The sequence below is a fragment of the Aegilops tauschii genome, chromosome 3 (genome assembly GCF_002575655.3).
Source record: "Aegilops tauschii subsp. strangulata cultivar AL8/78 chromosome 3, Aet v6.0, whole genome shotgun sequence".
Taxonomy (NCBI): domain Eukaryota; kingdom Viridiplantae; phylum Streptophyta; class Magnoliopsida; order Poales; family Poaceae; genus Aegilops; species Aegilops tauschii.
The window spans coordinates 226,135,306-226,207,394 of record NC_053037.3 but is presented as its reverse complement, the minus strand read 5'-3'; the positions used below and the strand labels follow the sequence as shown (position 1 = coordinate 226,207,394).

The 72,089-nt window shown below is 47.2% G+C and overlaps 1 long non-coding RNA gene across 1 annotated transcript in view; it reads left to right on the top strand.

Moving 5' to 3' along the window:
* LOC109738936 (uncharacterized) overlaps nt 1-963 on the top strand; it is a 2,492-nt gene extending 1,529 nt beyond the window's left edge. The window contains exons 5-6 of the long non-coding RNA XR_012204794.1: nt 402-604; nt 719-963. This is a non-coding gene — a long non-coding RNA (uncharacterized lncRNA). The remainder of the gene's footprint in view (nt 1-401; nt 605-718) is intronic.
* The last annotated feature ends 71,126 nt before the right edge of the window (nt 964-72,089 follow it).

Below are 72,089 nucleotides of genomic sequence, written 5' to 3'. Positions count from 1 at the left end.
AAGTTCAAGATGGCTATAGAAAAACTTTGTAGGTTCAGATGGGTATAGAAAACTTTGTAAATTTATTTTCTCAATGTACTTATGATATCCAGTTTCTTTTTTCAGTTCAGTACAATTTCTAAAGTTCATTCAGTTCAATTCTCATTTTTTTCCAGTTTCCTGAGTTCATGGAATTTGACAGTCTTTTGTGTGTATATGCAAGTTCCAGTTTTCCCGTAGATGAAAATTACCCTTGAATGCAATGTGCTAATTGCTCATGTATGATTTTACCCTTATGATTGTGTACAACAATGAAAGGTTTAGATGGCTGAGATTGGTCAAGTTCCTTTCTATTTCAATTGGTGTCCAAACTGCATAACATGTACTTTGCAATGACGGCCGCACATGCCACACGCTACCAGATTCGCCGCCCACAGGGAAGAAGACCTCTACCTATGGCAATGACGGCCGCACATGCCACACGCTACCAGATTCGCCGCCCACAGCTGCAACCCTTCGACCGGCAAGGCTGCCATTTCCCCCACACCCGACGCCGCCTGGGCACCCCGGACAACGAGACCATCGCCTCCCCATGCTCAATCTAGAGTTCTTGTGTGTTTGCATGGTAGGTGCTCGTACAAATGCCCCTAAGGATGCTTTTTTGTATCTAAAAATCAGTCCAGCTGGTAGACATGGAGGTGATTTTTGTATCTAAAATCATATGTGCTTTTCTCTCCAGTTGATTGCTTGTGTTAAAGGAAGCCAGGAGAAGCTACAGGAGAAAATTGTCTATGACCGTGGAGCTATGTATGTGTATGTAATGTCTGCACTACGTGTATGAACAGGAAAGAAAATGTTGTATGTTGATTGATGAAAGTTCAATGTAAAATAATAGTTAACTTGGATAGATTTTTTAGCTCTGGTGTAGCAGTTCAACAGGTATTATATCAGCAATGCATAATGAAGCGCGGAAAAAGTTCAATATGTCTGTTGAGAAATTTGATACCAGTTCAAATAAAAAGATAGCACCGGTCCTTACTCGAGAGACAGTAAGTTTGAGAAAGAAAATGTTATAGCAGTATAATTGAAAGAAAAAAGCAACTTAAAAAAGGAAACACAAGAGATTCATGATTAAAAAAGGTAATAAGTTCAACATGACGTCCCAAATAAGTTTTAAATATGCTCAATGTTTAATTACAAAAATAAGAAACCACCTTTAAGTTCATGCATTACAACCAGAAAAGTACACAACACAAAAATTCAAAGAATAAAAAAAACAAGTTCAATGATTTTTTTTAGCATTTTGTGACTGTAAAATCATGTACGACAACGTCAGTTCAAACCCGCATAGAGATCAGTACGACTACTCTGTTTTTCAGACGAGAAAACAACATGAAAGGTCTCATCGTATTCCAAATTACTCTTCAATGGTTGCGAATTTGAGAAAATGTTCAACATGGCTAAGTTTCGCATTTTTGATATCTTTCCAACGGTATATTATTTGCCCCATTTCGACAAACTTAAAAAAATTGCGTTCAAAATCAATTTTCACCGTATTCAAATTTGAATTTAAAACATGGGGAATTAGAAAAACATTTCTATATGAAAAAGTTGTGCATTTTCCATAGCTTTCCAACGCTGTATCATTTGAGTCGATCCGACAAACCGTTTGCAAAAAAGTGCGAAAATACGTTTCGCCCAGAATTTCACCGTTTTTCAAATTACTTTTAAATCATACAGAATTTGAAAAAACATTAGATATATGGAACATGCGGATTTTCACAAGCTTTCCTACGCCATCTTATTTGCTCAATTCCGACAAACTGTTTGAAAATTGAGTCCAAAATACGATTCACGTTTTCGGTTTTGAAAAAAACGGTTTATTCAAAACTGCTCTTAAAACATAATTTTTTTTGCAAAAATGAATTATAAAATTGTAATGTAGATGTCAAGAGCTTTCCAACGATATATTACACGCCCCGTTTCGATAAAAAAATTGCAAAAAAAATAGAACTAAAGAAGATGATTTTTAACAGAAACAGAAAGCATCAGTTCAAGCGCTCGAATTTCATCAGTTCAGCCGCTTGAATTCATCAGTTCATGTAGGGTAACAGAATAGCCCAGATGAGTTTATGTCCTCTACAGCATTCACTTATTGCTATTTCTTCAAGTTTCTTTTTCTGCTAAGTGAATGTGGTCGGACCCTTCCCCCTCTATGCTAAACTCAACCTAGTCTATTCACAAATTCTTCATGTGCGTTTTATTTGAAACTCGTTCAAAATCTTCATTGTGTCCTTGTTCAGCTGAAGAATTTGCGAACGAAACTTTAAAATTATCTTATATAAATTTTCGGCTTTTTGCTGCTCAAACTGTTCCACATTCCACGATATATTATCCTATTCACCCACGATCGCGCACGATCTCCACCTCTCAGTACGTGGGTGACACATGTCACACGAATGAGAAGGGTCAGGGGCACGTTCGTCCAATTTCCTCGGGCGAGCAGTTTTTCACTTTGGCTATAAATACCCCCCTCCCTTCCTCACTTCATTTTTACTCCGCTCGACCTCGCTCCCTCGCTCGAGCTCTCAAAACTAGCGCCGCCGCTACTTCCATCGTCGCCGGTGAGGAAGAGCATCACTGCCTCGACCTTGTCGCCGTCGTACTTGCGCCGGCTGCGGATTTCTTCACTCAGCCGCCGCCGTAGCTGTCTTCCTCTGCCAAGTTAGGGCGTGGAAGATCTGAACTGACGAACTTCTAAATCTACACCTCACAGTTCATCGTGTTCTTCGTCAAGGGTAAATAAAAGTCCCTTTTACTGCCCTTTTTGATTCTGATGTTCTCTTCAAAATCTTCAAAAGGTGTTTATTCTTCAAATCATCACACACTAAACACCTCACACAACATCTGCTCTTGATCTGTTTCCCTAAGCAACATTTTTCTTCAAGATTCCTCAATTGTGTGGATTTACAATCTATACAACTCTGGAATCTAAGTCAAAGAACGCTTAGTGAAATTCCTCAAGACTCATCTGGTCATATTCCTCAAACTTGTTCTATTTGCAAAAACTTTTGAGAACGCATATGACCTCTCTAAATTCTTCGCAACTATATTCTGTTCACAGGTACACATGTCCGCTGCTGAATCTCTAGGTTCTCATCAACTTAACTCATTTGCAGTGTTCCTCGAAGAAAAGTTGCACACCTCTTTAGAGAATTCTATTGTTCAAATTCCTTAGCTGAAGAAAATGGCTGATGACAAGAAACCTCAAAAGGGAGGAAAGAAATTGGAAGTCAACACAGCGTTTGAAATCCTTGAGGCTATCTATGATGAATATTGCACTATTGATGAGGCCAAACATGGCACGGAGACCAAGAATGAGCGCAAAGTGCGCATCCAAAGAATAGAGAGGAGATGGGCCAGAGAATGGAGGGAATATCGCTATGTTACACCCATGTACATGAAAAAATTCCCTGTACACCCTCCATGCCCAAGACCTCCATTGGCACCTGGCGAAGTGGCTGATCCCTCTAGCATCAGAAGAGGTGAAGAATTTCCAAAGGAATGGGCTAAGCGTCAAGCCAAGCTGGCCAAAGTGGCAGAAGAAGCAGTGAAGAAGTTCAATGAAGATTCTGCTGCTGCTGTTGAGGCCTCTGTTAGCAAGCCTAAGAAGGCCATGCCAAAGAAGCCCGCACACAAGCCCATGGCTTCTGCATCAAAGTCCTCACAGCCAAGCTCATCTTCAATGCCCTCACTGCCTAGCTCCTTAGCAAAGCCCTCACGGCAAATTCCTCAAGCTGCACCAGCTCCTCCAAAGTCCTCAGCTCCTCCTTCCAAATCCTCAGCACCTGCGCATCACGCCTCGTGCCAAAGGACAACAAGCATCTCAATTGCCTCAGGAGCCTCTGTAAGTTCTTCTGCTCCTCCGCATGCTTTAACTAGCCCCACTCTGTTGAAGACTAAGGTCACTGTTGGACGAGGTTCTCGATCAAGTCCTCACAAGAAGCAGGTCGCCTTCCAAGTACCGTCTGATGACGACGAAGCTGATGATGAAGAACTCGCTGAAATCATCAGAGACAGAGAGCAAAGGGCCGCTAGAGCCAAAGGCAACAATGTGCCATTGATGCTGGATCCAAAGCTGATCCTCGACTTCATCGACTTGTGGCACAAGGACCCCAAGACACCTCTACCTGAGATGAATCTCACTCCAGGTCAAAGTCATGTGTTGACTGCCTTCATTGATGAGGAGAAATGGAAATTTGAACTGGGGAGGAAGGTGAAGAAAGCGCAATACAAGAAAGAGCGCTTTCTGAAGCAAAACGTTTTGAAACTTTCACTTGAAGAACTTGTAGCTCTGCAATCAGAGATCAAGAGTCTGAGTGATGAATTTGATCGCTACTATGCTGACTGGCTTGGAGCCAAAGTCAGGTTTTTGAAGTTAACTGAGAAATTCACTACCAATGTTGCAGCCCCAACGCAAAAAGAAATTCCTCAGGCTGAGACATCTGGTCAGCCAACTGAAGAACATGCCAGCACCATTGAAGAAGACCAAGGCTGCTGATGAAACTGCTAGCACCAGGGCTGATGACTGCATTCCAGCCTCTGATGACTCTGCCAGGGCAACCACTAGTGTTGCGCCTGAAGAAACTGTCAGGACAGCTGAAGCTTCAACCGCTGTGCCTGAAGAAACTGATCATGCCAGGGCAACTGCATCAGTTGTGCCTGAAGAAAATGAGCCAATTTCCTCTGCTCCTCCTGCACCTACACCAAGTCCAATTCTTCCTTCTGCATCAGATGCGAAGAAGACCAAGGCTGCGGAGCGTGCATCTGTGGAGAAAAGGAAAGCATCAACTTCATCAGAATCTTCAGCTCTGAAGAAGATAAAGAAATTGACAAGCTCTTTTGAGAATCCTATTGATGTTGTTCCAGTCTCAAGCATGCCATCAAAGGAACTCGTTCCCTTTGGTGAAGACTATGCGATCCCAAGCGGATCTGATGAAGATATTCCTTCTGCTGCTACTTCAGAGCAGTTGATGAAGAAATTGAAGTGGATACAATCCCTTCAACCCCAGTTGTCTCATCGCCCATGCCTCAGTTCATAGCTGAAGAGCCGGCGTTGTAGAAATGAGTGAAGAAGATGAGGATGTGGACATTGGGAGCACAACACCTATGATGAATGATGACTTTTGGGAAAGTCAGCACCCCAATTCTCCTTTGTTCACTCCGTTGCAACAAATTCCTCAGTCCCCTGTGCATACTGAAGTTCAAATGGGCTCTGAAGAACCTCACCCCACTCCGTCTATTCATGACGAGATTCCAGCAACTAGTGCTGATGAAATTGCTGCTGAAGAATTGAAGACCCAGGCTGCCACTGAAGAAGAAACAGAAATTCCTCAGCCTGTGGATCCTGAGATTTCGATTCCTGAGGTTATGATGCAATTGACTGACACTCCTCAGCCCAAGCCAAAGGATCCCTTCTCAAAGAAGCAAAACTTCAAGGCTGATGACTTCTTCCACGAGCACGTATTCTTCACGGACTACAACCCATATGACTCTGCTCGTCTTAGAAGGAAGCGTTTCTGGACTGCCAGCCAAGCCAACTTCTATTCTTCACTGCTTTTCAACAAAGACAAAGTCTTCGACCATGAGCATATTCCTCACGTGGACATGGAATCACTGCCTTGCTTCACGCCAGTCCTCAGTGTTCTTCATGATGTTGGACTGCTCAACTTCAGCACTGATATTGTTGATTGGAACGAAGAGCTAATTCTTTAGTTCTATGCAACGCTGCACATCACAGGCGATGCTGCCGATGTGAGCTCTTGGGTGTTGGACTGGATGACAGAAAATACTCACTTCAAAGCACCGGCCTCTGAACTGCTTCATGCCCTGCCTGTCAGTCCTCCCCTTGAAGGAAATATGCCCTAGAGGCAATAATAAAGTATTATTTATTTCCTTATATCATGATAAATGTTTATTATTCATGCTAGAGTTGTATTAACCGGAAACATAATACATGTGTGAATACATAGACAAACAGAGTGTCACTAGTATGCCTCTACTTGACTAGCTCGTTAATCAAAGATGGTTATGTTTCCTAGCCATAGACATGAGTTGTCATTTGATTAACGGGATCACCTCATTAGGAGAATGACGTGATTGACTTGACCCATTCCGTTAGCTTAGCACTCGATCGTTTAGTATGTTGCTATTGCTTTCTTCATGACTTATACATGTTGCTATGACTATGAGATTATGCAACTCCCGTTTACCGAAGGAACACTTTGTGTGCTACCAAACGTCACAACGTAACTGGGTGATTATAAAGGTGCTCTACAAGTGTCTCCAAAGGTACTTGTTGGGTTGGCGTATTTCGAGATTAGGATTTGTCACTCCGATTGTCGGAGAGGTATCTCTAGGCCCACTCGGTAATGCACATCACCATAAGCCTTGCAAGCATTGTGACTAATGAGTTAGTTGCGGGATGATGTATTACGGAACGAGTAAAGAGACTTGCCGGTAACGAGATTGAACTAGGTATCGAGATACCGACGATCGAATCTCGGGCAAGTAACATACCGATGACAAAGGGAACAACGTATGTTGTTATGCGGTCTGACCGATAAAGATCTTCGTAGAATATGTGGGAACCAATATGAGCATCCAGGTTCCGCTATTGGTTATTGACCGGAGAGGTGTCTCGGTCATGTCTACATAGTTCTCGAACCCGTAGGGTCCGCACGCTTAAAGTTACGATGACAGTTATAATACGAGTTTATATGTTTTGATGTACCGAAGGTTGTTCGGAGTCCCGGATATGATCACGGACATGACGAGGAGTCTCGAAATGGTCGAGACATAAAGATTGATATATTGGAAGCCTATGTTTGGACATCGGAAGTGTTCCGGGTGAAATCGGGATTTTTCCGGAGTACCGGGAGGTTACCGGAACCCCCTGGTAACTTAATGGGCCTTAGTGGGCCTAGATGGAAGAGAGGAGAGGAGGCTAGGGCAGGGCCGCGCCCCCCTTCCCCCCAGTCTGAATAGGACAAGGAGAGGGGGGCGGCGCCCCCCTTCCTTCCTCCCCTCCACCTCTTCCCCTCTTCCACTCCTAGTCCAACAAGGAAAGGGGGGAGTCCTACTCCCGGTAGGAGTAGGACTCCTCCTGGCGCGCCACACCTCCTAGGCGGGCGGCCTCCCCCTTGCTCCTTTATATACGTGGGCAGGGGGCACCTCTAGACACACAATTGATATACGATATTTTAGCCGTGTGCGGTGCCCCCCTCCACCATATTACACCTCGATAATATCGTTGCGGAGCTTAGGCGAAGCCCTGCGTCGGTAGAACATCATCATCGTCACCACGCCGTCGTGCTGACGAAACTCTCCCTCAACACTCGGTTGGATCGGAGTTCGAGGGACGTCATCGAGCTGAACGTGTGCTGAACTCGGAGGTGCCGTGCGTTCGGTACTTGATCGGTCGGATCGTGAAGACGTACGACTACATCAACCGCGTTGTGTTAACGCTTCCGCTTTCGGTCTACGAGGGTACGGACAACACTCTCCCCTCTCGTTGCTATGCATCACCATGATCTTGCGTGTGTGTAGGAATTTTTTTGAAATTACTACATTCCCCAACAGTGGTATCAGAGCCTGGTTTTATGCGTTGATGCTATGCACGAGTAGAACACAAGTGAGTTGTGGGCGATATAAGTCATACTGCTTACCAGCATGTCATACTTTGGTTCGGCGGTATTGTGAGATGAAGCGGCCCGGACCGACATTACGCGTACGCTTACGCGAGACTGGTTTCACCGTTGCGAGCACTCGTTGCTTAAAGGTGACTGGCGGGTGTCTGTCTCTCTCACTTTAGTTGAACCGAGTGTGGCTATGCCCGGTCCTTGCGAAGGTTAAAACAGCACCAACTTGACAAACTATCGTTGTGGTTTTGATGCGTAGGTAAGAACGGTTCTTGCTAAGCCCGTAGCAGCCACGTAAAACTTGCAACAACAAAGTAGAGGACGTCTAACTTGTTTTTGCAGGGCATGTTGTGATGTGATATGGTCAAGACATGATGCTATATTTTATTGTATGAGATGATCATGTTTTGTAACCGAGTTATCGGCAACTGGCAGGAGCCATATGGTTGTCGCTTTATTGTATGCAATGCAATCGCCATGTAATTGTTTTACTTCATCACTAAGCGGTAGCGATAGTCGTAAAAGCAATAAGTTGGCGAGACGACAACGATACTACGATGGAGATCAAGGTGTCGCGCCGGTGACGATGGTGATCATGACGGTGCTTCGGAGATGGAGATCACAAGCACAAGATGATGATGGCCATATCATATCACTTATATTGATTGCATGTGATGTTAATCTTTTATGCATCTTATCTTGCTTTGATTGACGGTAGCATTATAAGTGATCTCTCACTAAAATTTCAAGATAAAAGTGTTCTCCCTGAGTATGCACCGTTGCGAAAGTTCTTCGTGCTGAGACACCACGTGATGATCGGGTGTGATAGGCTCTACGTTCAAATACAACGGGTGCAAAACAGTTGCACACGCGGAATACTCAGGTTAAACTTGACGAGCCTAGCATATGCAGATATGGCCTCGGAACACGGAGACCGAAAGGTCGAGCGTGAATCATATAGTAGATATGATCAACATTGTGATGTTCACCATTGAAACTACTCCATCTCACGTGATGATCGGACATGGTTTAGTTGATTTGGATCACGTAATCACTTAGATGATTAGAGGGATGTCTATCTAAGTGGGAGTTCTTAAGTAATATGATTAATTGAACTTGAATTTATCATGAACTTAGTACCTGATAGTATCTTGCTTGTCTATGTTAATTGTAGATAAATGGCCTGTGCTGTTGTTCCGTTGAATTTTAATGCGTTCCTTGAGAAAGCAAAGTTGAAAGATGATGGTAGCAATTACACGGATTGGGTCCGTAACTTGAGGATTATCCTCATTGCTGCAACGAAGAATTACGTCCTGGAAGCACCGCTAGGTGCCAGGCCTCCTGCAAGAGCAACACCAGAAGTTATGAACGTCTGGCAGAGCAAAGCTGATGACTACTTGATAGTTCAGTGTGCCATGCTTTACGGCTTAGAACCGGGTCTTCAACGACGTTTTGAACATCATGGAGCATATGAGATGTTCCAGGAGTTGAAGTTAATATTTCAAGAAAATGCCCGGATTGAGAGATATGAAGTCTCCAATAAGTTCTACAGCTGCAAGATGGAAGAGAATAGTTCTGTCAGTGAGCATATACTCAAAATGTCTGGGTATAATAATCACTTGATTCAACTGGGAGTTAATCTTCCGGATGATAGCGTCACTGATAGAATTCTCCAATCACTGCCACCAAGCTACAAGAGCTTCGTGATGAACTATAATATGCAAGGGATGAATAAGACAATTCTCAAGCTCTTCGCAATGCTAAAGGCAGCGGAGGTAGAAATCAAAAAGGAGCATCAAGTGTTGATGGTCAGTAAGACCACTAGTTTCAAGAAAAAGGGCAAAGGGAAGAAGAAGGGGAACTTCAAGAAGAACAGCAAGCAAGTTGCTGTTCAGGAGAAGAAACCCAAGTCTGGACCTAAGCCTGAAACTGAGTGCTTCTACTACAAGCAGACTGGTCACTGGAAGGGGAACTGCCCCAAGTATTTAGCGGATAAGAAGGATGGCAAGGTTAACAAAGGTATATGTGATATACATGTTATTGATGTGTACCTTACTAATGCTCGCAGTAGCACCTGGGTATTTGATACTGGTTCTGTTGCTAATATTTGCAACTCGAAACAGGGGCTACGGATTAAGCGAAGATTGGCTAAGGACGAGGTGACGATGCGCGTGGGAAATGGTTCCAAAGTCGATGTGATCGCCGTCGGCACGCTACCTCTACATCTACCTTCGGGATTAGTATTAGACCTAAATAATTGTTATTTGGTGCCAGCATTGAGCATGAACATTATATCTGGATCTTGTTTGATGCGAGACGGTTATTCATTTAAATAAGAGAATAATGGTTGTTCTATTTATATGAGTAATATCTTTTATGGTCATGCACCCTTGAAGAGTGGTCTATTCTTAATGAATCTCGATAGTAGTGACACACATATTCATAATGTCGAAGCCAAAAGATGCAGAGTTGATAATGACAGTGCAACTTATTTGTGGCACTGCCATTTAGGTCATATCGGTGTAAAGCGCATGAAGAAACTCCATACTGATGGACTTTTGGAATCACTCGATTATGAATCACTTGGTACTTGCGAACCGTGCCTCATGGGCAAGATGACTAAAACACCGTTCTCCAGAACTATGGAGAGAGCAACAGTTTTATAATCATACATACAGATGTATGTGGTCCGATGAATATTGAGGCTCGTGGCGGATATCGTTATTTTCTCACCTTCACAGATGATTTGAGCAGATATGGGTATATCTACTTAATGAAACATAAGTCTGAAACATTTGAAAAGTTCAAAGAATTTCAGAATGAAGTTGAAAATCATCGTAACAAGAAAATAAAATTTCTACGATCTGATCGTGGAGGAGAATATTTGAGTTACGAGTTTGGCCTACATTTGAAACAATGCGGAATAGTTTCGCAACTCACGCCACCCGGAACACCACAGCGTAATGGTGTGTCCGAATGTCGTAATCGTACTTTACTAGATATGGTGCGATCAATGATGTCTCTTACTGATTTACCGCTATCGTTTTGGGGTTATGCTTTAGAGACGGCTGCATTCACTGTAAATAGGACACCATCGAAATCCGTTGAGACGACACCTTATGAACTATGGTTTGGCAAGAAACCAAAGTTGTCGTATCTTAAAGTTTGGGGTTGCGATGCTTATGTGAAGAAACTTCAACCTGATAAGCTCGAACCTAAATCGGAGAAATGTGTCTTCATAGGATACCCAAAGGAGACTGTTGGGTACACCTTCTATCACAGATCCGAAGGCAAGACATTCGTTGCTAAGAATGGATCCTTTCTAGAGAAGGAGTTTCTCTCAAAAGAAGTGAGTGGGAGGAAAGTAGAACTTGATGAGGTAACTGTACCTGCTCCCTTATTGGAAAGTAGATCATCACAGAAACCAGTTTCTGCGACTCCTACACCAATTAGTGGGGAAGTTAATGATAATGATCATGAAACTTCAGATCAAGTTATTACTGAACCTCGTAGGTCAACCAGATTAAGATCCGCACCAGAGTGGTACGGTAATCCTATTCTGGAGGTTATGTTACTAGACCATGACGAACCTACGAACTATGAAGAAGCAATGGTGAGCCCAGATTCCGCAAAATGGCTTGAGGCCATGAAATCCGAGATGGGATCCATGTATGAGAACAAAGTATGGACTTTGGTTGACTTGCCCAATGGTCGGCAAGCCATTGAAAATAAATGGATCTTCAAGAAGAAGACTGACGCTGATGGTAATGTTACTGTCTATAAAGCTCGACTTGTTGCGAAAGGTTTTTGACAAGTTCAAGGGATTGACTACGATGAGACCTTCTCACCCGTAGCGATGCTTAAGTCTGTCCGAATCATGTTAGCAATTGCCGCATTTTATGATTATGAAATTTGGCAAATGGATGTAAAAACTGCATTCCTGAATGGATTTCTGGAAGAAGAGTTGTATATGATGCAACCGGAAGGTTTTATCGATCCAAAGGGAGCTAACAAAGTGTGCAAGCTCCAGCGATCCATTTATGGATTGGTGCAAGCCTCTCGGAGTTGGAATAAACGCTTTGATAGTGTGATCAAAGCATTTGGTTTTATACAGACTTTTGGAGAAGCCTGTATTTACAAGAAAGTGAGTGGGAGCTCAGTAGCATTTCTGATATTATATGTGGATGACATATTGCTGATTGGAAATGATATAGAATTTCTGGATAGCATAAAGGGATACTTGAATAAGAGTTTTTCAATGAAAGACCTCGGTGAAGCTGCATATATATTAGGCATTAAGATCTATAGAGATAGATCAAGATGCTTAATTGGACTTTCACAAAGCACATACCTTGACAAAGTTTTGAAGAAGTTCAAAATGGATCAAGCAAAGAAAGGGTTCTTGCCTGTACTACAAGGTGTGAGATTGAGTAAGACTCAATGCCCGACCACTGCAGAAGATAGAGAGAAGATGAAAGATGTTCCCTATGCTTCAGCCATAGGCTCTATCATGTATGCTATGTTGTGTACCAGACCTGATGTGTGCCTTGCTATAAGTTTAGCAGGGAGGTACCAAAGTAATCCAGGAGTGGATCACTGGACAGCGGTCAAGAACATCCTGAAATACCTGAAAAGGACTAAGGATATGTTTCTCGTTTATGGAGGTGACAAAGAGCTCATCGTAAATGGTTACGTTGATGCAAGCTTTGACACTGATCCGGACGATTCTAAATCGCAAACCAGATACGTATTTACATTGAACGGTGGAGCTGTCAGTTGGTGCAGTTCTAAGCAAAGTGTCGTGGCGGGGTCTACGTGTGAAGCGGAGTACATAGCTGCTTCGGAAGTAGCAAATGAAGGAGTCTGGATGAAGGAGTTCATATCCGATCTAGGTGTCATACCTAGTGCATCGGGACCAATGAAAATCTTTTGTGATAATACTTGTGCAATTGCCTTAGCAAAGGAATCCAGATTTCACAAGAGAACCAAGCACATCAAAAGACGCTTCAATTCCATCCGGGATTTATTCCAGGTGGGAGACATAGAAATTTGCAAGATACATACGGATCTGAATGTTGCAGACCCGTTGACTAAGCCTCTTCCACGAGCAAAACATGATCAGCACCAAGACTCCATGGGTGTAAGGATCATTACTGTGTAATCTAGATTATTGACTCTAGTGCAAGTGGGAGACTGAAGGAAATATGCCCTAGAGGCAATAATAAAGTATTATTTATTTCCTTATATCATGATAAATGTTTATTATTCATGCTAGAATTGTATTAACCGGAAACATAATACATGTGTGAATACATAGACAAACAGAGTGTCACTAGTATGCCTCTACTTGACTAGCTCGTTAATCAAAGATGGTTATGTTTCCTAGCCATAGACATGAGTTGTCCTTTGATTAACGGGATCACCTCATTAGGAGAATGACGTGATTGACTTGACCCATTCCGTTAGCTTAGCACTCGATCGTCTAGTATGTTGCTATTGCTTTCTTCATGACTTATACATGTTCCTATGACTATGAGATTATGCAACTCCCGTTTACCGGAGGAACTCTTTGTGTGCTACCAAACGTCACAACGTAACTGGGTGATTATAAAGGTGCTCTACAGGTGTCTCCAAAGGTACTTGTTGGGTTGGCGTATTTCGAGATTAGGATTTGTCACTCCGATTGTCGGAGAGGTATCTCTGGGCCCACTCGGTAATGCACATCACTATAAGCCTTGCAAGCATTGTGACTAATGAGTTAGTTGCGGGATGATGTATTACAGAACGAGTAAAGAGACTTGCCGGTAACGAGATTGAACTAGGTATCGAGATACCGACGATCGAATCTCGGGCAAGTAACATACCGATGACAAAGGGAACAACGTATGTTGTTATGCGGTCTGACCGATAAAGATCTTCGTAGAATATGTGGGAACCAATATGAGCATCCAGGTTCCGCTATTGGTTATTGACCGGAGAGGTGTCTCGGTCATGTCTACATAGTTCTCGAACCCGTAGGGTCCGCACGCTTAAAGTTACGATGATAGTTATAATACGAGTTTATATGTTTTGATGTACCGAAGGTTGTTCGGAGTCCCGGATATGATCACGGACATGACGAGGAGTCTCGAAATGGTCGAGACATAAAGATTGATATATTGGAAGCCTATGTTTGGACATCGGAAGTGTTCCGGGTGAAATCGGGATTTTTCCGGAGTACCGGGAGGTTACCGGAACCCCCCGGTAACTTAATGGGCCTTAGTGGGCCTAGGTGGAAGAGAGGAGAGGAGGCTAGGGCAGGGCCGCGCCCCCCTTCCCCCCAGTCCGAATAGGACAAGGAGAGGGGGGGCGGCGCCCCCCTTCCTTCCTCCCCTCCACGTCTTCCCCTCTTCCACTCCTAGTCCAACAAGGAAAGGGGGGGAGTCCTACTCCCGGTAGGAGTAGGACTCCTCCTGGCGCGCCACACCTCCTAGGCCGGCGGCCTCCCCCTTGCTCCTTTATATACGGGGGCAAGGGGGAACCTCTAGACACACAATTAATATACGATAATTTAGCCGTGTGCGGTGCCCCCCTCCACCATATTACACCTCGATAATATCGTTGCGGAGCTTAGGCGAAGCCCTGCGTCGGTAGCACATCATCATCGTCACCACGCCGTCGTGCTGACGAAACTCTCCCTCAACACTTGGCTGGATCGGAGTTCGAGGGACGTCATCGAGCTGAACGTGTGCTGAACTCGGAGGTGCCGTGCGTTCGGTACTTGATCGGTCGGATCGTGAAGATGTACGACTACATCAACTGCGTTGTGTTAACGCTTCCGCTTTCGGTCTACGAGGGTACGTGGACAACACTCTCCCCTCTCGTTGCTATGCATCACCATGATCTTGCATGTGCGTAGGAATTTTTTTTGAAATTACTACGTTCCCCAACACTCGTTGTATATACCATGAACCTAAGCTTACAGATCACTACATGCAAGTGTTGATGAAGCCGCTGAAGCCCGGTCAAGCCTCAAGGACCAAATTCCTCGTGAAGGAATTGCAGTATGTGCCTCGAACTGTCTATCGCATTCTGACGAAGACTTTGATTCCAATCAAAGGCCATGACTCGAATGATGAAGAAGTCGTTGGCATCATGAAGAATCTACTTTTCAACATCATTCATGGCGTTCCTGTCAATTACCATGATTTCTTCATGAGGACTCTGGCCAATGTTGCATTATCTCCATTTGAGTTGAAGACTTACGCTCCTTGGATTATGAGATTCCTCAGAACAAGGTCTTCACTCAACTACAAGGCTGACTTTCAGAATCATCTCAGCTACTTGCCCCCCATTGAAGTCCTCAAACGGAAACTTCCTCAGCTGATGAAAAGGGGAAGGCCACTGCTGTTATTGATGAAGGCATTCATCCATTGGATGGTCAATTTCGCAAAGCTGCATCCTACTCCACCAATGATGACTCTGCCACTCATGACTCTGTCGCAAATGCTTCAAAGCAAAATCCTCAAGGCACAGCTCCAAGGGTGATGACTGATCGTGAGCTTCTCCTCAGTCTTCACCAGAAGGTTGATCGCAACCACAAATGGGTTAAGCGTCAGTTTGGTTCTATTCTTCACAACATGACTGCTACACACAATGTAGTGAAGAAAAACCATTACTACCTCCATGAAGTCCTTGGTCGCACCTGGGCTGTTCTGTCACATCTTTATGGTGAAGAAGATCTGAAGCAAATGGGTTTCAAGTAGGACTTTGACTGTTCTCAACCACCAGCGAAGAAATTCAAGAAAGTCAAAGTTCCCTCCTTGGTGGCCAGCTCATATTCTTCATCACGCGACACGGATGAGCATGAAGATTTGGATGACACTGCGGTAGGCCCTACTACATCAACCGACCCCAACAATGATGGCGCTCCTCCATCGACTTCCTGATATTCTTCAGGGGTGTTAGTCCTCACTTTTCGTCCCTTTTGGTCATTCGATGACAAAGGGGGAGAAATTTGAGTTAGTCTTCAAGCGGGTCTGCATATATGGGCCTTTTTTTCTCTAAGTTACAACTCTTGTCCTTTTTAAGACTTTGCTGGACCGAGTTGTAAACTTAAACCCTATGGTGGTCTGATAATTTTGTTGTGTTCTTCTGCATGCTTATTCCTCATATATGTTAATGCACGCATGCTGAACTACATCAGTCACCATATTTCATCATGCATTTCAAATTCTTCATATCATATGTTAAATGCGTGTATGAATTACAAGATATAGGGGGCGATCTCCATGATTCTACTCTTCAAGTGTGCATTGCTTCAAAAGCAAATTCCTCACTATGCACAACTTCAGGGGGAGTCCTTCTATATCTTGCAATCAAATTCCTCAATATCAGTATTTACACTTCATATGTTTTATCCCCGTTGAAAACTTAACCTATATTGTCATCAATCACCAAAAAGGGGGAGATTGTAAGTGCATCTAGTGCCCCTTAGTGATTTTGGTGTATTGAAGACTTATAGGTTAAGGAACTAATGTGTTTGTGAGTGTACACAGGACTATAAGTCTATGAGGAGTTTGATATTTACAGAGAAAGTCGACCCCTAAAAATGAATGTCTTCGACTGAAGACTTTGGATTTCTGAAGTCTTTCTGAAGACTTTGAAAGCGAACAAATTGGTGTGACCCTGAAGACTTGGATTTCATGCGAGAAACATGAAGCGTGAAGACTTTTGTTTTCGTAGTTTCATTTTCTCTTTCTTGGGTCATAGGAAACACCGTACTGTTAAAGGGTGTCGAGGAAATACTAAGGAAAAATTTTCATGTGATGCTGAACTCAAAATCCTACACCTACCAATCCCTTCGAGTGAAGCCATTGGAAATCTCATACAGCTCAGTCAATTTCTTCAGTGACAGAGACGAAGTTCTTCTGGTCTCTGAGGAATTTGTTTTGACTGAGGAGTTAGGAATTCGCCAGTGCGGATTGCCTACAAGTGAGGAACATGATAGCCCTGAGGAATTTGATAGTCAAACTTCCAACCGTTGCTGTGCTACACGCCAGCTGTCCCAAAATATCTTCGCACCTAACGGTCATATCATTGAAGGGCATTTATGTCTTATCATGTCGGACTGCTCCCTAGGCTATAAATATCCGCCCTCTACAACCACTAGCTAGTTGGCTACTCCGAGAGAAACTGAAACTTGTCATTTGAGAGCATCCCATCCTCCGAGGACTTTGAGCGAAAATCATCAAGTGAGGAAAACCCAAACCCAAACACCTACAAACCCAAAGTGATTGAGCATCACTGAAGAGATTGATCCTGCATGGATCCGATGCTTGTTACCTTTGAAGACTGTGCATCTTCCAGACGGTTAGGCGTCATGGTCTAGAGCATCCAAGAGGAAATTGTGGATCGCCGAGTAACCGAGTTTGTGAAGGTTTGGAAGTCACCTGAAGACTTACCACGAGTGATTGGGCGAGGTCTGTGTGACCTTAGCTCAAGGAGAATACGGTGAGGACTGTGTGTCCGGGACTGTGTGTCCATAGGTTTAAATACCTAGCCGCTCCAACCAAACGTACAACTGTCATAGCAGTTGGAACTGGTCTACCAAATAATTGTCTTCACCAAGCCTATTGGTTTTATTTCCTCAACTCTTTCATTTCCTCATAACTGTGCTGTGTGCTTGTTCATATCTGTTTGAAGACTTTGACCGAAGACACTCTCAATTTCCTCAGTTCAATTTCTTCATTCTCTTTGTCTTCATCCTGTTTTATCCTGTGCTTACGCTTCTTGTACTCTGTGTCTGTTTTCATTTCATCATGATGTCCATATTTATGTTATGTCATGTATGCATCTGAGTACTTATTCCGCTGCAAGTAGCTCTTCGCTTAGGAATTTCCTCACCCTAAAATTCCTCAGTGAAGATTTCATAAAAATCGCCTATTCACCCCCCTCTAGTCGACTTAACGCACTTCCAGAAACAATCAAAAAGACAGCAGCAGATCAGAAGAGATCTTGTGGGTATGCTCCACATATTCAGGCGCTCATCAACTCCAAGATGGGCACATGCACCTATTTGTTGGACAAGGAGCATTTACCTTTGAGACCAGAATTTGAGGATAACACAGTTGTGATGAATGAAGAGGATCCCACATCAGTGCAAGCACAAGATAAGAGAGAAAAGGCAAGAGCAGAAAAAGCTGCAAAGATGCCAAATGTTGAGGAGGCATCTCAAGTATTCTTAAAGTCAAAACAAGATCAACTTGCATATCTAATTCAAGCAACTTTGAGGATTGAGAAGGGCTTGGCCACCCTGACTCAGAATCCGGAGAGCTTGGAGAGGATCATTGAAACCAAGTTCTATGATCTTGATCTTAAAGTGACAGAGATGCAGACAGCTGTTGAGCAGCTCCAGGAGGATGCAGAGGAGGAGAAAGGGAAGGCTGCCACAGATGATTTTCAGAGAGTGCCTAGAGGTCAGAGGTCTGCTGCAGTGCCCATGGCTGACACTAGAGCAACTACTTCAGCACCAGCAGCAACAGCTTCAGTGCCACCTCCAGTTGCCACTCCACCAGCTCCAACAACATCTACAGATGCCTTCGTCCTTGGAGTCCTCTCAACACCACCTCCCGAAGATCAAGCCTAAAGAGACGCATAGCACTATGCATTTTCAAAATTTTTGGTAACTTGTTGCCAAAGGGGGAGAAATGTATAGATCGTAGGCTTCGAGAGAGAGTGTTTTGCTTCTTTGTCTCTCGTGCTATTTACTTGATACTTTTGTGTGTGCTTGTTTAATACTCTTTATGTCTGTGTGTGAGATACTTGTATGATCATGTGTTCGATCATATCATAATTTAATGTTTGCTTGGATGATATTATCTGTTATATCCCATATATGATCATTCACTTTGCTTGGTGATGAGTGCATGCTTTTACCTTCTATCATTTTGACGCTCCACCAAGATGTATGTGACATGGAAGAGTAACCCATGATCCTAATCGATTGTGCATTTGCATTCAAAAGCAAATTTCAAATAATGCACGAATTTAGGGGGAGCTCTTGCTTATCACATACTTCTCAAAGCGACGATGTATTTTAAATCTTATTATCATTTGTCGAAGCTTTCATCTATATGTTGTCATCAACTACCAAAAAGGGGGAGATTGAAAGTGCAACTATCCCTGGGTGGTTTTGGTAATTACTAACAACATATAGCTCATTGAATTAATGCTACTTCAAGATGATTATTTCAGGAAGTTCAATGATTGGCATGGCATGGATTAGAAATGTGGACCCCTCAAAATGCTAAGGACACATATTAGCTCAAGCTCAAGATTCTACATTTTCATTTTAGTGATCCAAGATCACATTGAGTCCATAGGAAAAGCCAATAATATTAAAAGGGGATGAGGTGTTTCTTAATGGCTTGCTTGCTCAAAATGCTTAGTGATATGCTCCAAAAGCCCTCAACCACTTTCTCATATCCACATATGTCCCAAACCAAAAGTCAAACTCGGCCCCACCGATTTGACCTATTCGGCGCCACCGAGTTCATTTGACATAGCCACTGCTATAAACCCTAGTCACTTTTGTCTCACCGATATAGGGATCTCGGTCTCACCGAGATGGGATTGCAAACTCTCTCTTTCCCTTCGTAACATTTTGGTCTAACCGAGATGAGGGATCAGTCCCACCGAGTTCGCAATGCAAACTCTCTGTTTCCCTTTCGTAACGTTTTGGTCTCACCGAGATGAGCGAATTGGTCCCACCGAGTTTGCCTGACCAACTCTCTGGTTAGCTTATTACCAAAATTGGTCCCACCGAGTTTGTGAAATCGGTCTCACCGAGATTATGTTATGCCCTAACCCTAATGAAATCGGTCCCACCGAGTTGACATGTCGGTCCCATCGAAAAGCCTAACGTTCACATTTTGACCTAAATCAGTCCGACCGAGTTTTCTGATTCGGTCCCACCGAGTTTGGTGAATTGTGTGTAACAGTTAGATTTTGTGGAGTCTATATATATCCCTCCACCCACTCTTCATTCGTGGAGAGAGCCATCAGAACATGCCTACACTTCCAGCATACATTTTCTGAGAGAGAACCACCTACTCAAGTGTTGAGATCAAGATATTCCATTCCAACTACATAAATCTTGATCTCTAGCCTTCTCCAAGTTGCTTTCCACTCAAATCTTCTTTCCACCAAATCATAATCCGTGAGAGAGAGTTGAGTGTTGGGGAGACTATCATTTGAAGCACAAGAGCAAGGAGTTCATCATCAACACACCATCTATTACCTTTTGGAGAGTGGTGTCTCCTAGATTGGTTAGGTGTCACTTGGGAGCCTCCATCAAGATTGTGGAGTTGAACCAAGGAGTTTGTACGATCAAGGAGATCGCCTACTTCGTGAAGATCTACCCTAGTGAGGCAAGTCCTACGTGGGCGATGGCCATGGTGGGATAGACAAGGTTGTTTCTTCGTGGACCCTTCGTGGGTGGAGCCCTCCGTGGACTCGCGCAACCGTTACCCTTCGTGGGTTCAAGTCTCCATCAACGTGGATGTACGATAGCACCACCTATCGGAACCACGCCAAAAATCTCCATGTCTACATTGCGTTTGCTCCCTCCAAACTCCTCCCTTTAGCTTCACATGCAAATGTTTTACATTCCGCTGCTATACTCTTAGAGTTGCATGTGTAGGTTGATTGCTTGACTTGTTCTAAGTTGCTAAAATCTGCCAAGACTTAAAATTGGGAAAAGGCTAGATTTTTATTTGGTCAAGTAGTCTAATCACCCCCCTCTAGACATACTTTCGATCCTACAGCTAGTTCACATAGTCGAATCAAGAGTTCGTTCAAACAGGTAAGAAAGTAGGAAAGCTGTAGCATGAATCTAGGACTTGGTTCTAAGAGGAAACGTGGGAAAGTTTAGTCGATACTAGCTACCCAGCCGGTCCCTTGGTTGAAAAGGCGAAGAAAGCGGGGTGGATGGTGAAGGGTGGGGTAAGTGGACCTGTGTCTTGGTCGAAAAAGGAAAGAAAGTGGGGGGGGGGGTGTTGGGGGACACCGCAAATGAGAACGAGCAGGTCTAGATTTCCTATGCTCACATAGGAAAATGTCGCCGAGGAGATAAAAAATGGGACACATGCAGACATGCTGCCTGAATGGTTGCCGCACTCGGCAACCACATCTGCCTCACCACTTTATGCCCCTGTTGTCCCTACTCCCATATAGCTATCGTTAATGTAAAATCACGTGAAGCATGAAACAATGCCACCTAATGTCGCTATTAAGTAATGCTCCTGTCAATCTAGTGCCATCGATAAATTGAAGCAATGACACTACCATTTTATGAAGTGCTTCTGTCTTGCTTTATTTCCCATGAATTGTGTTTTTGCAGTTACACTTAAATCTCACACCGCTAACATTGCTTCATCTGAGTGGAACTGCACACATTTGATTGGACATTTACTCACCATGTGCTACTCTCATGGCAGTAATACTAATGCTATTGTTCTGCAGGTTAATCTAGTGGCAGTGTTGATGTGATGTGATACTACTTCTTACTTAATGGCACTTTTTCATACTGTTAATGTAGTACCAATTATAACACAATAGAAGTTGTTGTTAATCATATGCCACTGCAAATAACTGTCACTTCTTAAATAACCGTATTTCATATTTGCGCAAACAGGGATGTCTGTTTCTTTATCGTTTCAATTTGTGCAATCAAAAGTACACACCTCAGTGTTAGTAGAACTGCACAAAATGAGATGGCTATTCCTAGGTACTGTCGTCTAACCTCCTGTCTTCCAGGTATTACTACATTGGTAGTAACTAGGTAGAATGACCAACGCAATCTAAAAGACGCTAATTCGTACATTTACTTCTTGATTGCAGTGCAGGGACGAGCGAAAACAACTGCATCCTAGTCGGGAATGCACTTCCTCCCAGATCAATGATGGACAGAGGACTAGCTGGCACGGCTGCGCGGAGGCTTTTGGGACAGGTGCGCAGACAAGAGGCATTATGGTTTGCTTATTTCTACAAATAGTGGTGCTTAAATTTAGTGGAACTGCACAAGAAGTTTAGATGGTCTGTACACTACATAGTTCAGTTCAGCATTCCAACTGAGAACACAATTATAATTGGTTATTCTGGAATGAGAGAACCTAACCCTGGATGGTGGCAACAAGAAACACCAGAGTGAACACCAAGAAATTAAAGCCTGCCTAGGGAGGCCCTTTGCTCAGAGAAGCCTTGCTTGATTTTTCCTGATTTGTGAACCTTCTCACAACTTTGTCTTTTCTGTGAACTAGTAAATGTTTGTTATGTTCTATGAATCATTGAGATGTATAAAATTGCTGAACTTATGCTTTTCAAGTATTTTGTGAAGCCGAGTTTAATGTGAATTTTCCAAATGAACGCTAGACTAGCGTGTGAACGTTTGGAATATACATTGTGGCCTCAGTTAACTACATGAACCACTTTAACAAGATATGTAGTTCTTATATGTCAGACAGCAGAGTATTGATTGTTAGCTGGTCGATCGATACCCGACTTTTCTAGTGTTGAAGCGAGCTGAGCCAGTGCCGTGTTTTGCACAACTGGTTACAAGTGCGGTAGCACCAACATTGTTTACAAGTACTTAACTAGCCTTATGTGCCCCATGTATACGTCAGCACACAGTTCTCGAAAAAGTACTCTATTTCATCAAACACACACTTCTCGTAAGATAAACCGTGACAACTTATGTCTTAACATGCCATATTACATTAAAAAACTAGCGAGGACGCATCTGTTTCGGCAACAATTACGATGGTTCTCACATGATTCACGGGCACACAAAAGTAGCAGTAGTTCTCATAGATGGATTGAAACAGAGTACTAGCCCCAGAGGGCTCAATAATAGGCAAGGTTCGGATAATTAGACACAATCCAAACTACTTTTAAACACTAGTTGGGCCAACTACTTCATGCCTCGATCTAATTTGGGATGGACACAAGACGGACCTTTCCATGAACATCATCGAGGACGTCCGGCAGCAGCACAATCCTGTCAACCTTCTTGAAGATAACCTTGTGGCCTTGCCACTCATAAACTTGTTTGTCGAGGCATGCCACGTGATCTTCCTGTGTAGGCTTGACAAGAACAGTATGACTCACAAATGAAGGGGTAACTTTGAACTTCTTGTGCTTGAGTACACCCTGTACAATGCGCCTGAAAATAGTGTGGCTGGAATACATCTCGACTTTGGTATAAGTGCAACTGACTTCCAGGATCCAACAGCCTAAGAACTTAGTTTTTGCAGTGTGTATCTTCAGGTCACCCGCCTCATAGCGAGTGACATGTACAACCACACAATCCTTGTCTACATTAGGGCTCTAATTGAAACATAAACGAATTCTGAATTACTTTCCAATATAAAAAACACAAGTTATTTAAACCACTATGTAGAGTCAAAAGTATGCATGACAGGGAAGGTAGCATGGCATCGAAGCTAATAAAAATTTGCATTATTTATCACCACATACTTAGATGAAAAACCACAATCGAGAACGGCAAAGAAGATAATCACCTTGGGCAGCTCAGCGGGGGGGGGGGGGGGGGCACATCCTCGAAGGGGAAAACTACTCCTGCAGGGCCACGGGGGCTGTAACCTCAAACGGGGCGTTGACCATCTCAGTAGTGGCCGTGAGCATATCTAGGGTCGGCTCGGTGGCGGCTTCCATCTTCTTGGAGATCTTTGTCTCCTGGGGATCAGCCTCCTATTTTTCTCCAACATCGACAAATCTTTGCCTGGTTCTCCTTGGTCCATCATCAAACTGACGAATAAGAGACAACTGAAAGGAAAACACAATCGCAATGACAATGAAACAAAAAAGAGAGTGAGGATCGGTTACTGCTATGCAAAAGTTCTTTTTTCTAAAAGAAAGTATACCAACATCACGGATCCACTTACCTTCCCTTCGTTGGGAGAGAAGAACAATGGCAGATGCGAGTGTTGGCTTTCTTGAAAACGGTGAGGGAGAAGGGGATTCAGCGAAGAGTGAAATGATGGTTGCTTCGTCCGTCAAACTTAGACTGCGGGGAGGTGGGGTTTTGTGATATGACGGCCCGTTAGTGCCACGCTATGACCGGGGTGACTCTCTGCCTGCATACCACCTTCTAATTTGGTGGATGGCATTTGGGCACACGCGCTGCATGGCCCGCATGTTGGTGAACCAAAGTAAAACGGTATTCAGTAGTGGGAGACGTTTCGATGACCTCAGAGGAGCCAGAAGCGGTAGTGTATTGATACGTCCATTTTGCATCATGCTTTTATATCGATATTTATTGCATTATGGGCTGTTATTACACATTATGTCACAATACACTGGTGCGTGTCGGTCCTAAACAAACGGTTTTTAACCCCTTTCCACGACGGCATTTGGAACCGTCGCCAAGTGAGTGTGTGCGATAGGGTGTCCTTCCCACACGACCCAGAAATCGTCGGGGATAGGCCCTCCTGGGACCCAGGCTGGGGCCGTGTGCGATTGGGTGAGGCATCGAAACCCAATCGTTTCCGTAGGTATGTACATCCCACACGGTAATCCAAGAAAATCATTTCCGTAGGTATGTACATCCCACACGGTAATCCCAGAAAATCATTTCCGTAGGTATGTACATCCCACATGGTGAATCCCTGAAAAACATTTCTGTTCGTATGTATATCACACACAGTCAATCCAAGGAATACGTTTCCTTTCTTATGTACATCCCACACAGTCAATCCAGGGAAAACGTTTTCGTTCGGACGTACATCCCACACAGTTTTATGTGTAGGCTCATGTGTGAAAGGTATAACTATCACACACGGTCTTCCTTGGTTAACTGTTTGCTTTTATCAACTATAACACACACGATTTGATGAAGAAAACTGTGTGGCATTGGGCTATCCATCACAACGCTTTTACTACTAGAACCGTTTGCAAAGGTCCATCACACATTTAGCAGGTTTATTAGTTTACAATTAATAATCCCAGTATTATGCAAATTCACATTTCATATCGAACAGCTGTTTGCCAATTTCATATCAGGCACATAAATATATTATAACATCACAGTACGGTAGCTACATGAAAACAGCACAGTACAACATATAGCTAGTTTAACTTCATAAGAACAATATATTCATTTCCCTAATCGAGATCATGCAGGCTCGTCTTATCCACCTCTGCTTTCAGTTCAGTAAGAACCCGTTTTGCACGAGCCAACTGGGAAAGTGGATCCTCCTTGGCCAACACCATCTTAGCAAAGTCTGATTTAAAAAATATGAGCTCATTCTCCACCTTCAACTTTTTATCCCACATCTTGAAATATGCTTCAGCGTTGACAAGACTTTCTCTAAGCCTACGTGTGTTCTCTTCCTCATACATGCTCCAAAGCTTCGTTAGGCACATCTTCAAAGACTGTGGCCACTCTTGATCAACCCACTCCAAGTAAGAACACTTTCGTTCATCCTATAATATTTAAAACTAGATCAGTAACAATTGTAGGGGAATGGGTTTATAACAACATAGAAAATCACCAATGCTTATTTTGAAAAACTAAAGAAACATGTTAATTATGACATATCTTCTCAAAAAGATCAATGTGCAAATGAAATATTGGTACTGAGACAACAACCAAATTCTAGAACATCAGAAGCTATAATTAACTACAATGACGCTACAAGTTCTTACTCATGTACAATAAATAACAAATTGAAGATATTATGAGGAAGGTAAATATAACTGCAACAGCATATCGACAGTGTTTGGATGACAGCAAATTGATACTAACAGGTGTGGACATGCACAAATTTAGTAACATAGAACTAATAGCACTAAGGCCATCCACTATGTATGCCAAAACTGGGGTAAAGGCAACTGTTGCTACATCTCGCACCGGTGCCCTGCACTGGCGAGCCGATGCAGCGGAAAAAAATCAGGGACCCGAACTCCGAAGCACGTAGTTGCTCCGATGCCCAGTTCCTTCATGCCATAAAGATTTAGTGTTTTACTGCTTGGCTGCTCGGATGTATGGACCAAAATTGGCTACACAAACTGCTGAAGCGGTGCCAAATAATTTTCTAATGGCACCGTTGATGAGATGGCAACAATTTAAGATACTAGGTACAAACTGTAACACTGTCTTAGGATGCGTTTGGTTGAAGGTGTGGTATGAATGGGTTGGGACCGTGACAGTGTCTGAATCACATGTAACAAATGATTTGTAACAACAAAAGAGGGTCTAACCTTCTCTGCACATGCCAGAAACTTCCTCCCACTGTCCACAGAATCAAACGCAACTAGCTTCACGCATGGAGATTGATGGTGACAACGAGCAGATAGATCTTCAGCCACCCCGCTCCATTCGTTGCCACGGATGGTCTTAGGGAGCTACAAGAGGAAGAAACAACTCAAATCGACCTTCGGGTAAAAATCCTTCATTCCAAGCCATAGCCCGAGAGAGAGAAGAGAGGCATACCCGGGTGGTGAAGGAGTAGTCGCCGGAGGAGGAACCGCTGGAGATGTCTTTGAAGAAGACCATGGCGACCCCGGCGTTAGGATGCGAGACGACGAGAGCGAGGAAGCGGCTATAGCTTAGCAAGGAAGGAAGGAAGGAGGAAACAGGGGAATGTGACTTGTGGTCAGGGAGAAAAGGGGGTGGGGAAGAGGGGAAGGGGGCGGGGTAGATATTTTGGCGGTAGGCCAAAATTTTGGAAATGTGGAGAGAAACTTTGCGCGCGGTGCCGCCGGACCATTCACTTTGAACGATTGTGTGCATCGCAAACGATTCTTCAGCTTTACACGCATGGGATGAGTTTGATAATTCAAATTTTGGTCTCAAGGCATGGGCACATTCACTTTTAATGCATGTTGTGCCGCCGGACCATTCACTTTGAATGATTGTGTGCATCGCAAACGATTCTTCTGCTTTACGTGCATGGGATGAGTTTGATAATTCAAATTTTGGTGGAAATTTACCCGGGTACGTCACTACATAATTTAACATCACTTGCTAATTTGGGCACACAAAAGAGCGTACAACAGACAAACCACACTTACTGAATCTAGCAATTTTAGTAATTACACACAGCCAGTTGACCTAAACATTGCACTAACAAAAGACCAACATTAAAAACAAAGCCTAAGTACGCATAATTAAAAATCCGCCCCGCCCCGGCCTATGCATCAGCGGTGTGAGATGAGACTTCGATGACTTGTCCTGGCGACATGCCGCCGTTGGTGGACTCCGCGTCCCCCCTGCTGAAGTCGACCGCGTCCTCGTCCTCAGCGCCACCCTCAAGGTTGTAGTACTCGTAGTAGTGGCTACGCCAGAGCTCGCGTTGGTACTCCACCGCCGATTCCTCGATAGACAGACTCTTCTCTACCTCGATGTAATGCCCGGATAATTAGGCTACAGTAAACCTCTGTTAAAGATGCCACGTCACCACGGTTACTGTTGATAAACTCGCGTTAGTACAAAACGATTCAAATTCAAATTTAAAATATAGCCAAACAGTAAATGTTTTCAAACATAAAAACTAAAACGTTCTTATTGTGGCAAATAATTCATAGGATATATTGGTGGAGAGACCAAACTTTGATAAAATGTTTTAGGGCTCTAAAATAATTAAAACAGCAGCAAAAACAATTAATTTAATGCCTTTTATAAAGTTATAATAATATAACTAATTTAATAATGTGCCAAAATAATTGTGGCAGTGGACTAATTAGTAATACTAATTTAGGTGCTCATTTGGCATTTTATAAAACTAAAATAAAAGGAAGTTTAGATGGAAACAGTAAAGAAATAAAATAAGAAAACAGAAAAGTCTTTAAAAAAAGGGAAGAAGAAGAGGAAAGGCCTCCCCGGCCACCTGGGCCAAAACAGCCCAACCGGCCGGCCCAACCGGCCCAGCGGCGCCCTCTACTTCCCCCTGGGCGCCGGAAACCCTAGCCCCACTCGCCAGCTCCCCCCCGCACGACGCCCACTCCCCTCGCTCCTCTCCTCCCCACTCGCCTGTTCTAGATCGACGGGAGGGACCCGATCCCGCGCCGCCTCGCGACCTCGACACCGGCGCCCATCGCCGGCGCCACCACGCCGCCGCTGCCTCATCTTCCTCCTGCGCCTCCCCCTCTTCCGCGATCTGGATCGCCATCGCCTGCCGTCGTCATTGCCTCCTCGCCCCTCCTCTCCGTCAATCCAAAACGCCCCCCAGCGCGCGTCGCCGCCCTGGGCGCGTCCTGCCCCGCGCCGCCGCACCCCCCGGGCTCCCCTACCCGCACTCCGCGGCCGCCTTGCGCTCGCGCGCCCGCTGCCGCCGGCCCTTGCTCGCCCGCTGCCGGCGCTCGCCCCCGCGGTGCCCCATCGTCCTGCGCCCGGGCTCGCCCAATCGGCGCCCGTACGCTCACGGGGCTCCGCCCCAGCAACCGCGCCCGTTAGCCCGCTATGCCCCTATGGGCCAATGACAAGGGGGCCCTACCCCCCAGAACGATAAAAAAAGAATATAAATAAATAAATAATAATTAAAATAATTACTTACTTAATTAAGTTAATTAATCCTATTTAATTAATCTAATTAACTAGTTAGATTAATTAAACAGTAATTAGATTAGTTAAACCCTAATTAGACTAAACAGTCAATGACGAACGGGACCCACACGTCAGTTGACCAGTCAACTCCCCTGTTGACAGCTGACGTCATGCTGACGTCATGCTCATCTCAGCATGCACTATTCTGGATAATGTTGTATTAAATTAATTAAATAAATGCTAAAATTAATTTAATTCTTTTAAAATTCATATAAAATAAACCGTAGCTTGGATGAAAATACTTTATACATGAAAGTTGCTTAGAATGACGAGACGAATCCGGTCACGCGGCCCGTTCATCCGCCACGCATCCCTAGCATAGAAAACACGCAACTTTACCCCTCCGGTTCATCTGTCCGAAAACGCGAAACACCGGGAATACATTCCCGGATGTTTCCCCCCTTTCCCAGTACCACCTCCTACCGTGTTAGGGCAAACCTAGCACCGCGCATTGACATGTCTTCCATCGTCATGCTTATGTTTGCATTATATTTATTGTTTCTTCTCCCTCTTCTCCGGTAGACTACGAGACCGACGCCGCTGTTGGTGCCCCGACCGACTACGCTGTTGACGACCCCTCCTTCTTGCCAGAGCAATCAGGCAAGCCCCCCCTTGATCACCAGATATCGCCTACTCTACTCTCTACTACTTGCATTAGAGTAGTGTAGCATGTTACTGCTTTCGGTTAATCCTATTCTGTTGCATAGACTATCATTGTTGCTACAGTTGTTACCCTTACCTGCTATCTACTGCTTAGTATAGGATGCTAGTGTTCCATCAGTGGCCCTACACTCTTGTCCGTCTGCCATGCTATACTACTGGGCCGTGATCACTTCGGGAGGTGATCACGGGTATATACTATATACTTTATATACGTGACGCATGTGGTGACTAAAGTCGGGTCGGCTCGTTGAGAACCCGCAAGTGATTCTGATGAGGGGGCTGAAAGGACAGGTGGCTCCATCCCGGTAGAGGTGGGCCTGGGTTCCTGACGACCCCCGACTGTTACTTTATGGCGGAGCGACAGGGCAGGTTGAGACCACCTAGGAGAGAGGTGGGCCTGGCACTGGTCGGCGTTCCCGGATACTTAACACGCTTAACGAGATCTTGGTATTTGATCTGAGTCTGGCCATTTGGTCTATACGCACTAACCAACTACGCGGGAACAGTTATGGGCACTCGACGTCGTGGTATCAGCCAAAGCCTTTGTGACGTCAGCGACTGAGTGGCGCACGCCGGATTGGACTGGAACGCCTACTAGGCTAGGTCTGCTTTCGGCCGCGTTCGCAACATGCAGGTGTGCAATGGGCGATGGGCCCAGACCCCTGCGCCATAGGATTTAGACCGGCGTGCTAACCTCTCTGTTGTGCCTAGGTGGGGCTGCGACTTGTTGATCTTCCGAGGCCGGGCATGACCCAGAAAAGTGTGTCCGGCCAAATGGGATCGAGCGTGTTGGGTTATGTGGTGCACCCCTGCAGGGAAGTTTATCTATTCGAATAGCCGTGTCCCTCGGTAAAAGGACGACCCGGAGTTGTACCTTGACCTTATGACAACTAGAACCGGATACTTAATAAAACACACCCTTCCAAGTGCCAGATATAACCCGGTGATCGCTCTCTAACAGGGTGACGAGGAGGGGATCGTCGGGTAGGATTATGCTATGCGATGCTACTTGGTGAACTTACAATCTACTCTCTTCTACATGCTGCAAGATGGAGGTGGCCAGAAGCGTAGTCTTCGACAGGATTAGCTGTCCCCCTCTTATTCTGGCATTCTGCAGTTCAGTCCACTGATATGGCCCTTTACACATATACCCATGCATATGTAGTGTAGCTCCTTGCTTGCGAGTACTTTGGATGAGTACTCACGGTTGCTTTTCTCCCTCTTTTCCCCTTTCTATACCGGATTGTCGCAACCAGATGCTGGAGTCCAGGAGCTAGAGATCCCGAGAATGATTCTACGCGGAGTTCGGCTTCGAGGAGTAGTTAGGAGGTCCCAGGCAGGAGGCCTTGCCTTTTCGATCGTTGCTATTTTGTGCTAGCCTTCTTAAGGCAAACTTGTTTAACTTATGTCTGTGCTCAGATATTGTTGCTTCCGTTGACTCGTCTATGATCGAGCACTTGTATTCGAGCCCTCGAGGCCCCTGGCTTGTATTTTGATGCTTGTATGACTTATTTATGTTGTAGAGTTGTGTTGTGATATCTTCCCGTGAGTCCCTGATCTTAATCGTACACATTTGCGTGCATGATTAGTGTACGGTCAAATCGGGGGCGTCACAAGTTGGTATCAGAGCCGACTGCCTGTAGGAATCCCCCTTTCCAACTCCTTGGTCGAAGTTGAGTCTAGCCAGTGAAAACTGTTTTACTAACATGGCTGTGTGGCTTACAGGCCCACGTTGCTATTGGGTGGTAGTAGGATCTTTTATTCCTCAACCTATACTCTGGGACTCTGACATCTCTTCTATTCGGGTTAAATGAGTTTTGCTAAATCTAACATTAGGATCTCGTTATCACTTTCATCCGGTGAGCCCCTTATTACAGATGATCGTCTGCTGCACCAGAAGGATCCGAAGATACTCTCCGATGTTCACTTGAGACTTTATGGTGTCGCTTTTGCAATTCCTTTCCATCGATAAACCCCTGTGGATAACCACGTATACTCGCCATTCATACAATGCTTCCCAGTTGATCTTGTTATTACAAGATACCCCGAAATTCTCTTTGCTGCTCCGAGAATCCTTTGAGCTTACTGCCTTGTTGTTCTTTGCCACATGAATACCACTATGGATAATTTCTAGCACTGACCGAATATTTGCTCATCCCCAGTTGATTCATGTATTTCACAAAAGTCTTCAAAATACTATTTGAACTTCCGAAATCCTGAGTAGCCTATTGCTCTTGAAATTCTTACTTGCTTGCATTATGGTTAATCCCATAAGTCTATAATCTTATTGGTATCTCTTGTCATTATCATTTTGAGTCTGTTGATTCAATTTGTTGTGAATGCTCGCAATCCTCAATCAGATCCTAGTATTCATCCTTCCGGCTCAGACGTCATTTTAAACGTGAGCTGGATCTCGACCAATCAAATTTGCCATCGATTGTACCCGTAAGTTTACTCAACTTATCCATCCTCAATCAGAGCGTTTGCTTCTGATCCCTTGAATTTGAAATTATAATTCCTTTGCATTGAGCTTTGAGTTAGTCAGTTGTTTCTATAATCTGATCTCCTTGCATTCTCTCTTCCTCTGGTTGAGTACTGATGCTCACATCAGATCCCTTGTGGACCACCAGACCCTTTTGTCGGATTTTATCCGACAATGTCCTTCATATTAAATAAGCTTGTGAGCTTTTCCTCGGATACATAATGCCTTTGGTAAATTGTATCCTCTGCTTTGTGCACCATGCTCTACTTTTGAGCTTGTATTATTTACTCCGAAGTTTGTGGTATATGTTCCTAAGATGCCCTGATGGCTTGAACCTATGCCTTCCTTAATATGTGTGAACTCGAAAGTTTTCACGAGTCATACTCTTCTTGTCGTGGAATTGTCACGACAGATGTCCTCGAGCTAGGACTTAGTCGTGGAGCCATCGCAGCTAGGAAGCTTGAAGGGGTTAAACGGGACAAGGAATGCGAGGGTTATACTGGTTCGGCCCCTTACGGTGAAGGTAAAAGCCTACGTCCAGTTGAGGTGGTATTAATTAGGGTTTCGATGACCAGCGAGCTTAATTGCTATGCCTGGCTCTCGACGGGATCTTTCTTGCCCCTAAACCGCCGCCGGGTCGTCCCTTTATATAGAGAGGTTAATGCCCAGCAGCTCTTAGAGTCCCGGCCGGCTCATAAGAGTGTCCAGCTCAGACTCTTAACTATTCTTGCCTTACACTACAAGTTCTACCATAATGACGGTTGTAACTACGGGCCTTAAGCCATCTCTGGGTTTTAAGCCCATCTTTGGCCCACCGTCTTCAAGCTTGGCGCCGGGCTTCAGGTGATGACCATTATGAGTAACCCGGCCCCTCCTAGCGGGTGACTCTAAGGTTTATATTCTCAACATTAGGCCCGAGATTGATTTGAGCCGGCTCATGTCAATCATCAATCCTTTCGACAGAAAATCTCCGGCTTACAATTGTGTGAAGGCCATAACCCGGCGTGACGTCATCCTCTGGATTCCGGGTAATCCGCCGTGACGTCATCTTCCATTAAGTCCATTTTTTACTCCACCATATCCGCAACGGATCCTATCTTTACTGCCATCCCAAAAATCGAGGCGTTTTTATGGTGAGATAACCGCGCCATGGCCTCCTCGTTTCTCGCGCCCACTTAGGAGCCTCACCTTATAAATAGCCCGGCCCGTTGAGCCTCCAGCCACTCGTCTTCCTCCTCTCTCCACTGTTCTCCCGCTCGAGCTTCATTGCCGCCGCCGCCGCGGGTCTCCTCATCCTCACTAACTCCGGCCGCTGCATCAACCTGTTGTGTCCAGAGAAAACGGCGGCGACCTCCGCGACTCACCAGCACCCGTAAGCCATCTCCACTCCATAGAGTAGATCCACATTAAGCTCCTGCTGTTCTTCTCGTGTTCTTCACCGTTCTTCGCGAATTCTTGGTAGATTTGATTTTTACCACCTTTCTTGATCTTAGACTGTATAGAACTGCTGCGGTAGTTGTTCCACGCCCGTTTCCAATGTACATAGATCTCCTTTTACTGCATGGAGGCTCCGTTCGAACCCACGAACTTCTTCTTGTCTGTTTTAGGTCTAGAAACTTTCCTCTTTAGTCGACCATTTTGATCCAAATTAGTTACTGCGATGTGTGAAACCTGTTTTCACCACACTTAGTAAAAAATTGTACCTGCTGAGTCATGGCGGCTTACATTTACGGCTTAAAGAAGCCACGCGCCGTAAAACCTTCCGACTCAAAAGAAGCCATGCGCCGTAAAATTTTCTGGCTCATTTACGACAAAACTGTAGACAATTGAATTACTCTCAATACCTCCAGCGGCTTAGATAACCCGATGCACTTAGCTATATGTCATTAGGCCCCTCCATAAGCCGCCACTTTAAACATTGAACTGTAAATTTCCTCCGACTTATAATTAAACCGGACATTTCCTTTTATCATAGGCTTCCGACTTTCATCATGCCTCCCAAAGCTCCCAAAGCACCCATCACGTGCAACTGGACGAGGTCCAACGTCACCGACGAGACTTTAGCGGATTTTGTGAAGTCGGGTTACCTTCCCAAGAAAGACGTCATGTCCTACCGTGCCCCCGACCCATCAGAGGAGAGACCACAGCCAAGGGACGGGGAGGTGGTAATTTTTGCTGATCACATGAGCCAGGGCTTCGCACCGCCCGGCTCAAAGTTCTTTAGAGATGTACTGAATTTCTTTGACCTGCGGCCACAAGACATAGGACCCAATTCGGTGTTGAATATATGCAACTTCCAAGTATTCTGCGAGGTCTACCTTGGAGAAGAGCCCAGCCTGCTGCTCTTCAGAGAACTCTTTTATCTGAACCGCCAGAATGAGTGCGCCAACGGGCCGAGCTTAGAACTTGGTGGAATCTCCATTCAGCGACGGAGAGACTGCCTTTTTCCTTACGCCGAGCCGCCAAGTCACCCAAAGGACTGGAACCGGACGTGGTTCTACTGCCAAGACACTTCGCCGGCTGACGAGAGCCCGCTGCCCGGCTTTCGTCCTTCGCGTCTGGAACCAACTCACCCTCTGTCAGACAAGTTATCTCAGGCGGAGCGCCAACCTCTGATCCCTACCATCAACAAAATCAAGGCTCTCCTGGGAAATGGCCTTAATGGTATTGATCTGGTCCGAGTCTGGATTTCGTGGCGGGTGATCCCCATAAGCCGCCACCCCGGCTTAATGTGTGAGTGCACGGGCCGGAAAGATGACCCCTTGCGACAAAGCCGCAACGATCTTCCTGAAGACGTTGCTGAAGACATGACCAAGGCCCTCTTGAACGAGAGCTTGGCAGACTGCGGGAGGACCGGCTTAAGCCCCTTCTGCAAGACCAACCCAGCCCCAGCGGTAAGCCGGTGATCTGAACATCTTATTTTCTTCTGTAGATAGCTTTCATCTGAACTTTAAGAAATCGTCATTCAGGCTGATGACAAATTCTGGAAGGTCAAATATGACCATGAAGCGGCCAAGAAGGCCAGGAAGGCTAAGAAAGCTGCCAAGAGAGCCGCTCCCCGTAAGAAGGGAAGCAGGCCTACTGCTTCAGAGCTGCTTCAGCTAAGCGACAGCTCCGAGTCAGAGGTAACCCCTGAACCTGTAAACTCTTGTTGTATTTCTTGTTTATTTCTGTCCACCTTATCAATACTATCCATTAGCAGGATGACACCGGAGCAAGTAACCCGGTAATTGAAGAGGTAATGACACTTTCCTCCGACTCGGAGCCCTTGCCAAGGCTGAAAGTCCGAAGAGTAACCCAGAAAGTAAGATTTTCACATCCTTTAGCTTATCAAGATCCTCAATTTCTTTTGAAGCAACAGATTCATGAGAGCCGGCGGCACACCCGGACCAACAAGGATGCTGACCTCTCCTCCGGCTTACCTGAGGCATCAAGGAAGCGCCGGTCCGAGGTTATCTCCAACTTATATCCTTTTCATCTTCTGGCGGGTGTTATACGTCAACCTCTCAATTCTTCTGATTCAAATTATCAGGAAACGTCTCCTTCCTCTGGTGACTCGATGCAGTCGAATCTTCCGGCTTTCAAGACCGTACCCGGGTAATGATGATCCTCTCTTGTTGTGCTTTATCTTTACTCATACTTTTTTGTACTAATCTTGTGTCCTTTCAGTGCTCAAGCAAAGCTCAGTAAAAGAGCAAAGAAGAATAAGCCGGCGGAGGAGTCGGTCGTGACGGAACCGGAAGTTTCCGCTCAAGAGCCGCCAGCTGTCTCTGCTCCTGAAGCCACCGCTCCCACCGACGAGCCAGCCATGGAGACTTCCACCAACCCGGATATCTCCAGCCCGGCTCAGCCGGCTGATGACCCGGACGTGGTAATCACCCGGACGGAGTTTGTTGAGCCGGGGAAACCCACTGCGCTGGCCAAATGCTCCGCCAAGGAAGAGTTGCTAGAGCGCAGTCGAGCCAATCTGGACCTCACCAACTATACGAACTTGAGCGTCGGAGAGATCGTCTCCGGCTATGTGAGTCAGGTGCACAAGAGCCGGGATTTGGAGATCAACATGGTGAATCAGATACAGCAGAAGTCTGAGGTACCACTCTACTGCTTACTACATAGTTATCTTTACCATACTAGCCCCCAAGTCGACGACTTATGATTGAATATGTTGTAGACTTAAGTTCCGGCTTACTTCCATGAACCGGTAATTTGTAAATAGAAACGTTCGACATGCATTAGCCCCCAAGTGCCAAGTGTCTTTGCTTGGAAAGTGCTTGGGACTTTTAAAATTGCATAATAACTGTTCATACTATAACCCGGAAATTGTGCAGGCTGCTTGCAAGAAGTTTGAGGCTGATATCTCTGATCTGAAGAGCCGCCTGAAGACTCAAGAAACTGAGACCCAGAAGGCCAATGCCAAATTTGTGTCCAGTATCGCTGCACAAGAGAAGCTGAAGAAGGAATTTGAAACTGAAAGGAAGACTTGGGCCGAAGAGAAGGCTGCGCTTGTAAGCCGGGCCGAACAGGCGGAGAAGGCTCTGTCAAAGAGAACGGCCGAACTCTCCGGCTTATAACGCCATGTGTCACAAATGGTCGCCGCAATCTTCGGTAAGTCCTTCTGCCAGCTTTGAGCTAGTTACAGTCTTTATTTCTCATAACTCCCATCATCGCCAGCGGCTGATCTTACTTTGTTAAACAGGTCCCAGAAGCGCCAACCTCAATCGGAACGTGCAGACCAAGCTGAAGGTCCTGTACACCCTGGTGGAGCAACTCTACACCGGGTCACAGCGGGCTTTGGCTGTGGTGGCCCTATCCAATGAGGTTCCGACTCACCTGGCGGAAGTCCTTCGCCGGCTGGCCGTTCTTCCTCAGCGTGTCCAAGAGCTGCGACGGGCCTCTGCAAGAGCCGGAGCCATAGCTGCACTGAGCCGGGCCAAGGCCTTCCTTCCAGAACTAGACCCGGCCGACATTGCACTTGGTTACCCCAGCTTGAAGGAAGACGGCACCCCTTTCGATCAAAAGGACTTTGCAGCCTGCGTGAAGATCGTGCGCCCGGTGGCCACCCTGATTGGAAATGACACGGATCTGACCAAGTACCAGCCGGGCTATGATGCAGAGAATCAGAGGATCCCCACTCCGCGTTATGAAGCCATCAGCTTAGTCCCGCCGACTCGTAAGCACACCTTTGCCCCGGAAATTGACCCGGCCGGGTTAATTGATGAGGAAGCTCAATTTGAAGCTTTGAGCGGCATTGACTGGAAATCGTCAACCTTCCAGGTCTTGGGAACAGCCGGAGGAGCGGAGAGGGATGAGCCGGAAGCTTCGACCCATCAAGCATCTTAACTCTGTAGGCGGCTTGTTTAAACAATGCTTTACCCTTTTGGACTCGGGGAGTCTTGTAATAGATTAGGGCCAACATTTTAACTTTGTCGTGCCATCGTGCACATGCTGAATGCTTAATTCCATTGAAGTTGCTTCCTTATATTCCTCTGGGTCATAATGGATCATTCATGTTCCTTCAGCTCAAATAGTTGTCTTTAACTATCCTGCATAGAAGAACAAATCACAAGTCTCTAGGCGGCTTACCGCACAGAGAATCATAGTCTGGCACATATAACCCGGAATATAAATCTAAGTCCTGAAAGACTGGTCCTCAATTATGTCCTTGATATAACCGTAATAACACACTTACAGGTCTTCAAGGACACTTCCGGTTTATATAACCCGGATAAGAAGGTTGGTACTTCAACTCCGGTTTACCAGTCTGGATAATGCTGATTGTGTGTGATTAACACTGTGAATCAAAGTTAAGCCGGCAAAGTGAGACCCGCCGTGCACACTATTGAAACAATCAGCAGAACTCGTTGTAAATCAGAAAATCAAAACTCAGCGGCTTCCGGTTCGAATACGACCAGAGACCCGTCCCAAAGGGGTTAAGCTAAGATTCGAATGCGATCATATAGCCCCCAGTGGGTTTGGCGATGCCAATCAAGAGGGTACCGACAGCTATGTTCTCTTTGGTTCGAATACGACCCATGTTTGAACAGGAAGCCCCCAAATGACCTTAGGAGTTGTTTAACGACGCTGATTCGAATACGATCCACATCGGTTCCCAAAGGGGGTTGAGCTATGATTCAAATATGATCAAAGAAAACTCCCCAATGAGCTCGGCACTTTGCCAATCAAATGGGTATCGACAGCTATGTTCTCTTTGGTTCGAATACGACCTATGTTTGAATAGGAAGCCCCCAAGTGATTATATTGCGTACGGCTAGATTCGATACGATCGTAAGCCGGATCCACCTGCAAGTTACCATGTGATCTTGTAATGGAAATAGCACCTTTGCCTTTGGAAGAGGAAAAAGGACAGAGGTCCTGCTTTATTGCTTATCATAATATATACATGGCTTATAGAAATATGTACATCACGAGAGCCAGTGGCTCAAGTGTAATAAGGCCGAAGCTGAGCTATGTTCCACGGCCGACGGGTCTCCTCCTCCGACTTACGTGAATCTTTGTGCTCCCGAATGTCAATGAGGTAATATGACCCGTTGTGCAAGTTCTTGCTGACCACAAAGGGTCCTTCCCAAGGTGGGGATAGTTTGTGCGCATCTGTTTGATCTTGGATGAGCCGGAGCACTAGATCACCTTCCTGGAAGACCCGGGACTTAACCCGGCGACTGTGATAACGGCGCAGGTCTTGCTGGTAAATCGCAGATCGAGCTGCCGCCTCATCACGCTGTTCGTCCAACAAGTCAAGAGCATCTTGGCGCACCTGCTCATTATCCGCCTCAACATAAGCCGCCACTCGAGGCGAGTCATGACGGATGTCACTGGGGAGGACTGCTTTTGCTCCATAAACCATGAAGAAAGGCGTGAAACCCGTAGACCTGTTAGGAGTAGTGTTGATGCTCCACAACACGGAGGGTAACTCCTCCACCCAACAACCCGGCGTCCGTTGCAAAGGGACCAAAAGCCGGGGCTTGATGCCTTTCAGAATCTCCTGATTAGCCCTCTCAGCTTGCCCATTGGATTGAGGGTGAGCCACTGATGAAACATCAAGTCGAATATGCTCTCGTTGACAAAACTCCTCCATGGCGCCTTTAGATAGATTGGTACCATTGTCAGTTATAATGCTGTGTGGAAAGCCAAAGCGAAAGATCACTTTTTCATAAACTGAACTGCCGTGGCTGCGTCACACTTGCTAACTGGCTCTGCTTCAACCCACTTTGTGAATTTGTCAACTGCCACCAAGAGGTGGGTCTTCTTATCCTTGGACCTTTTAAAAGGCCCAACCATATCAAGCCCCCAGACCGCAAAGGGCCAAGTAATTGGGATCATCCTCAGCTCCTGAGCCGGCACATGAGCCCATCGCGAGAACCTTTGGCAACCATCACATTTACTGACCAAGTCCTCCGCATCAGCATGAGCCGTCAGCCAATAAAAACCATGACGAAAAGCCTTGGCCACAAGTGATTTTGAGCCGGCATGATGGCCACAATCCCCTTCATGAATCTCACGCAAGATCTCTTGACCTTCCTCAGGGGAGACACAACGCTGGAACGCTCCCGTAGCACTGCGGCGATGCAGCTCACCATTGATAACAACCATTGACTTAGACCGCCGGGTTATTTGTCTGGCCAAAGTTTCATCCTCAGGCAAATCTCCCCGGGTCATGTAAGCCAGATAGGGCACTGTCCAGTCCGGGATGATGTGGAGAGCCGCCACCAGGCGTGCCTCCGGGTCAGGGACAACCAAGTCTTCCTCTGTAGGCAACTTAACAGAAGGGTTATGCAGGACGTCCAGGAAAGTATTAGGTGGCACCGGTTTTCGCTGAGAGCCCAGCCGGCTTAAAGCATCAGCCGCCTCGTTCTTCCTGCAATCGATGTGCTCTACTTGGTAACCCTGAAAGTGCCCAGTAATGGCATCAACTTCACGGCGATAAGCCGCCATGAGAGGGTCCTTGGAGTCCCACTTTCCTGATACTTGTTGAGCCACCAAGTCTGAGTCGCCGAAGCACCTTACCCGGCTCAAGCTCATCTCCTTAGCCATCCGAAGACCGTGGAGCAAGGCCTCGTACTCAGCCGCATTGTTAGTGCATGGAAACATCAACTGTAGCACATAATGGAACTTGTCACCTTTAGGGGAAGCCAACACGACTCCAGCCCCCGAGCCCTCCAATTGCCTGGACCCATCGAAGTGAATAGTCCAATATGTGTTATCCGACTTTTGTTCGGGCACTTGTAGCTCTGTCCAATCGTTGATGAAATCCACCAAGGCTTGAGATTTAACAGCAGTGCGTGGTACGTATTTCAGACCATGAGGTCCGAGCTCTATAGCCCACTTAGCCACTCTCCCTGTGGCCTCTCTGTTTTGAATGATATCTCCAAGGGGGGCAAAACTGACCACAGTGATGGGGTGACCCTGGAAATAATGCTTAAGCTTCCGGCTTGCCATGAACACACCATAAACAAGCTTCTGCCAATGTGGATACCGCTGTTTGGACTCGATGAGCACTTCGCTGACATAATAAACCGGCCGCTGAACCGGATGCTCCATACCCTCTTCCTTGCGCTCCACCACCACAGCCACACTGACGGCTCGTGTGTTAGCAGCCACATACAGCAATAAAGGCTCCTTGTCAACCAGAGCAGCAAGGACTGGGGGTTCTGCCAGCTGCCTCTTCAAATCCTCAAAAGCAGTATTAGCTGCATCATTCCAGACAAAGTCATTAGTTTTCTTCATCAACTGATATAATGGCATGGCCTTCTCACCCAAACGGCTTATAAACCGGCTTAAAGCAGCGATACGACCCGCCAAGCGCTGGACGTCGTTTATACACGCCGGCTTAGCCAGGGAGGTGATGGCCTTGATCTTCTCCGGGCTAGCTTCAATGCCTCTGTTAGAAACCAAGAAACCCAAGAGCTTGCCTGCAGGAACACCAAAAACACACTTGGCCGGGTTAAGCATCATCTTGTAGACCCGGAGATTGTCAAAGGTTTCCCTCAGATCATCTGTCAAGGTTTCCTCCTTCCTGGATTTAACCACAATATCATCCACATAAGCATGAACATTGCGCCCAATCTGGTTATGAAGACAGTTCTGCACGCAACGCTGATAAGTCGCCTGTGCACTCTTGAGTCCAAAGGGCATATACACATAGCAGAAGGTTCCAAAGGGAGTGATGAACGCCGTCTTCTCCTGGTCCTTAACTGCCATTTTAATCTGATGATATCCAGAATAAGCATCCAAGAAACTTAAGCGCTCACAACCCGCCGTAGCATCAATGATTTGATCAATACGGGGAAGGGCAAAAGGATCAGCCGGACACGCCTTGTTTAAGTCCATGTAGTCCACACACATCCGCCAGGTGCCGTTCTTCTTGAGCACGAGCACCGGGTTAGCTAACCACTCTGGGTGAAAGACTTCAACAATAAACCCGGCCGCCAAGAGCCGGGCCACCTCTTCACCAATAGCTTTCCGCCTCTCTTCATTAAACCGCCGAAGGAATTGCCTGACCGGCTTAAATTTCGGATCAACATTGAGAGTGTGCTCAGCGAGTTCTCTAGGTACACCTGGCATGTCAGAAGGTTTCCATGCAAAAATGTCCCTATTCTCACGGATGAACTCGATGAGCGCGCTTTCCTATTTTGGATCCAGATTGGCACTGATGCTAAACTGCTAAGATGAATCACCTGGAACGAAATCAACAAGTTTAGTCTCATCAGCCGACTTAAATTTCATTGCCGGCTCATGCTCCGTAGTCGGCTTTTTCAGAGAGGTCATATCTGTTGGATCAACATTGTCCTTGTAAAATTTCAACTCCTCTGTTGCACAAACAGATTCTGCATAAGCTGCATCGCCTTCCTCACACTCCAAAGCCACCTTCCGGCTGCTGTGAACCGTAATGGTCCCATTGTGACCCGGCATCTTGAGCTGTAAATACATGTAACATGGCCGTGCCATGAACATGGCGTAAGCTGGCCGCCCAAATATGGCATGATACGGACTTCTTATCTTGACCACCTCAAAGGTCAATTTTTCCACCCTGTAGTTGTACTCGTCTCCAAAGGCCACTTCCAACTCGATCTTGCCAACTGGATAAGCCGACTTACCAGGCACCATACCATGGAAAATAGTGTTTGACTGGCTGAGGTTCTTATCAATCAACCCCATACGACGGAAAGTCTCATAATAGAGAATGTTGATACTGCTGCCTCCATCCATGAGCACCTTAGTGAACTTATATCCTCCCACCTGAGGAGCCACCACCAAGGCCAAGTGACCCGGATTATCAACCCGGGGAGGGTGATCCTCCCTACTCCACATGATAGGCTGCTCAGACCATCTTAAATAGCGTGGAACTGCCGGTTCAACAGCATTCACATCCCTCTTATGAAGCTTCTGGTCTCGCTTACACAGACTGGTGGTAAATACATGATACTGTCCACCGTTAAGCTGCTTTGGGTTGGTCTGATAACCCCCCTGCTGCTGTTGATGACCCTGGCCCGACTGCTGATTAAAGCCCCCTTGACCGTTCTGAGGATTAGAATTTGAGCCGCCGCCCGGGCCATGAAAACCGCCGGCGCCTGAGCCACCGCCCGGGCCATTGTTGCCGTTAAAGGCGTTGGAATTCTTAAAGGCCTTCATGATTGCACAATCCTTCCATAGATGAGTAGCTGGCTTCTCTCTAGAGCCATGCCTTGGACAGGGTTCATTCAACAGCTGCTCCAGCGTCGGGCCTGACCCGCCGGCTCGGGGAGGGGGCCTCCCCTTGCGTCTCTGGCTATTACCCTGTGAGCTGGCGCTGGCCACGAACTCTAGGCTGCCGTCGGCCTTACGCTTGCCACCTCCTTGGTTCCCCGGGTTATGCTGAGGACCCTTTCCATTGCCGTTCTTCTTTCCCTTCCCTGTCCTTTCATCATCTGAAGCGGGGTCCTTGGTACTATCAGAATCGGCGTATTTGACGAGAGCCGCCATCAGCGTACCCATATCATTGCAGTCGCGCTTAAGCCGCCCGAGTTTCATCTTCAGGGGTAGAAAAGGACAATTTTGCTCCAACATTAAGACTGCAGAGCCGGCATCCATCTTATCCGATGAATGTATGATCTCTTTGACCCGGCGAACCCAATGTGTCGTAGACTCACCCTCCTGCTGTTTACAGTTAGTCAAATCCACTATTGACATAGACTGCCTACAGGTGTCTTTGAAGTTTTGTACGAACCGGGCCTTCAGCTCAGCCCAAGATCCGATGGAATTCGGCGGTAGCCCTTTCAACCAAGTGCGGGCAGTCCCATCTAGCATCATGGTGAAGTACTTGGCCATCGCCACTTCACTGACCTCCAGCAGTTCCATGTCCATCTCGTAACTTTCGATCCAGGCTCCGGGTTGTAAGTCAGCCATGTAATTAGGCACCTTCCTAGGGCCTTTGAAGTCCATGGGTAGACGTTCATTGCGGAGAGCTAGCACTAAACAAGGGACACCTCCATTCCTTGTAGGGATACCCACGTCGACGGAAGTCGTCGGATAAGCCGGGGAGTCTGGTAAGCCGTCAACTGAGGAACTTGCTGTCACATCCTAGTTAGTTCATGCATTAGAGTGTTGCATCATGGCTACATTTCACAGAAACCTGAAATGGGGATGCCAGAAACCCCCAGCACCCCCCCTGGAACAACTAGGGTTTACTAAATTTTTTCCAATGAACCTGAAATGCCCTCCATAAATGTTCACCACCTTTGGTCTTGGCTAAAACCTCTGCCAAAAATGGTTTCATATTTTTGGAGGCCATCTTGGATTTTTGCACAAGCCATAAGTATTTGCATTTGGGCATTTTAAATGCTATAAATATTTTCAAATGCCCAAATAATCTTGAAGGTATTTTTAGGCTGTTGGGAATAATCTCAAAGGTGCCTCAGAATATTTTCAGGATTTTTCCAAATGAAATAGTATTTTTACTATTTCAAAACACAGTACAAAAATAAATAAAAAAGAGAAAAGAACAGAAGGCAGAAGACTTACCTGGCAGCCCACCTGGCGGCCCAGCACTGTGCTGGCCCGCGCCAGTCAGCTGCCTGCTCTCGCCAGAGCAGGCAGAGAGGTGACGCCGGCGAGCGTGAGCTCGCCATGGCGCCAGCAGCTTGCCGCCCCCGCCGCGGATGAGCTGGCCGACCTCTCTCGACGCGCCCCGAGCCCCCGGACATCGCCATTCTCCCCCATCGCCTCTCCCTCGCCTTCTCCCCACCATGGCCGACGCCGCCGCAGCCACCTCACCGGAGTAGCCGCGCCCACCGTCGACCTCGCGCCGTACTACCGTGTCCTACAGCACCGCCGTCGCCCACTCCTTCGAGCAAGCCGAGCCCCGAGCGCTCGTTTGCCCCGAAGCTCCGTCACCGACCTCGCCTTCGCCGCTCACCGTCGGAGATCCCCTCCGCCGTCGCCACTGCTACAGCTTGTCTCCGACCTCGCCGTCTGCTCCGTCGCAACCGCCGTGAGCATGGCCACCTTCCCATCCTCTCCTCTCTCTCTCGAGCGCTGTAGCCACCGCACGAAGCTCACCCGAAGGCGCCGCCGCACGAGCTCGTCGCCGACGAGGCTCCGGCCATCTAACGGCCGCACCACCGTAGCCATTAGCTCCACCGCAACGCCAGGAACCCGTAGCGCCATCGCTTGCCCCTCGCCGTGCTCTCTAGCTACGGTTTCGACTACGCCCGTACCCGGCAGCCGCCCGGCTCGTCGCCGGCGTCGATTCCGGCGACCCCGAGCTCCTCTACCACCACCAGTCGACGCGGTTCGCCCCCAGCTACACATAGGTACTCTCCGCCGTCCTTTTGGTCGCCGGAGGGGGATCCCGCACTCCACCGCCGCGTCTGGACGTTGCCGGCGGCTAAACGCCGGCGAGTCAACGTGGTTTGACCACAGGTCAACCCCCCCAGGGTCACTGACGAGTGGGGCCCGCCTGCTAACTAATCTGAGTTAGAATTAAAACTAATCCTAATTAACTAATCACCTAACAGTGTCACTGACACAGGGGACCCACACGTCAGGTTTGACCTGGACGACCCCGTTGACCTGCTGACGTCACACTGAGGTCAGGCTGACGCAGTAAAGCTTTTACTGGAATTATTCTTATATTGGAAATTCCAGAAATTATCACAAACTTCAAAAAATCATAGAAAATAATCTATAGCTCAGAATGAAAAGATTTATATATGAAAAATGATCAGAAAAATCCATTCTATCCATCTGTACTGGTTTCATGCATGATTAAGCAAGTTAACCTACTGTTTTATACAGAACAAGATAAAGCACTAATATGGGCCATTTATGAACTTGGAATTTGAATCTTTGATTCAAATTAGTCCAAACCCATCTGGTCTTAGTTGCATTAGCCCAATACATCCATTTTGCCATGTCCCATGCATGCATCATATTGTTGCACTTGCTTGGTGTTGATTGTGCTTCGATGTGTTCATTGTGGTAGGTCCTGCCTCCGAGGATATTCACGAGTATCCAACTGAAGGGCAGAATCCCACCACCACTCCGTCAGGCAAGCAACCCATTGATCATTTCGATACAAACCCATCTTCTCGCTTCTGCTCTCGTTTACTGCATTAAGACAACGCGATTCAAACTGCTGTGTGTTGCGGTAGTTGAACCCACTTTCCTTTGCATGACCTGTCATTGCCACAGTAACTAGATGAAACCCACTAGCATGTGTAGGAGTTGATTGAGCCATGTTGTGTTCCTAAAATGCTATGCTTGCTATGCTTAGAGTTGTGTCAGGTCTGGCTCATCAGGGTGATGAACTAGAGTGAAAGTGTGTGTGTCGGTAAAGAGAGTGAAGTGTTGAACACGATTTGGTAAAGGTATCGATGGGAGGCCATGTAGGAGTACATGGTGGGCTGTTTCATTGAGACCGTCCCTAAGAACTGAGATCTGTATGCGTGATTTAAGATTCAGCTACTACCACACATTGGGCCCGAAACCAATGGACCCCCTCGGCTTCTTAATCACCCTTGTCCTCTGTCCAGGAGTTGCACGTAGTTTCTGGTGTTTGTAGTAAGCTGGAGGCCGTGGACAGCGCTGACCAAGGGGTGGGCTGTGATGCGGTAGGCTCGTGGCACGGTGTACCGAGTCGCCCGTTTGGTGTCCGGGAACCCTGCACACATCGTTTGGGGCCGTATGTGGAAACCTCGGCCGGACTCCCTGCGGATGGAACCTAAATAGGCGATAAACCTAGACTAGAGACTCGAGTGTTTAGGTAGGCTGTGGCCGACACCCACGTTGGGCTTCCGCTTGAAGGTTGCCGAGTACACGTCGTGTAGCGACGATAAGTGGTGAGAGCGTGTGTGACGAAGTACACCCCTGCAGGGTATGAAACTATTCGAATAGCCGCGTCCGCGGTAAAGGACTACTTGGTCGCTTATGCAGTTCATAGACAAGTAAATGGATACTACTAAAAGCCTCAAGATAAGAGTGAGTACCGCGGATGGCCCTCTCGTTGGATGACGAGGGAGGATCCACGGTGGAGTATTGAGATGGTGATTAGTGGACTCGTGTGCGAAAACTATTTCACAAGTGGTGTATCGTAGGATAGCTTAGCCAAGAGTCAAAGCTGGCTTGCTGCAATAACCCCACTACCTTCTTGAGAATGAGCATGTATAGTAGGATCTGTTGTAAGACTTGCTGAGTACCTTTGTACTCATGTTGCCTAATTACTGTTTTCAGACGACAACACCGCCCCTTCTGACGGGTTCTACGTAGAACTCGACGACGACGAGTGATGCGCCACCCAGGTGGTGATCTAGGCTTGTGAAGGGCCTATGTAGATAGACAGGCTTCGTCAAGCCTTCTTTCTTTCTAGTGTCTGTACCCAGACAGTTTGCTTCCGCATGTGCTTGTATGATTGTATGACTTGAGTGTCGGGTCATGTGACCCCTATCTGTATGAACAAGTTATGTAAGGCTCTCCGGAGCCCTTTAAATAAAGTACTTGAGTTGTAGAGTTTTGTTGTGATGCCATGTTGTATTTGCACATATCGAGCATATTGTATGTATGTTTGAAATGCTTGGTATGTGTGGGATCCGACAATCTAGCTGTTTATCTTTAGCAGCCTCTCTTATGGGGAAATGTAGTCTAGTGCCTCCTTGAGCCATAGTAGTCCGCTACAACCCGGTTCACCGGAGTCCTGCTAGCCCAGCACTACTGCTCTGGACACTTGACTGGCCGGCATGTGAGTCATATCGTTCCTGTGTCTGTCCCTTCGCGGAATGTCACGCGGTGACATCCGGAGTCCGCCTAGCCTGCTACAGCCCGGGTTCCCGGAGTCCTGTTAGCCCAGTGCTACAGCCCGGATTCACACGCTGCTGACCGACACGTTCGATGTTGATTCATGTATGCCTGTCCCCATACGTTAGTGCCGCTTTGGGTTCACGACTAGCCATGTCGGCCCGGGTTCTCTGTCATATGGATGCTAGCGACATTATCATATACGTGAGCCAAAAGGCGCAAACGGTCCCGGGCCATGGTAAGGTGACACCCGTGGGAGTACCGTGCGTGAGGCCGCAATGTTATATGAGGTGTTACAGGCTAGATCGGTGTGACTTGGAATCGGGGTCCTGACAGCGTTGGTATCAGAGCTGGACTGCCTGTAGGTGCGATAAGCCAAACTGGTCGATGTCGAGTCTAGAAATGCTTTAGCTATATGTAGGGGAATTGATTGTGGGAGGGAACGTAAGGTGCTTTTACTCCTTTACCTCATGCCCTCTGATCTGAGTCATACTCTTCTCATTCTACGCGGGTTAAGGACTAGGCTCTCTCCTCTCTATCAGGTTCACGTGTTACTAATCCGTAGTAACTTATAGGATTGTTGGTTCCATGCTTCGGTTCAGTTTCTATTACCCTACTATGTTGTCGGTTGAACCAGAACCTTGACATGATGTTGTTGAGTGGTATTGCAAACTGTTGCGAATGTCTCAAATCCTTTTTTCGAGCATTTACAACCGTTATGCTGTCCAAATTCTCCTAGAAATACTAATGCCTTGCATTATTTCGTGCTTTCAGATGGCCACCCGTTCCCAGAACCAAGTGGTTCGTCTGACCCGGTGCATCGGCGTACCTGGTCACACGGCCATGTTGGTCCGAGTGATGGTTGAGACAGGCTATCGTTGGTATCCCGAGTATACCGTCGAGGAGCAGTTCCGAGACTTTAATCAAAGTCAGTATCTTTGCACAGTCAGGATCTACCCATCCTATCCTGGAGCCACTGAACCCCTCCATTGCTCTTATGGACTTGGGGTTACTATCGAGATGTCTGTGCAGGATGCAGCTTACTCAATGATGACTATCATGCGAACCAGAACTGCCTTGCTTCAGAACACCGACTTCTGCTATATGCCAGCAGCACTCCCTGGGGCACAGGGGTACTATCAGGCCACTTACTGTGATTCTACGCATGAGGACTCACTACTCCGTACCACCACCGAGATGCTTGAGGACAAGGACCGTGAGAATCGTGCCTTGCGAATGGAGCTCTTTAATGCTCGTGCTGATCACTGGGCCACTCTGACATGGTTTGCACCTGCCGTGCAAGCTGGGTTTATGGACATGAGGGACTTATACCCCGTGCGATCTGGCCTGCCAGAATGTATGGAATGGCGTGATGTAGGAGGCATCACCCCTCCTCGTGGACCTCGTCTGCCACCGTTTGTTGGACCAAGGCCACACCCGAGTCCCTATGGACCGCAAGCTCCACAGGACCGACTGTTTCCAGATGATCATGTTCAGCTTCCAGGACATGGTGGTGACTTCTATGAGGATTACTACGGGGACGTCTGAGTTGGTAGTAGTTCCACCTGTATTGTAACAGTTGTAATCTCCGCAGTCCTGCGTGTCTTGTGGGATACGACTTGGTGTGTATCACGTTCCGGAGGTGTAGAAAAATAATGTATAGGAGCTTGGAATGCCTCTGATGAGATGTATCGTCTTTCATCGTAGTAGTACCTTAGCCTGGCCTGTACTAAACTATGTATGGCGTGTATGACCGTTGGTATATGTATGTTGCTATGTTACCATGTCATACCGATGGTCATCTCTGCATTCCGTGTTATCCATTACATTCCGCATTTCCCTATCAAGATTTAGCCATCCTCGTCTAAACCGTTGCTTTGTTTCTCCTAGGATGGTTAACACCCGCAACAACCCTGCTGTCCAGGCGCAGGGTGAAGCCAATGCAGCCAGGGCGGAGGATCTGCCCCAACCGCCTTCACTGGCCGAAGTTATGCTGGAGGCAGAAAGAAACAAGCGTGAGACTAACTGCTTGCTAGAGCGAATTGAGCAGAATACTGCACGTCACCAGAGGAACGACCTGGTGTCCATCAATGACTTTATCAAGCTGTACCCACCGAAGTTCAACCACTCCGTCGAGCCCCTTGATGCGGATGATTGGCTTCGCAGCATCACCCATAAGCTACGTTCTGCCAACGTAGCCGAAGCTGATAAGGTTACCTATGCTGCCTATCACCTCGAAGGCCCTGCTAGCCTTTGGTGGGAGAACTTTGAGGCTATGCGCCCAGCTGGCCAAATCACTACTTGGGCTGAATTCAGTGAGGCTTTCCGTGAGCATCACATTCCGGAGGGTCTCATAGATCGTAAGCGGGAAGAATTCTGCAACTTCACCCAAGGCAGACTGACCGTGGATGCTTACAGCCGTGAGTTTGGAAATCTAGCACGCTATGCTCCTGAAGAGGTATCCACCGACGCCAAGAAGCAGGCAAGGTTCCGCAAGGGACTTAGCCCCGAGCTTCGCCGTGATCTCCGTCTGCATGAGTGCACCTCTTTCCAGAAGTTGGTCAATAAGGCCATCAGTGCCGAGACAGGACAAACTGACTATGACGCTGCACACAAGCACTCTCGTGACTTTGGTTCCTCATCTGGCTCCGGATCCCAGAAGCGCCGGGTCTGGATTCCGAATACTGCTTTGCCACCCAGGTTCACTCCGAGGCCATCCTTCGAGGCGCCTCGCCCCAACCAGCAGCATGCACCGCCTAAGGTTTATGGTGGCCCCGCTGCTAATGCTGCTCCACGCCCCAATATTGTGACATGCTTCAAGTGTGGAGAAACGGGTCACTATTTGCGCGAGTGCCCCCGAAACAACCTCAATCAACCTGGACAGTCCGTTGGCCGTGGTAAGCCAGCAGGAAAGACTTACTACACCAAGCCAGCCACCACTGCACGTGGCCATGTCAACTACGTTTCAGCTGAAGAAACTCATGAGGATCCCAACGTCGTCCTTGGTACGCTCCTTGTTAATTGCCATCCGGCAACTGTTCTCTTCGATACTGGAGCATCTCATTCATTTATCTCTGAGAGCTATGCTCGATTACACAACACCACATTCTGTGACATGCCTACCTCCATGGTAATTCAAACCCCTGGTTCTAAGTGGCAAACCTCTAAAATAAGCCATGGAAATGAAATTCTTGTTGACAGACTGGTCTTCCTTGCATCACTAATAGCTCTCAAGTCCTCGGACATAAACATCATCTTGGGATGGACTGGATGTCAGCCCATTATGCCAAGATTGATTGCTCTACCAGGACTGTTCAACTCACCCATCCGTCGGGCAAGACAGTTAATGTTTTGACCCGAGTGTCTAAGCGTCAGCTCTACTCACTAAATGCCAACCCTCTCCCAGACCTCGAAGATGTGCCGGTAGTCCGTGACTTTCCGGATGTCTTCCCTGAAGAACTGCCAGGTATTCCACCTGACAGGGATGTTGAGTTTGTGATAGACCTTGTTCCAGGAACCGTCCCAATCTCCAGAAGACCCTATAAGATGGCACCCCTAGAGCTAGCCGAGCTTAAGAAACAACTCGATGAGTCCTTGAAAAAGGGTTTCATCCGTCCTAGTTCTTCTCCGTGGGCTTGCCCCGTCCTCTTCGTCAAGAAGAAGGATGGTACGGATCGGATGGTTGTAGATTACCGACCCGTCAACCTAGTCACAATCAAGAACAAGTATCCGCTTCCCAGGATCAATGACCTATATGATCAGCTCGCTGGATCCTCAGTCTTCTCTAAAATGGATTTGAGGTTGGGCTACCATCAAATCAAAATCAAGAACGGGGACATTCCTAAAACGGCCTTTGTTACTCGTTATGGCCAATACGAGTATACAGTCATGTCCTTCGGGTTAACCAATGCTCCAGCCACCTTTTTCGCTTGATGAACTCGATCTTCATGGAGTACTTAGACAAGTTCGTCGTGGTTTACCTCGATGATACCCTTATCTACTCGAAGAACGAGGAAGAGCATGCCGAACATCTTAGACTTGTGTTAGAAAAACTCAGAGAGCATCGCCTTTATGCCAAATTCTCCAAGTGCGAATTTTGGTTGCCAGAAGTGACCTATCTAGGCCACGTGATCTCTGGTAAGGGTATTGCTGTCAATCCCGAACGAGTTCAAGCCATCCTTGACTGGACTCCACCTGAAACGGTCAAGCAAGTTCGGAGTTTCCTTGGCTTAGCGAGCTACTGCCGCCGCTTCGTCGAAAATTTCTCCAAGGTTGCTAAACCTCTAACCGAACTCCTCAAGAAAGATAAAACGTTCGAGTGGACCCCATAGTGCGAGTTCAGCTTTCAGGAACTGAAAAGACGCCTGACATCTGCTCCCGTACTCGTACCACCAGATTTTTCGAAGGACTTTGTTATCTATTGCGACGCCTCGCGACAAGGACTAGGTTGCATACTCATGCAAGACCGTCATGTGATTGCTTACGCTTCCCGGCAGTTGCGTCCACATGAGGATAATTATCCCACACATGATCTAGAGCTTGCAGCCGTAGTCCATGCACTCAAAACATGGCGACATTACCTTCTCGGTAATCGTTGCGAGATTTTCACAGACCACCAGAGTCTGAAATACATCTTCACCCAACCGGATTTGAATCTCAGGCAAAGACGTTGGGTTGAGTTGATCTCAGACTACGACTTAGGAATTACTTACACCCCGGGCAAAGCCAACGTCATGGCTGATGCGCTAAGCCGTAAATCCTATTGTAACAACTTGATGTTACAACAAAGTCAACCACTTCTCCACGAGGAATTCTGTAAGCTTAACCTTCACATTGTTCCTCAAGGATTTCTATCCACCCTGGTGGCGAAACCTACCCTTACGGATCAGATCATTAAAGCTCAGAAGGTAGATCCGGGAATCTCCCGTATTAAGAGAAACATCAAGAAAGGAGTTGCGGATTGTTTCTCCGTTGATGACCAAGGTGTTGTGCTCTTTGGAGACCGCCTAGTGGTTCCCAAGGTACGCAACCTGAGGCGATTGATCCTTAAGGAAGCTCATGAATCTCCTCTCACCATTCATCCCGGTAGTACTAAAATGTATCAAGACCTACGCCAGAGGTTTTGGTGGACTAGGATGAAGAGAGAAATTGCTCAATACATTGCTAATTGCGACGTCTGCCGTCGAGTTAAAGCAGAGCATCAACGGCCTGCTGGCACCCTTCAGCCTCTGGCTATTCCTGAATGGAAATGGGATAAAATCGGTATGGATTTCATTACTGGGTTTCCCAGGACCAAGAGGGGAAACAATGCTATCTTCGTTGTTGTCGATCGTCTTTCCAAAGTAGCCCACTTCCTACCTGTTCGTGAGAGTATAACCGCTAGCCAGCTAGCAGACTTGTACATCTCCCGAATAGTGTCTCTGCATGGTGTTCCATTGGAAATTAACTCAGACCGTGGAAGTCTCTTTACCTCTTGATTTTGGGAAAGTTTCCAAAATGCTATGGGAACTCGCCTCTCTTTTAGCACCGCCTTTCACCCTCAATCAAGTGGTCAGGTAGAACGAGTTAATCAAATTCTGGAGGATATGCTCCGAGCTTCTGTCATCTCTTTCGGCATGGACTGGGAGAAATGCCTCCCATTCGCCGAGTTCGCTTATAACAATAGTTACCAAGCTAGTTTGGGCAAAGCCCCTTTCGAGGTTCTCTATGGACGAAAATGTCGAACGCCTCTTAACTGGTCAGAAACCGGGGAAAGACAACTCTTCGGCCCAGATATGATTGAGGAAGCAGAAGAGCAGGTTCGCATTATTCGTGAGAAATTGAAAACAGCCCAATCTCGCCAAAAGAGCCATTATGATCGCAAACATAAGGCTATGACTTTTGAGGTTGACGAGAAGGCTTACCTTCGGGTGACCCCTTTAAAGGGAACCCACCGATTCGGTATCAAAGGCAAATTGGCCCCTCGCTACATTGGACCCTTTCGCATTCTTGCCAAGCGAGGAGAAGTTGCCTACCAATTGGAACTACCTCTGCATCTTTCCAAGGTTCATGACGTCTTCCACGTTTCACAACTCAGGCGTTGCTTCTCGGATCCTATCCGTGGAGTGGACCACGAAACGCTTGATCTCCAAGATAATCTCACATATCGGGAGTATCCCGTTCGAATCCTTGATCAAGCCGAGCGTACCACTCGACGCCGAAACATCAAGTTTCTCAAAGTTCAATGGTCACACCATTCCGAGAAAGAAGCTACTTGGGAAAGGGAGGATCGTCTTCGACTTGAGTACCCCACCTTCTTCCCAACGGATCCTAAATCTCGGGACGAGATTCTTTTGAGTGGGGGTGAGTTGTCACATCCTAGTTAGTTCATGCATTAGAGTGTTGCATCATGGCTACATTTCACAGAAACCTGAAATGGGGATGCCAGAAACCCCCAGCACCCCCCCTGGAACAACTAGGGTTTACTAAATTTTTTCCAATGAACTTGAAATGCCCTCCATAAATGTTCACCACCTTTGGTCTTGGCTAAAACCTCTGCCAAAAATGGTTTCATATTTTTGGAGGCCATCTTGGATTTTTGCACAAGCCATAAGTATTTGCATTTGGGCATTTTAAATGCTATAAATATTTTCAAATGCCCAAATAATCTTGAAGGTATTTTTAGGCTGTTGGGAATAATCTCAAAGGTGCCTCAGAATATTTTCAGGATTTTTCCAAATGAAATAGTATTTTTACTATTTCAAAACACACTACAGAAATAAATAAAAAAGAGAAAAGAACAGAAGGCAGAAGACTTACCTGGCAGCCCACCTGGCGGCCCAGCACTGTGCTGGCCCGCGCCAGTCAGCTGCCTGCTCTCGCCAGAGCAGGCAGAGAGGTGACGCCGGCGAGCGTGAGCTCGCCATGGCGCCAGCAGCTTGCCGCCCCCGCCGCGGATGAGCTGGCCGACCTCTCTCGACGCGCCCCGAGCCCCCGGACATCGCCATTCTCCCCCATCGCCTCTCCCTCGCCTTCTCCCCACCATGGCCGACGCCGCCGCAGCCACCTCACCGGAGTAGCCGCGCCCACCGTCGACCTCGCGCCGTACTACCGTGTCCTACAGCACCGCCGTCGCCCACTCCTTCGAGCAAGCCGAGCCCCGAGCGCTCGTTTGCCCCGAAGCTCCGTCACCGACCTCGCCTTCGCCGCTCACCGTCGGAGATCCCCTCCGCCGTCGCCACTGCTACAGCTCGTCTCCGACCTCGCCGTCTGCTCCGTCGCAACCGCCGTGAGCATGGCCACCTTCCCATCCTCTCCTCTCTCTCTCTCGAGCGCTGTAGCCACCGCACGAAGCTCACCCGAACGCGCCGCCGCACGAGCTCGTCGCCGACGAGGCTCCGGCCATCTAACGGCCGCACCACCGTAGCCATTAGCTCCACCGCAACGCCAGGAACCCGTAGCGCCATCGCTTGCCCCTCGCCGTGCTCTCTAGCTACGGTTTCGACTACGCCCGTACCCGGCAGCCGCCCGGCTCGTCGCCGGCGTCGATTCCGGCGACCCCGAGCTCCTCTACCACCACCAGTCGACGCGGTTCGCCCCCAGCTACACATAGGTACTCTCCGCCGTCCTTTTGGTCGCCGGAGGGGGATCCCGCACTCCACCGCCGCGTCTGGACGTTGCCGGCGGCTAAACGCCGGCGAGTCAACGTGGTTTGACCACAGGTCAACCCCCCCAGGGTCACTGACGAGTGGGGCCCGCCTGCTAACTAATCTGAGTTAGAATTAAAACTAATCCTAATTAACTAATCACCTAACAGTGTCACTGACACAGGGGACCCACACGTCAGGTTTGACCTGGACGACCCCGTTGACCTGCTGACGTCACACTGACGTCAGGCTGACGCAGTAAAGCTTTTACTGGAATTATTCTTATATTGGAAATTCCAGAAATTATCACAAACTTCAAAAAATCATAGAAAATAATCTATAGCTCAGAATGAAAAGATTTATATATGAAAAATGATCAGAAAAATCCATTCTATCCATCTGTACTGGTTTCATGCATGATTAAGCAAGTTAACCTACTGTTTTATACAGAACAAGATAAAGCACTAATATGGGCCATTTATGAACTTGGAATTTGAATCTTTGATTCAAATTAGTCCAAACCCATCTGGTCTTAGTTGCATTAGCCCAATACATCCATTTTGCCATGTCCCATGCATGCATCATATTGTTGCACTTGCTTGGTGTTGATTGTGCTTCGATGTGTTCATTGTGGTAGGTCCTGCCTCCGAGGATATTCACGAGTATCCAACTGAAGGGCAGAATCCCACCACCACTCCGTCAGGCAAGCAACCCATTGATCATTTCGATACAAACCCATCTTCTCGCTTCTGCTCTCGTTTACTGCATTAAGACAACGCGATTCAAACTGCTGTGTGTTGCGGTAGTTGAACCCACTTTCCTTTGCATGACCTGTCATTGCCACAGTAACTAGATGAAACCCACTAGCATGTGTAGGAGTTGATTGAGCCATGTTGTGTTCCTACAATGCTATGCTTGCTATGCTTAGAGTTGTGTCAGGTCTGGCTCATCAGGGTGATGAACTAGAGTGAAAGTGTGTGTGTCGGTAAAGAGAGTGAAGTGTTGAACACGATTTGGTAAAGGTATCGATGGGAGGCCATGTAGGAGTACATGGTGGGTTGTTTCATTGAGACCGTCCCTAAGAACTGAGATCTGTATGCGTGATTTAAGATTCAGCTACTACCACACATTGGGCCCGAAACCAATGGACCCCCTCGGCTTCTTAATCACCCTTGTCCTCTGTCCAGGAGTTGCACGTAGTTTCTGGTGTTTGTAGTAAGCTGGAGGCCGTGGACAGCGCTGACCAAGGGGTGGGCTGTGATGCGGTAGGCTCGTGGCACGGTGTACCGAGTCGCCCGTTTGGTGTCCGGGAACCCTGCACACATCGTTTGGGGCCGTATGTGGAAACCTCGGCCGGACTCCCTGCGGATGGAACCTAAATAGGCGATAAACCTAGACTAGAGACTCGAGTGTTTAGGTAGGCTGTGGCCGACACCCACGTTGGGTTTCCGCTTGAAGGTTGCCGAGTACACGTCGTGTAGCGACAATAAGTGGTGAGAGCGTGTGTGACGAAGTACACCCCTGCAGGGTATGAAACTATTCGAATAGCCGCGTCCGCGGTAAAGGACTACTTGGTCGCTTATGCAGTTCATAGACAAGTAAATGGATACTACTAAAAGCCTCAAGATAAGAGTGAGTACCGCGGATGGCCCTCTCGTTGGATGACAAGGGAGGATCCACGGTGGAGTATTGAGATGGTGATTAGTGGACTCGTGTGCGAAAACTATTTCACAAGTGGTGTATCGTAGGATAGCTTAGCCAAGAGTCAAAGCTGGCTTGCTGCAATAACCCCACTACCTTCTTGAGAATGAGCATGTATAGTAGGATCTGTTGTAAGACTTGCTGAGTACCTTTGTACTCATGTTGCCTAATTACTGTTTTCAGACGACAACACCGCCCCTTCTGACGGGTTCTACGTAGAACTCGACGACGACGAGTGACGCGCCACCCAGGTGGTGATCTAGGCTTGTGAAGGGCCTATGTAGATAGACAGGCTTCGTCAAGCCTTCTTTCTTTCTAGTGTCTGTACCCAGACAGTTTGCTTCCGCATGTGCTTGTATGATTGTATGACTTGAGTGTCGGGTCATGTGACCCCTATCTGTATGAACAAGTTATGTAAGGCTCTCCGGAGCCCTTTAAATAAAGTACTTGAGTTGTAGAGTTTTGTTGTGATGCCATGTTGTATTTGCACATATCGAGCATATTGTATGTATGTTTGAAATGCTTGGTATGTGTGGGATCCGACAATCTAGCTGTTTATCTTTAGCAGCCTCTCTTATGGGGAAATGTAGTCTAGTGCCTCCTTGAGCCATAGTAGTCCGCTACAGCCCGGTTCACCGGAGTCCTGCTAGCCCAGCACTACTGCTCTGGACACTTGACTGGCCGGCATGTGAGTCATATCGTTCCTGTGTCTGTCCCTTCGGGGAAATGTCACGCGGTGACATCCGGAGTCCGCCTAGCCTGCTACAGCCCGGGTTCCCGGAGTCCTGTTAGCCCAGTGCTACAGCCCGGATTCACACGCTGCTGACCGACACGTTCGATGTTGATTCATGTATGCCTGTCCCCATACGTTAGTGTCGCTTTGGGTTCACGACTAGACATGTCGGCCCGGGTTCTCTGTCATATGGATGCTAGCGACATTATCATATACGTGAGCCAAAAGGCGCAAACGGTCCCGGGCCATGGTAAGGCGACACCCGTGGGAGTACCGTGCGTGTGGCCGCAATGTTATATGAGGTGTTACAGGCTAGATCGGTGTGACTTGGAATCGGGGTCCTGACACTTGCTCCGCCTCTTGCCGCGCTCTGTCTTGGTCTGCTCCGTGAAAGGCTCCGTTATGAGCCGGGCCATGGCCAGGGGGCGGGTCATGGCGTCGGACATTACTTGAGCCGGTCGCTGAGACCATGTGTCTGCTATAACTTGGGCTCCGGCCTAGGCGAGGGGTCGAGTGGATCCTGTCCCGGCTGTAAGAGTACGCCTCTTGCTGCGCCAGCGCTGTCTGAAGGAGTTCTCTGACCCGGCGGGTTTCAATAGCCGTTGGAGAGTCGCCGTCAATTGGGAGAGCCGCCAGCCGTGCTGGTGCGGCGACCATGTTCTCCAGCGGGTTAGCATAATGACCCGGTGGTATTGGCACATACTGAGGCAGGGCAGGGTTCACCCGGGGAGGCCCCATTACTTGTGGCTGAACAGGGGTTCCAGACCCAGGCACTATGATCCCTGGCGGGTTACTAGACCCTGCACCTGGCGTGTTGAAGAGGTTTCGAGGATCGTAGACCGGAGGGAGTCGAGATTGGGCCTTTTGATACCTCCTTCTCATGACCTCATTGGACGCGTTCTGATCCATCGTGAGCCGGAAGGACTGCGCCTGAATCAACTGAGTTTGGGCGTCGAGAGCCGCCCTCTCCGCAGCCATCCTGATCCCTTCCGCTGCCAGATCCTCCTTGGCTTTCACTAGATCTAACTTTAACTATGCCACCTCCGCGTCATCCTGAGCTTGATCCGCCGGGTCAACCGCGGCGGTCAACAGGGCCGTCATCTTGTCCGTGAGATCCATCAGCACCTGAGCCAGTGAGGGCACCGGGTTTCCCGCCCCAGCAACAGGGTTCTGAACAGGCTGTGCACCGGCCATGAAGATTCCAACCCGGCTCGGCGGTTCAAACGGGTCCGGAATACTGTCACCATCAGAACAACCCATGAGCCTGCCATCTTGATGTTGATACAATGAGTTTGACTCATCTGTGGACGACTCGCCGTCAGAGCCAGCGGCCGTCTCATCACCAGATCCAGACCCTACAGAGAGTCCTTCATGGATACATCCCACAAAAGCATGCTTCAAGGCAGGTGGGGCCCGGGCTGGTCGTGTGCGCTGAGCCGTCTCGATGAGATTGGCGCAGAGATCTGGCTCAGGGCCCGGCTCGCCAATCTTGCCAATGAAGACATGAATTCCGCCGAAGGGGACCCGGTACCCATACTCAATTGAGCCGGCGTCGGGCCCCCAGTTTGCATCGTCGATGTAGAGCTTGCCGCGACGACTCTTGGTCATCCGGCCCACAGCGTATCCCTTGAGCCCTTCGAAGCTGCCCTTCAAGAACTCAAATCCACCGTGCGCTGGCCCCACGGTGGGCGCCAACTGTCGTGGAATTGTCACGGCAGATGTCCTCGAGCTAGGACTTAGTCGTGGAGCCATCGCAGCTAGGAATCTTGAAGGGGTTAAACGGGACAAGAAATGCGAGGGTTATACTGGTTCGGCCCCTTACGGTGAAGGTAAAAGCCTACGTCCAGTTGAGGTGGTATTAATTAGGGTTTCGATGACCAGCGAGCTTAACTGCTATGCCTGGCTCTCGACGGGATCTTTCTTGCCCCTAAACCGCCGCCGGGTCGTCCCTTTATATAGAGAGGTTAACGCCCAGCAGCTCTCAGAGTCCCGGCCGGCTCATAAGAGTGTCCGGCTCGGACTCTCAACTGTTCTTGCCTTACACTACAAGTTCTACCATAATGACGGTTGTAACTACGGGCCTTAAGCCATCTCCGGGTTTTAAGCCCATCTTTGGCCCACCGTCTTCAAGCTTGGCGCCGGGCTTCAGGTGATGACCATTATGAGTAACCCGGCCCCTCCTGGCGGGTGACTCTAAGGTTTATATCCTCAACACTTCTGGTATTTTGCCATATAAAATTTCAATGATACAACTTCTTCGAAAGCGAGAAGTGAATGAAAGGTTTTGCATTGAAGAAGTGGGAGTCGACCTTGAACCTTTGTGTTCATGCCCATGGACCCGATGCGGAACTTATCACGGAAGCTTCTTGCAAAATATTTAATCATTTTGGTAACTCTTTCGGTGTCATTAAATTGGATCCCTTGCAGCTATACATTCGACCATATTGTTCTTCTTTGATCCCATTTCTCGGGCAAGCTTAAGTATTTCTTCTGCGGATCAATACCCCAGTCCAACCTTTACTTTGATCTATCGTCGAGTATTACACTCTGGTATCTCGAGATTATCATGGAACAACATAACTTCTTATGAGCTCTTCATCAAGTACTACATTCTCACTGATTCCAATTTTTCACGGGCTCTGAGTTACTAAACACTCAAAGACGCCGATAACTGAACCGAGTCCGCATCGCGATTAAACAACTCTTAGTAATCTTCTTTACTTACGAGTTTAATAAACCTTCAAGTCATCCCAAGCCTGATCGGCTATATCTTTATCGTGCTAAATTTTAACTGTGCTACTTGGTCCTTCCCGGAGCACAAATTTCGACGGTGAGCTAATCTTACAATCGATCTTCCTCGTTATATCGTTTGTCCTTGAACATCAAGCTTGATTTCGAGTTTGTGTCGTACCCATGATTCCAATAACCTTTTTACTTCATCATTCCGTTGACTTGATGTCATCGCCGATCAGTTACATGTTCTCGAAACCTCTTGACAAATGTGTCAGGATCATCAACAACATTCTGTGGTCTTCCAAGATATCTATCGAATTCTTGATGAGAAATACCATCCTTTCCCCTCGGTGATTGGTATTAACATCGACAACATTCTTGCATTCCCTCCAACACAAAACTTGTTCTTGTTTTGTGTTATACCTTGAGTTCCTTGTTATCCGAATTATGTTATGTTCTACCTTGAAGTATTACTGTCTTTTATGTCAAGGATGTTGTGAGGATTGCACCACCTCTTAAGAATTCTTGATACAGGTGGTACCTTTTGCCATATCCGTTCATTCCTTGGTCTCCGTGTTATTTCTAACCGGAAAACCGACAATCTAACTATGATGTGCGACTTCAAAACTTCTAGCAACCCTATTGCTTCGAAGTTAATGGTCGATATTTCATTCTTAGACCATTGGTTATTGAACCACCATTCTAACATTGATCATGCTACTTAAGCCCATATTTTGGGTGCACTTTTCAACAAATGTTTAACTGTGTATGTTTTCCTCGAGCATACATCATTATATCATTTGAACTGACTAATGTTATCTCCTTGTTCACATAATTGTGGAAACCCATCTTTTGGAAGTCTCGATGAATTGTCGTTGAGTTCATCAGCTACCACCTTTTCCCTTCATTGGTTTAATGATGAGCTTTTGTTTCGGATCCTGCTTTCGTAGTAATTTTCCCGAGAATCTTGCAATGTCGCCTCGTCAATTTGTTTTGCACCTTTTCTTCTCAGGCATCCCGAGTCTGAGGTATCCTGACACCAATCAGATCTGAATCTCGGTCAGATATGATGGTTGGAGCATTTTTCCAAGAGTCATAGCATTGGTCTTTATATAACCCAGTAGGGTGATATCATGCCTAGAGGCCCTATTGTTATAGATTCCTTTTTAGCAAGGTTAGCTATTCTTCCATGAGGAAATTGTAAGACTTACTCTATAAGTTGTTCCTGATGGATCCTTTGTGTATCCATAGCCTGATCTTACCTAGTGACCATGTCAATGCTGTCTCGAAGCATGTCTGTGGTACTCCGATCTTCAATAAAAACATTTGAAGCACAATGCTAAATTTTCGTTATCAATTATTCAAACACTATTGTTTGGGTAATGTCATGAACTTCCTCTTCCCTAACCTAAATGGTTCTCTTCTAACCATTGTCCTTGGGAAGGATATACCCCTAAAATATGTGTTTAAACACATTTTCCTTTCCATTGTTCTGTTTAATCTGATAATCATATTTTCCTTTCCATTGGTTGGTTTAACGTTCTGGTGATCATTATGATCTAAGCAGTATTAATTCCCTGCTTGTGCAAACACCTCGGTGTACAACTCTGTCAGTAAGACCCTGTTACTATTGTTGGTGACATTCCGGTAACCACCGATGGACGAGAACTTTGCCTATTGGTCCGCCTCGTTTCAACGAGCAGGAAAATGGTTCTCTTCGTCCCTTGCCCTTAGTACCGACGATGTTGCTGACATATAACTGACAGGCTACCCTCTGACATGCCTTGCTATCATGATCGTGCAAGATGTCACCGCCCTTCCTACTTTTAACCCACATGGTGGGCCCATAACCCACAGTTCCACAGGATCGAAACCTGACTCTCCTATACACCCTGTTGTCGAAGTTATTCCTCGAGCTTGACTTCGTATGTGATTCACGGGCCACCTGCCTAGTGATCTATTCTGGTACCAGACGCAATACTTTCCCATTTGCTCTGAACCCCTATCACATTTCGTTTCAGGCAACGAACGATTGCATGCCCGCTCGAAACTTCCCATGATACCTCCTTACTTTGCTCTCGATATTTTCTTAAGTTTTAGTTCAAGAGTTACTTTCCGCCACCTTCCCCGATGATATTGACCAGATAGTCAACCTTGCAGAGGTCCGTTCTTCCAGAATACCCCCTTACTCTATCGTAAGTACGATGGAGATCCCGAAGAAAGGATGACGACTTGATCATGGTGACTTGAAGCAGAGAAATAAGGACATCAACGAAGCGGGTCAACTACTTCAGGGAGAGCAAAAATGAATGAGAAGATCCATTAGGATGTCGTAACCAAATCTTCCCCCTTGCTCTACCCCTTAAATCTCGGGACGAGATTTCTTGTAGTGGAGGAGAATTGTAATGCCCGGATAATTAGGCTATAGTAAACCTCTGTTAAAGATGCCACGTCACCACGGTTACTGTTGATAAACTCGCGTTAGTTCAAAACGATTCAAATTCAAATTTAAAATATAGGCAAACAGTAAATGTTTTCAAACATAAAAACTAAAATGTTCATATTGTGGCAAATAATTCATAGGATATATTGGTGGAGAGACCAAACTTTGATAAAATGTTTTAGGGCTCTAAAGTAATTAAAATAGTAGCAAAAATAATTAATTTAATGCCTTTTATAAAGTTATAATAATATAACTAATTTAATAATGTGCCAAAATAATTGTGGCAGTGGACTAATTAGTAATACCAATTTAGGTGCTCATTTGGCATTTTATAAAACTAAAATAAAAGGAAGTTTAGATGGAAACAGTAAAGAAATAAAATAAGAAAACAGAAAAGTCTTTAAAAAAGGAAGAAGAAGAGGAAAGGCCTCCCCGGCCACCTGGGCCAAAGCAGCCCAACCGGCCCAGCGGCGCCCTCTACTTCCCCCCTAGGCGCCGGAAATCCTAGCCCCACTCGCCCACTCCCCCCCGGCACGACGCCCACTCCCCTCTCTCCTCTCCTCCCCACTCGCCTGTTATGGATCGATGGGAGGGACCCGATCCCGCGCCGCCTCGCGACCTCGACCCCGGCGCCCATCGCCGGCGCAACCACGCCGCCGCTGCCTCATCTTCCTCCTGCGCCTCCCCCTCTTCCGCGATCTGGATCGCCGTCGCCTGCCGTCGTCGTTGCCTCCTCGCCCCTCCTCTCCGTCGATCCATACCGCCCCCAGCATGCGTCGCCGCCCTGGGCGCATCCTGCCCCGCGCCGCCGCACCCCCCGGGCTCCCCTGCCCGCACTCCGCGGCCGCCTTGCGCTCGCGCGCCCGCTGCCGCCGGCCCTTGCTCGCCCGCTGCCGGTGCTCGCCCCCGCGGTGCCCCATCGTCCTGCGCCCGGGCTCGCCCAATCGGCGCCCGCGCGCCCGCACGCTCACGGGGCTCCGCCCCAGCAACCGCGCCCGTTAGCCCGCTATGCGCCTATGGGCCAATGACAAGGGGGCCCCACCCCCCAGAACGATAAAAAAAGAATATAAAAAATAAACAAATAGTAGTTAAAATAATTAAATAATTAATTAGTTAATTAAGATAATTAATCCTATTTAATTAATCTAATTAACTAGTTAGATTAATTAAATAGTAATTAGATTAGTTAAACCCTAATTAGACTAAACAGTCAATGACGAACGGGACCCACACGTCAGTTGACCAGTCAACTCCCCTGTTGACAGCTGACGTCATGCTGACGTCATGCTCATCTCAGCATGCACTATTCTGGATAATGTTGTATTAAATTAATTAAATAAATGCTAAAATTAATTTAATTCTTTTAAAATTCATATAAAATAAACCGTAGCTTGGATGAAAATACTTTATACATGAAAGTTGCTTAGAATGACGAGACGAATCCGGTCACGCGGCCCGTTCGTCCGCCACGCATCCCTAGCATAGAAAACACGCAACTTTACCCCTCCGGTTCATCTGTCCGAAAACGCGAAACACCGGGAATACATTCCCGGATGTTTCCCCCCTTTCCCAGTACCACCTCCTACCATGTTAGGGCAAACCTAGCACCGCGCATTGACATGTCTTCCATCGTCATGCTTATGTTTGCATTATATTTATTGTTTCTTCCCCCTCTTCTCCGGTAGACTACGAGACCGACGCCGCTGCTGGTGCCCCGACCGACTACGCTGTTGACGACCCCTCCTTCTTGCCAGAGCAATCAGGCAAGCCCCCCCCTTGATCACCAGATATCGCCTACTCTACTCTCTACTACTTGCATTAGAGTAGTGTAGCATGTTACTGCTTTCGGTTAATCCTATTCTGTTGCATAGACTATCATTGTTGCTACAGTTGTTACCCTTACCTGCTATCCTACTGCTTAGTATAGGATGCTAGTGTTCCATCAGTGGCCCTACACTCTTGTCCGTCTGCCATGCTATACTACTGGGCCGTGATCACTTCGGGAGGTGATCACGGGTATATACTATATACTTTATATACGTGACACATGTGGTGACTAAAGTCGGGTCGGCTCGTTGAGAACCCGCAAGTGATTCTGATGAGGGGGCTGAAAGGAAAGGTGGCTCCATCCCGGTAGAGGTGGGCCTGGGTTCCTGACGACCCCCGACTGTTACTTTATGGCGGAGCGACAGGGCAGGTTGAGACCACCTAGGAGAGAGGTGGGCCTGGCACTGGTCGGCGTTCGCGGATACTTAACACGCTTAACGAGATCTTGGTATTTGATCTGAGTCTAGCCATTTGGTCTATACGCACTAACCAACTACGCGGGAACAGTTATGGGCACTCGACGTCGTGGTATCAGCCAAAGCCTTCGTGACGTCAGCGACTGAGTGGCGCGCGCCGGATTGGACTGGAATGCCTACTAGGCTAGGTCTGCTTTCGGCCGCGTTCGCAACATGCAGGTGTGCAATGGGCGATGGGCCCAGACCCCTGCGCCATAGGATTTAGACCGACGTGCTGACCTCTCTGTTGTGCCTAGGTGGGGCTGCGACGTGTTGATCTTCCGAGGTCGGGCATGACCCAGAAAAGTGTGTCCGGCCAAATGGGATCGAGCGTGTTGGGTTATGTGGTGCACCCCTGCAGGGAAGTTTATCTATTCGAATAGCCGTGTCCCTCGGTAAAAGGATGACCCGGAGTTGTACCTTGACCTTATGACAACTAGAACCGGATACTTAATAAAACACACCCTTCCAAGTGCCAGATATAACCCGGTGATCGCTCTCTAACAGGGCGACGAGGAGGGGATCGCCGGGTAGGATTATGCTATGCGATGCTACTTGGTGAACTTACCATCTACTCTCTTCTACATGCTGCAAGATGTAGGTGGCCAGAAGCATAGTCTTCGACAGGATTAGCTGTCCCCCTCTTATTCTGGCATTCTGCGGTTCAGTCCACTGATATGGCCCTTTACACATATACCCATGCATATGTAGTGTAGCTCCTTGCTTGCGAGTACTTTGGATGAGTACTCATGGTTGCTTTTCTCCCTCTTTTCCCCTTTCTATACCGGATTGTCGCAACCAGATGCTGGAGTCCAGGAGCTAGAGATCCCGAGGATGATTCTACGCGGAGTTCGACTTCGAGGAGTAGTTAGGAGGTCCCAGGCAGGAGGCCTTGCCTTTTCGATCGTTGCTATTTTTTGCTAGCCTTCTTAAGGCAAACTTGTTTAACTTATGTATGTGCTCAGATATTGTTGCTTCCGCTGACTCGTCTATGATCGAGCACTTGTATTCGAGCCCTCGAGGCCCCTGGCTTCTATTTTGATGCTTGTATGACTTATTTATGTTGTAGAGTTGTGTTGTGATATCTTCCCGCGAGTCCCTGATCTTGATGGTACACATTTGCGTGCATGATTAGTGTACGGTCAAATCGGGGGCGTCACACTCGACCTCGGCTAGGCGCAACTCCTCCTCCCGGCGCTCCTCGATCTCCGCCGCTTCCTGCATCTCCAGCTCCCGCTCGGCGACCTCATGAGGAAGTAGGTGCTCCATGGCCACCGCCGCCTTTTCAGACGTGGGTTGCATGCTGGAGTCCGAGGTGGCTTGGAATGTCTTGGCGTGTGCATCCTCGATCTTGGCGTGGATGGCGTCGACCCGGGCCAGGGCGACATCAGTGGCACGGATGGCAGCTCGAGCGCTCTCGGCGTTTGCAGCCGCCATTGCAGCAGCAGCTGCAGCCGTCTCCGCTGCTAGAGCTGCCCTGTCAGCTGCCGCAGACGCCCTCTCGGCAGAATCGGCCGCGCTCAATGCGGATGCGGCGGCACTCTCGGCGTAGACAGTCGCGCCCTCGGCGCAGGCGGCGGTGCTCGGGGGGACGCGGCCATCGTACGGGCCTTCACGAAGCATTTCCACGGCGTCATCTTTGCAAGAAGGGGTGCGGGAATGGGGATCGGGATTCGTGGATTCGGGGGTTGCCGGCACTAGAGCAGACGAGCCGGCGAAGCTTAAGGAGGAGACTTAAATAGACCCAGATATTTTCATCACAAACGGTTCCTGGAAAACAACTGTGTGTGATGTTGTAGATATTTTTATTAGCTGTGAAAGACGAATTTGGAATAAAGTGCCAACGGATAGTGTTTTAAATGAACGAGAAATTTTCTAGTACTAATACAACAGTCATGTCAAATTTTGGAAAATTTCAGGGGTCATTTGACCTTCTAAGACATTTAAGTGATTTTCTAGGCATTCAATGACCGTAATTGAAATTTGAACTACATGTACATGCAACAGCTAACCATAATGGTTTGAAAAATCATATTTCGTGTACTTGTGTGCGATTTAATTCCATGTGCAGTAAATTGGAAGGAATTTTCAAACATATTGGTCTAACGGCTATGACACAATTAAGCATGGAGTGACATGGCATTTTAATTCCAAATAATTAAAAAAATGAGAAACACATGAAACCTTGGTTGATGTAATGTCATGCCACCAAGATGATGTGGTAAAAAAATTGGCATGTTTGACCAAAGTTTGGACACACACCCCTCACAAACTGGAGCAACTCACTAGAAGGCTCATGACGCCGAGAGGGAACAATGCATGTTTGATGACAAACGGGAGATAGCTTCCTCTTACGGCCTTCAATTTTTTTTCTACGTCTAACATGCACTACTACAACTGTAATGTGAATTTTTTAAAAATTCTAGGGGTCATTTGACCTTTTAAAGACATTTAAGTGATTTTCTAGCCATTTAGTGACCGTAATTAAAATTTGAACTACATCTACATGCAACGCCTAACCAAAACGGTTTGAAAAATCATATTTGTGTACTTGTGTGCGAGTTAATTACATGTGCAGTAAACTAGAAGGAATTTTCAAACATATTTGTATCACGACATGGACACATATGCATGAATACGTATGCATGGAGTGGCATGGCATTTTAATGCCAAAAAAATCAGAAACACATGAAACCTTGGTTGATGTAATATCATGCCACCAAGATGATGTGGTAAAGAAATTGGCATGTTTGACGTAAGTTTGGACACACACCCCTCACAAACCAGAGCAACTCGCTACAAGGTTCGTGGTTCCGATAGGGAACAATGCATGTTTGATGACGAACGGGAGATAGCTTCCTCTTACGGGCTTCAAATTTTTTCTACGTCTAACGTGCACTACTACAACTGTAATGTGAAATTTTGGAAAATTATAGGGGTCATTTGACCTTTTAAAGACATTTAAGTGATTTTCTAACCATTTAATGACCGTAATTCAAATTTGAACTACATCTACATGCAACGCCTAACCAAAACGGTTTGAAAAATCATATATGTGTACTTGTGTGCGAGTTAATTCCATGTGCAGTAAATTAGAAGGAATTTTCAAACATATTGGTCTCACGACATGGACACAAGAATACGTATGCATGGAGTGACATGGCATTTTAATTCAAAAAAAAAAGAAACATGATCAGAAACACATGAAACCTTGGTTGATGTAATGTCATGCCACCAAGATGATGTGGTAAAGAAATTGGCATGTTTGACGAACGTTTGGACACACGCCGCTCACAAACCGGAGCAACTCGCTAGAAGGTTCATGGTTCCGAGAGGGAACAATGCATGTTTGATGACGAACGGGACATAGCTTCCTCTTACGGCCTTCAATTTTTTTCCTACGTTTAACGTGCAACTGTCATGTGAAAATTTGGTAAATTTTAGGGATCATTTGACCTTCTAAAGACATTTTAGTGATTTTCTAACCATTTAATGACCGTAATTCAAATTTGAACTACATCTACATGCAACGCCTAACCAAAACGGTTTGAAAAATCATATTTTTGTGTACTAGTGTGCGAATTAATTCCATGTGCAGTAAATTAGAAGGAATTTTCAAACATATTGGTGTCAAGGCATGGGCACATGCATGGAGTTCGTGCCATGGCATTTTAATTCCAAAAAAATAAAAAATGATCAGAAAAACATGAAACCTTGCTTGATTTAATGTCATGCCACCAAGATGATGTGGTAAAAAATTGGCCTGTTTGACGAAAGTTTGGACACACACCCCTCACAAACCGGAGCAACTCACTAGAAGGTTCATGGTTCTGAGAGGGAACAATGCATGTTTGCTGACGGACGGGAGATAGCTTCCACTTACGGCCTTCAATTTTTTTCCTACGTTTAACGTGCACTAATACAACTGTCATGTGAAAATTTGGAAATTTTCAGGGGTCATTTGACCTTTTAAAGACATTTAAGTTATTTTCTAACCATTTAATGACCGTAATTCAAATTAGAACTACATCTACATGCAACGCCTAACCAAAACGGTTTGAAAAATCATATTTTTGTGTACTTGTGTGCGAGTTAAAAAATCATCAGATGTAAATATCTGGTGTTCAAAAAGAAAATGTAAATATCTGGCAAGACAACCGCCCCCACAGGATTGGCACTCTATCTCGCGGCTCGAGGTTTTGTAGGTGATTGGCAGGGATCATTAATCAGACACGGCTCTGTATTGGAAACCGTCAGCTATTATGTTCACACACGCATTTGCTGCGGGAATTGTGTGTAATTCAAACTTTAGTACTCGTAAATTCCGGCGACCGGCGTGTGTACTGTCCCCGTCGATCTAGATCCCGGCCACCAATAAATACTACCTTGCTCACGTCGTCCCGCCTGCATTCTCATCTACATCCTCCCCTCGCTCGCCCTCTCTCTCTCAAATCTCTGCCATGGCGCCGCCGGTCTGCCCACGCGCCGACGAGGAGTCGCTGCCCCCCGAGGACGCTCACTCGATTAGCAGCCAAAAGGACCCCTATGCGCCGCCTGACGAGGTTGCGCCGGACCCTCCAACTTTGGATTGGTTTTGGGGCCAGTACAATCTTCGTCTGTGGAAGTCACTGCTGCCGGCTAAGAAAGCTAGGCAAGTGGCGTTCAAGAAGGAGATGACGGAGGAGGAAGCCAGGTACCAGGCGGCCTATGAAGCCCGTGATGCCCCTTGGAAAAAGGAGGCGGCGGAGCTTTGGGGGCGGGCGCGTCGTAGTGCCGAGGAGGTGTACGAAGACGGGTACTTCACGAGGAAGGTCATAGGCGATGGGCGCCTCGTCCGTGCGTGGAGGTGGGCTGATAAGCTCCAGCGTGCCATTGATGAGGAGCTCCGGTGGGCGCCCAACGAAATGGCAAGATCGGTCGCGCGCGTCCGCCAGCAAGAGGCAGATCGGTACGTCAAGCGCTGCGAGGCGGAGGAGTCGGAGTACTACCTCCGCACTGGGAAGACGCCGCGCACCAGGGAGCTGCTGGCGAGGGGCTGCCGGAATACTGGCCCCAGGAGGGATTATTAGTTCTAGTATTGTTCGTTTTCAATTTTATGCATTGTACCTAGTAGTTAAGTATCATCACGTATATGCGATGATATTATATATATATATTTATTCTGTGATGATCTAATGAATAATATATATATATTATGAATTCCATTTTCTATCTGTTTTTGTATACTAATTTGAATCTAGCTGTTATCATCCAGATATACAGAATGGAAAGCGTATATACACACATTGAAACAGAACATATAAGAATGGAAAACAGAGTACACACATTGAAACAGAGCAATAAATAGAGCAATACTATGATTGCTGTGAATACATAGCTATCCACGTCCAAACGACTTTTCAAAATAAAACGCGTCCATGAGACCATGACCAGCAGCCCTTGCCTAGGGTAGCTCTTGGCTCTGCCTGAACTCATGTAGGCGTTCGTCCAAGCGGTTGACACGCTCGCGGTACATCTGGAGTGCGATCTTGAGCTCCAAGTTGGCTATTTCATCGGAGATCACCAGCTCGAGGATGCGATGGCCATGTTTCTCTACTGCGCCCAGGTGGACACCTGGGCCAACGAGGCGGTCGAGCCTACGGACCAGCGCGTTGGCATCCAGCGGGCCCCGGGAAAGGCGAATGGCAACACCCATGCAAATGGCGTGGCAGGCGTCCGGTGCAAGTACGGCGTGGCTGACCTCTGGTGCAAGTACGGCGCTGAGGGCCTCTGCCCACTCCTGGCGAGGAATGGGGGTACTGACGGGATGTGTACCCAGCTGCGACGCCGTGTCGACAGCAGGCAAGCGCCAATGGATCTGCTCTTGCTGTGCGGCGCGCCACGCCTCTCGCTCTGTGGCGCTCCAACGGTCTCGCCGTGCGGCGAGCCACAGCCTATCGGCACGGACGCGCCTAGCTTGCTCTGCGGCGCGCCATCGATCATGTTGTGCGGCGAGCTACAGCCTGTCGGCGCTGACATGCCTATCTTGATCCGCGACGCTCAAGCGCCATGCGCCAAAGGTCTGCTCAACCCTGGCGATGACGCGCATCACGACATCGTCCATCGCTTTGTCAGGGAGCGCCTCGGCCTCGACGGGCTGTGGCGCCTGCTCGTTTTCCTCGTCGACGAGGTTGATGGCAGAGGCGGCGCTTTGGAGGGTTGGCATGCTTGGAAAAGGTGGATGTGCTACAGGATGCGCTTGTCTCCTCCGTGCGTCGCGCGCCCCCTATGCGCAATATAGCAGGGTGGCGGGAAACAGGTGAGGAAATGGCGGGAAACGGTGGTGTGTTCATAAAACGCCATCAATTAATGGAAACTTAGCATCGAGCTAGCACAAGAAGTAGATGATGATCAGATGAACACGGACCACACTAGGGAACCCGTCGGTGATGAATTCATCAATCCCAAATTGTTGAATACTCGCAAGCGTTTGCCCACAACACACACGGCCTATTCCATCACAAATAGGTCGGATGGATCAACTGTACGCCACGTATCGTACATTGTCATAAACTAATGCGGTAGACCTTCTTTAACATGTGTTAAAAAATAAAAAAATAAAAAAACAAGGACCTCGAGGTTAAATTAGCTGAGGGAATGGGGCATTTCGGTCATTTGACCGAAATGACCCATCCTATCACCTAATTTAACATCGACACAACTTCCCATCCAGTCACCCATCCGATGCCCGCTCCAGCCTGAGCACACTTAACTTGATAGTTTTCTTACATGAGCTACTGGTGGAACAACTAGTCCTTGCTGATAGGAATGCCTCTTCACATCCTTATGGCGTATCCGGTTGACCGCCCGTCCCACAATGGCCAACAGATGTTGTGTAGACAGAGCATATCACATACGTCTTATTAGAAGCAATCGTCTACGTTATTATCGGTCTTCGCACACATTTCTGATTACAGACCTGTTTGCCGCGTATCACACACATCTTGTTATATTGAACCGTTTCTGTTCTCTTGCCTAATCACAAACAGTTCATCCGAGTGAACTGTATGCCGTACATCGCACACACCTTGTGCGGGCTGACCGTTTCTTTTGTGTTGTCTAATCACAAACAGTTCATCCGAGTGAACGTATGATGTACATCGCACACACCTTCATCTGGCTGCCCATTTCTTTTGTTCCTCCTCATCGCAAACAGTTAATTGAGCTGAACCTTATGCCCTGCATCGCACACACAACTAAAATCTGAACCGTGTTTGATGCATCCTCCATCGCAAACGTTTTGCACCTTTTTTGACGGCTATTTTACACCACCGTTTGTGATTATGTCATCGCACACAATTTCGTCGAAGGGTCTTTGATCATAGTGTCGCGTTAGCAGCATCCTGCAGTAGTGATACTTATGCCTTTTCTCTCTTATTTTACAAGGTTTACATGAAGAGGGAGAATGCCGGCAGCTGGAATTCTGGGCTGGAAAAGGAGCAAATACTAGAGACCTGTTCTGCACAACTCCAGAAGTCCTGAAACTCCACGAAAGTAAGCTTTGGAATAAATTAAAAATATTGGGCAAAGAAAGCACCAGAGGGGGGCCACCCGCTATCCACAAGGGTGGAGGGCGCGCCCTACCCCCCTGGGCGCGCCCCCCTGCCTCGTGGGCCACCTGGAAGTCCCCCAATGCCCATCTTCTGGTATAAGGTGTCTTTTGCCCAGAAAAAATAAGGAGGAAGCTTTCGAGACGAAGCACCGCCGTCTCGAGGCGGAACCTTGGCGGAACCAATCTAGGTCTCCGGTGGAGCTGTTCTGCCGGGGAAACATCCCTCGAGAGGGGGAAATCATCACCATCATCATCACCATCGATCCT